Here is a 72,089-nt window from a genome sequence, read left to right on the forward strand (position 1 = left end):
GTGATTGGGTGAACGTTCTGTCTGTCACATCTCTACGGGCCAATCAGAGCAACAAAACACGTGACATAGTCGCTATCGAGCTACACGTGCACAGCTACTGACGAATAACGTGAAACATAGCCACTACAGACATGTACTCGACTTTTTTCATTTTTGAAAAGAAAACAACTCACTGCTGTTCTTTGCTCTTCTTTACTGGAGAAATGTTGTCATGTTTTGATAAAACTGGTGCTTTAGCAGCATCCATGCTAATCTCTTCCTCCATAGCTGCACCAGCTCTTGCTGCTGCTTGTTTACGTCATGACTCTGCTGCACCTGAAAGTGGTTGCTGATTGGTCCTGTCACTTTCTAACCGGGCCCAAATGGTTCAGATGGGAGCTTTGCAAGATGGATTCACCAGTGAAAAACAAGGAAACGGAAGTATCCATCTGCTTTGCAAGGTTAGGCATGGCTATGACGTCTGACGCTCCTGGCCAGAAGATTTGGTCCAATTGGGTCATCTTGTCTATTACTATGACACAAAAAAAAAAGGAGGGGGGGTAGATTCTAAAGCAGCTAAATGTGTATTTTTTCCTTACTATGAATGGTTATTATTTAGATAAGAAATAACATATGGTTGCCATAGCTTAACTTTCCATGGACTGTGTTTTTGCCCATCTCCACAGGTCCCCCATGTGGCTGGGCCCCAGAAAGCTCTCCTCTTATCCCCCTTATGGCCAGCCTAGTCTACAGCCTGATTGCATATTTGTGCTATTTTGCCACTGAAAGTCACAAAAGCTATATAGATAAAGTAAATAGAGGTGTGCTGGGAATGCATATTCTACCTGACAATGAAGCAGCAGTTTTATTGCATTGTTGTGCATCTTGATTCCGTTTTATCTCCTCGTTTTTAAATTCAATGCGGATGTTTTTTGTTTCACACAGTGATAAACTTTTAATGTGTTTAATTGCTGTGTAGTTAAATGTTGCATTCGCCTTAGTTTAAGTTATGTGTGTCACAATAACACAGTAAAACAGGAATAATGACTGTCATTGTACAGGACCAACCCTGTGCTTTCCCTTCATACAAAGGAATTCAATTCAAGCGTTTATTAATGTCACCATTAAATACAATTATAAAATACAGTAACCGCAATCGCTCACCATGGGTAACTATGGGTTAAAGGCCTCGTAAAACCACTTAGTTGGCAATAAATTGAGTGTTGAGCAACCAGAGCAGGGAACCTGTTTTCTATGCTGCTCTATTTAGATTGGCAGTAGTGCTTTCGGAGTGAAGCTCTTCAGTGCCGTTCGTCAGAGAGGGCGGCTCTTTGGCTGCTCTTTACGCATCATTATAAATGCTTAACTCCCTCCCTCTGCGCGCTGTCCAGCTCCGCCGCCGCGAGCCCTCACTGTCTGGATCTGTGCTATAGATAGATAGATGGGCTTCACGCCACATGCCGTCAGCCGACAGGTTGCAAAGGTTGAGAGTTTGATTCTACACTTTTTGCCGTTTATCCTCCTCTCCTTCTTCTCCTAGTTGTTTTTGGGTCTTTTTTCTCCTTTGCTTGGATACTGCTGACTTAGGCATTGGATATGTGCACACAGGATGGTGACAACCCCTTTCCTCCCCGTAGAAGTAAAATAAAATAGGCTTTCGCACAACACTGGATTTACTCCTGGCGTTCCATATGAAGAAGTCAAAAGTAAGTGACTGTTTCTGCTTGTTTTAACTTCTTATTATTTGGCGTGACGCAGGGCAGCGGGACACTTTTCCTGCTGCTTTCCCCACTGACAAACTTTACCAGAAAATCTGCACGATTTATATTTTTTAATAGGTCTGCACTACATTAAATGAGGAAATATTTGGTTGTTGAAGTAGCTAGATAAAGCAAGATAAAATCTTTTTTTTTTTTTTTTTTTTTGTGGGCTTTATTGCCGAGTTTCTTGAGGCTGCAAGGTGTCAAACCTGCTCGCCTCGCACTCTCCAGAAACACTCCACCTGTATGGAGTTCATCCAGATTTAGCCACGTCCACGTCTTCCGTGTTCCGTCGGCAGGGCAGCGATCTTGATGGCTCCGGATCAATACATTTATGGTAACGGCGCCTGTCTTGCACTCCACATTATCCACTTCTGAAAACGTTTGGCACCGTGCGTAATTGCCACTAATGTGCTGTTTTGATGTCTCGTGGTTACTCTGATGGTTTTATTTCGTAAATGATTGCCCTGTAATTAAGTAGGTAGTGCAACGAGAAAGTTATTTTACCGCTTAACATGCTGGGAATTTTGGGGGCAAAGATGCAAGTTTGTGTTCTGGAAGTGGAGCCGTTTTTCTGTACGCAACTCCCGTTTTATTCTCTTTTGAAGTCGAGCCAGAGTTCATTTTAACCACATTTAAAGCACACTTAGTTGATCAAACTAAGATTAACACGAGTCTTTTCAGGTTTAAAGGTAAAATTAATCAGGCATTATCAGAGGTCAGAGTGTCAGTCTCCTGTTCGGAGTCACTTTCTGGCTGCAGAGTTGTCTGAAACTCGCTGTCAAATCCTCATCTAGAGAATTTTAAAAAGCCCTTTCATCTCCACCGCCCGTCCACCAGTTAAGGCAGCCCTTCAGGTTATGCATCAGCCTGCTTTTTCAATGACAGAGGCTCCTGTCTGTTTTTCAGATGAAGAGGCTGCAGGGCTAGCTTAACCTCCATCCCTGAGAGCTGTCCTCTCACGTGGCTGACAGTAAACTGTAAAATAAAGAAATAAATGTGCTGAAGGCTCCAGTTGGAGCACAGTGAGATTATTTCAAGCAAAGAAAATCAAAGCACTTCTGCACAGCTGTCATTTTATTTGTGCAGACTTGAAAGGCTTCATTTTCCATCTATAGCAGCATGTGATCGCTTTATGGGGACTGAACTAAAACATCTTTCTTGTTCTTTAAGTTGTAACTCTTTTGCAAGTGATGAAAAGATCCTGTGCACCATTTGATTTGACTAAATCAATCATGTAATTTGCTTTTACATGAGTGTCTGCTGGTAAAAAGGCGTGTAAACTTAAATTAAGACAGGTTCAACCTGCATTACATCCCCAAGGCTGTTTGAACGCTGCGCACATCAGATTTTTTACTAATCTCTGCCGTGCTCTGCGTGGCAACTTAAGCTCCTTTAAATGGCAATATCTGACAAAAGTGTAGAATATGCTGTATAGATGTAACACAGGATGTGTCTGTGCACCTGGGAGTCTTTGAAGTCTCCAGGAGGAAAGGCTGGCATCTCTGCAGCCTTGATTCTGTTAATCATATTCACAGCACAGCTTCCTTTTATGCTTTTTTAATGAAGTTGTACAATAAGTTGGTCTCCATGCCAGACTGCATTAAAAGGCACCTTTCATCTTCTAATGTAGCGACCCTGCTGCAGCTTGGGGTGCTTTCCACTGTCACGTAACCACGTTTAAAAAAGGAAGGTATTTAGTAGTGTTAGGATGTTAACTGTGCAGACTTTGTCCAAAAAACGGGGGGGAAAAGCTCTCCTCAAGGATGCAGTGATCTATTTTTTCCCGACATAGTTCCACTGGGCTTTGAGTTTTAAATAGCACTGGACCTCTTCTAGCATTTCCTGAGTTTGGATGAAGCAGAAATTGAAAGGAAAAATCTTTCCAGAACTCAGAGAAGGAAACATGAGGTGTTTTTAAGTGTGCATGAGAGCATGAGCCTGTCTGCATCTTCACACCTTCACAGAACATTTGGCACCAGTAGGGAGCGCTAGTTTTCTGAAGCCTGCAAAGCAGCCACCCAGATCTTTGGGAGGTTTAGGAAGACACCTTGTGTCTGCGGCGCCCTCCTGTCGATCCTGAGTGCAGCCTTTTAAGCCTTATTTACTGCTCTGACTAGGGCAGCTATTTTCCCAGGTTACATCCATCATCTGTCCTGAGGAAAGGGATGAGACAGATGAAAAGGAGTTTAAGTAGCAGGATGATTTAGACACACACATATGGTTCAGCCAAAAGAAGAGACAAGCTCCGGCACGGGCTGTAAATTCACAGGAAGACTCCTCACATGATGAAGGCTCAGTTTGCTTCTCTTTTATGGACTCATCCTCTGACCTGCAGGGGAGTAAATTCTCAGTAAACCCGCTCCACTTTTTTTGATTTCTAAGAAACAATTCGCTCATATAATACAGCCATGAAAGATGTATTTTATCACGGAACAGAGGCTTGAATCAACAGACTCTCGCGCCGTCTGCATCATTAGATTCACTGTGTCACATGTTTTATGCAAGCATACAACAAGTAGGCGTTGTGGCAGAGAGGGTGTTAATGTGTCAGGATTTCAGTTTACAGAAATCACAGCTGAGTGAGGCAAATGTGATCATTAAAGGTGCTTTAATATGATGAATTCAATCCCTTAATTCCAGGTTAAGTGTTAGTTTGATTATGAGATCAAAGAGACAGCTGGATGGAAAACATAAAGTATGAGTTGTGGACTGTGAGCGTAGATGTAACCAAGCAAGAATGATCCTGCTAAAAAGGATTTACCAATTTGTAAGCCTCATTCAAGAAGTTTTAAATCAAATTCATGTAATAATTTTAGCAGAACTGAAAGCATTGACTCCCTGAAGTTATATATGGCACCTAATATGAGCAAAATATAGTCTGATAAAGCTGCCATAAGGTTGGTGTTGATTTTGGTGATCCCTTTTGGACAAAGTTGTACATCTTATCTCTTAGATTCTTTATCCTGTACTTTTAAGGAGTAGTTCAAAAAATCTCCCCATGCCTTAGTGCAAACTTTGCATGGAAACAAAGGTAATTCAACAGGACACTGAGGCTGCATTAAACTCTGCAACAGAAGGAAGGACTTCAATCTATTCACCCTGTCCTAAAAGCATGCAAGTGTCAGACACTGAACAGCATAACTGCATCCGTTAATGCTGAATCTCAGTCTTTCAAATGGATGTCCAGTGCTTGGTTTTGACAGCTTTGAGCTGAATAGTTTTGTCTGTTGAGGAAGGAAAGTGAAAGAAAATCAGGGAAATATTCCTTTTCGACTCTCCTTATTCCATCCACCCCTTTTCTTGTTCCTTGCCCATCTTAATGAGAGTTACAGATGGCAAATGCTGTGCCGTGTCAAAATGCACACTGTCAGGATACTCCCATGGGAAACAATGTAATCAAGCTGATTGTTATGCCGATGCTTGCTTGAGTCACATGTTAGGACACAGGGTTTGTGAGTGTAAGAGGAAAAATCCAATTTCAAAAAGTTCTGTGCAAGCTCATGGGACTCTAAGATGACGCCACATTGTCAAACGGGTCATGTGCATGCCAGAGTTCAGCAACTTTGAGATGTCAAATGATAGACTTCAAAATAGGGCCTTGACGATATGTGAAACCTATGGGGTTTTTTATGCATATTTTCAGATGATTTAAAAAAGTGGTTCCCAAGCTTTTTAGGCCACACCCCCCAAACTCCACACGAATAAAAAGGTGATTGATTCCAGTCCAAAATCAAGATCAGTGTTAATAAGACAAAACCCATAGAAAATAGGGCTGGGTATGTTTATCATACCAAAAGATGTGTATATTAACTATTTCAGTACCCAGATAGCAAAATGTGACTGGGCCGGATGTACTCCAATTTTTTATCCAGATTAGGGGAAAACACATCCAACCTTGTGTCTTTTAGCACAGTGGACTTGGTCAGGTGTGGGGTCACATGATGAATCTGTCCAGATTAACCATAACCAAGTTAATGTTTGGCCCAAATCTGCCAGATAGCGAATATATTCAAATCTGAGCCGGATCTGGGACGAATGTCTTTGCTATGTCACTGAGAGCAGAGGCGCTATGCAGGTGTGATTGCTAGGTGATTCTGGTGAGTTATAGGTCAATCCGGCCCTGTTAATATATGCCAATCTTATTTTGAAAACCTCAGAGCAGACAAAGCCTCTTAGAAACCCCCCTTGGGAAACAATACAGAACTTTAAAAACTAGATTTCTCAAAATGACCTTTCAGTTCATTCTCCCAGCAGACAGTGTGAGCAGGGCATACCCACTGCTGAGACTTCCTTCTTAGCACCATCTTTTCAGGTTGTCACATCTTTTTATTCTTCAATGCTCCAAAGTGCTTATATGATCAAATTTAGAACAGAAAGTAGAAAAAACATATTTCAACCTAAAGATGCTGTGAGCAGAGAGAGAGAGAGAGCAGCAATAGGCAATAAAGCGGAAGCGAGCGTTGGTGTCCTGTTTCTAAAACAAAGCACTGATACGGAGAGAGATGATATTTTCTGATTCTTTCACAGTGGTTACACTCTAAAGAAGAAGTCAGAAACTGATGATAATGCTGCACAGACATGGAGGAAGATTCTGGATTTTGTTTTTACTGATGCAGAGGTCGTGCTTCTTTCTGCACACTGAGCGCCTCTCTCTGCTCTGCCCACCTCTGTCTCTGTTTAGTTCACCAGTAGACAAATAGTTTTAATTCTCCGCAGTTTCTGAATGGCCAGCATCTGCTGACTGATAGACAATACTTTACCGATCTGCCAGTCAGTTCTGACTGAAAAAGTAAAACAAGACCCAACGTCTGCTCTCCTACAGCGTCATCACAGCTGAAAGCCCAAGACTTATGAATCCTTTGTCCTTTTTCTCTGGCATGTTTTGTTGTTGTTTGGTGTTTTATTCAGAGTAGGGCTGAAACGAATCCTCAAATTATCTTAGTGATTCGATTCAAACAAATCCTCGTAGCAAATTATCTGCCTCGAGGCTTCGCTTAAATCAGTCCTGTATCCATATACGGCCACGCTATAAGCTTGGACATCGCGCCGTGTGTTGCATGGCGTGCTGTGTTTTACAAGGACGGCTATTTATGTGGCACAATGCATTTGTTTCAGCTGTCACTATAACGTAACATGCATGATTTGAGGCGTTAAAATCACGAGGGAAGAGAAGTTGTCCTGCGTTTTTACGCATCCACTGGCCGCGGCTCTATGGCAAATATGGCACTATGCCTACACCTGTGAACCTACGCAAATCTCCGAGTTCAATGCGCTGCCTGCATGACTCACTGGTGTGAGACAGCGCTCAGTTTGTGTCTGCAGACTTCAGGGAATTTCATAAATTTCTCTGATTGACTTAACAGCTTTACAGAAATCTGTCAGGCGTCACGATTCAAGTCCTGTTTTGGTGCTTTTTCTCGCTCTCCTGCGTTTGCAAGTTATACATTTAATTATAAATTATTTAAATTCAGCGCACTGATGTCTTCATTGCAGTATATTTTTCAAAAAGTTTCAGCATCCCGAATAATTGGATGAGACTTACAATGGTAATGAATTGACACCACTTAAATAGAAACACGCTATTGCCACAGACAGTGACTGAGACTAAATAGGTTAAAGTTCATCATCATACAGTCAGGATTCAACAGGTCACAGAAGCAGCTTTATCCCTTTAAATGTTCTCTCCATGTCCAAGCTCCAAGTTCATCTTTCAGACATCATCAGACCACTGTGTGAATGATAGAACTTGCTACAATGTGAAATATTACATTCATGCATATACCAGAGGATGTTAAAATTATTAGGCGTCCCTTCATTTTAATGACAAACTGGGAAATGAAAATAAACTACAATAGAAGAAATAAAGTGTTAGCACCCAAAATTTCCTGGGAGAGGATCCCTAAACCCCAAATATGGCATAATCTAATGTTATTATTTAACTTCCTGTCCTTGTAACTTTAAGAAATGTAAATTGCCATCAGAACTTCATTGCACTTTGTAAAATACATTTTCTTTAGAGATCCTGTTGATACCAATTTTTAATATAGAAGTAGTTCATTTAAGCGGCCCAGTTTCTTTTCTCATTTGTCTAGTACCACTTCTCTCGAAAAAGGGATAGTGACTGATTAAAAAAATGCATTATTTCTTATTAGGGTACTCAATTAATCAACAGAAGAATCAATAGAGCACTCATTTGCAAAAAGAATCGATTACTGCAGCCCTAATTCAGAGTAAAGTATCTTTTTCACTTTTTAAACACTATTTATGTAGTGTTATGTTATGAAGATAACCATTTAGAAATATTAAGGGGGGCTTTGTCTTCCCTGAGGCTGCCAAAATTAGATTTGCAAATATTGACTAAAGCCATGAAAAAACAGTTATAAAGTAGTTTATACAATGCTTGTTTGATAAGAAAGGCATGCATGGGTCTTTTTTTAGGGTTTTATTAGTGAAACATTTAAAATCTATGTTGATTTCTAGGAGCAGTATGTCACTTTTTCTTTTCTGTTGGGTCCAGGGGGGGCTCCGCTTTTCTTAGGTACATGTAGGCGGGTGCTCCAAGGAAAATGGTTGGGAAACACTGATTCAGTATGAAGTTTTTATCAATGAAATCAACTAAAAGTGATGTTTACTTTTTTCAGGTTGGTCCTGGGGGTGCTTAGCTTGTCCTAACTAGATGCGAGTAGGGGGGCCTCACTGATTTAGAGTGTTGGTTCCCAACCTGGAGTCCTGTATAGTTTATACATGTATCGATTGCAAGGAGCATGTCTTATTAAGCCTTCTCTGTTGCAAAAGGTAGCAAAATCTAAGATTGATATCAGATTTTGACAGCAATGTATGAGTTACAGTGGGGTAGCTCAACTTTCGCTAGATAAAAGTGAAGGGGGCTCCAAGGACAAACGGGTGGGGAAATGCTGATATAGAGGAAGTAATAGTAATGGCAGTCTGTTTCATAACTAGCTTAAATCTCCTTTAATTCTTCTGCTTAATACTATTTCAGTGTTGACAGATAAATCAGCCATATTCAGCAGAGAGAGTAATGTTAGGTTGTAAATGATGCTTATCAAATAGACCCTATGTGACTTGTTTTGTAATCACAGCTCATGCCTGCCTGCACGTCCACAAGTTATTCAAACAGTGTGAAATGAGATTATCTTTGTCTGTTTGACTACTTTAACATGAATGATCCAAATGCTTAAATGGGTTTTTGCATAAGAGCTATTACGGTTTCTTTCCAGCAACAGCACAGTGTTATTCAGCCAGGTTGGAACAATGCGTCTTTGCTGGAAGGAGTAAGCTGCTCATCAGTCAGAGACAAAAGCAGAGCTGGGAAAATCACCTAAAGATATATCACTGTATTTATTTGCTCTTTATGGTAGTGCTATTATGTCATGGTGCTACAACCCCCCGTCTCGCCTGTGATACTCCACTCATGTCTGTGTATCTTCAAAAGATGCTTTTACAATGTTATTTAGTAGGCGCTTTTGTCCAGAGCGAAATACATCTGGGACACTGTTCATGGTGTTAAGGACCTTGCCCAAGGGCTCACACTGGATACTAATTGTGCTCTGACCAGGATTTGAACGCCCAATCTCCTGTATCAACGTCAGGACTTTTATTGTGAAGGACTTGTTGGAAATACAATAGTTATGTAATGTGTTCTAAGTTGCATTCTTCTGTAATAAATTACTAATACTTTGAGCATAAGTGAGCAATATGTACTCACACTGAGAAGAATGGGAAAGTGCACTGAACATCCAAGAATTTAACGTGGAATCATGGCCGCTTAGCACCCTCGATGAACGCCATAGTGATGACGTAGCAGATATGCTACTGTTAGCATGCAAGCTAACGCTGGCATTTGCTACATAGCTAAGGTATTACTAGTAAAGCAGCATAATGTAGTCAAGCAAAAGGCATTTAAGTAAAAAAAGGCACGTTTACTTGAAGGGAATAATGCTCAAATAAAATACCAGTTTCATGATAGCTAAATTTCAGTGATTGGTGCCTAACATCTGTTTGCAATTTTCTGTAATAAAAGAGTTAATGTTTTGCTCTGCATTTAAGTATACTGCAATAAAGTATACTAATAGAAGTATGTGATTGAAAACCACTGATCAGATGTACAATTATTTGCCCAGAAACATCCCCAGCCGATCCATTCTAGCACATAGCCTGTGTCAATGCCTCAAGTGAGCTCATAGGTCTGCCTGGCTGTGCTACTTCAGTGTCAAAGGGAATAATGCAGAAGATTTGGGCACAATCTGAGCTGTTGTCTGCCACAAATCACTCTGTTATGCTGCTTTCAGCTATCTGCCACTAGACCTCATTTGCATTGGTTTTACATGACATATGCACTATCACCACATACAAGCTCAAACAAGTCATGATGGTACTGCAAATATCTATTTTGCTGCAGAGGTAATACCGGTGATGGTGTCGATATCTGTTAACCGCTCACCACTGGAATAATCTAGGTTCATGTTACTGTTAAAAAATGGATTCCTTTTGTTTTCAGACATGTTTTTTCGAAATCTAAACACCTTATGATCCTAGATTCAACAGTGAATACACTGAAATAGTGAAGGAAATAATCACCAAACTTTAACTTTAACACTAAACTTTGCCTCAAATATAATAGATTCTCACTGTTCTCTTCTCAGTCAGCAGTGATGTTGGAGGTAAAAGCAGCTTAGTGCAGCTATGAAAAAACAAATTAAAAGACCTACTGTTTTGAGCGCACAAAGCTGATGTTTGATCTAAGATGCAGGACTCTTACATCCTCCTGAACACCCAGAGACTCAAAAAATCTTGAAGACAGTAATTTTTGACTCTAAAAAATTGCCAGAGCTGCCCTTAAAAAGTCAACAATTCTCAGTCCACATTCATTTTGTAAGTGTTTGATCCATTGTATACTGAGGGCTGCACAGTAGAGCAGTAGAACATTAACCTGGCTTGTGAGGTTGATGTATGACTCTAAATTGCCCGTAGGTGTGAGTGAGTGCTTGTGTAGCTCTGCATGTCAGCTCTGTGATTGGCTGGCGACCAGTCCCAAGTGTGGCCTCCCTCTCACCCAGTGACAGCCGGAATTGGGTCCAGCTCCCCCCGCGACCCTGACTGGGATAAGCAGTACAGATAATGAATGGATGGATTGTACACAGAGTGACAGAGTGGGATGCTCTCACAGTGACCACTTATTGCACATCATTCCTTAAGGTTTTATCATGAGTCGCGGTCTCCTGCTCTGGAAGGAATCAAACTGACCGAGTATGTAAAAAATAAAGACTTAAAGCAGTTTTATAGAAGAAATAAGTGTATCTCTGCAGCATTTCCCACACAGTGATGATGTGTTTGGAGGGTAGAGATTGCCATCCTGCCCTGCCTCTCAATTAACACAGCTTTTGAATATTTCACTTGAAGAAGCTTAGGAAAAATGCTAAACCGGGACATCATTTTTAACTTGAGACATCGCACCTCAATCAGTGCACTTACAGGAGAGATGCACTGGTGGATGCCATTTCCTGTGTGGAGGCTTTTTGCCTTTTTTTCTGATAGGACAGCTGAAGAGAAACAGGAAACATGAGGAGACATGCACCAAACAGCAGTGACAGGATCCATCAACCAGCATGCTGAGGAATTCAGCCTCTGTCTATGGGGGCCTGCTCTACCCAGCGAGCTAAACTGGCACCCATTGATAGCTGGCAAGTTTTTTCCATGTTTTTATTAATATCTTAGTCATTTCATGTTGTAGAAATGCAGTTCAGACACTTCTGTGAATGGGAGAATCTCATCTTTCACTTCTGCCCTCACTTGCCATCCCATGTGTTTCACATGGCGTTACAGAGCCAATAAGAGCACAATGGGCTCTCACTTTTTGTCATTGGATGATTCCTTTGTCCGTCAGCTTGCACATGCGTAATTGATTGAATTCTTCTTTTGCCAAGCAATTGACAAACTGGAATTCCTAAGGTCCTCCCTATCACATGGTTTTGTAGGAGAGGTACGGCGAGAGACAAGCATGAGAGGAGAGAATTACCCTGTTGATCTCCAATGATGGCGAAGCGTTGGAATGTTGCATTTTCATTATTACTATTTTATTCATATATTCCCCTCTTTTTGTGAAGCTAAGACTTTGGTAAACCTATTTCAAGCACTAAAAGTCATCCAGGTGTGTTTTCACAAGATATTCAAAAGAAATTCAAAAATCAGATTTCAAAATTCAGCATTTGGGCTAAAATAACTCTTTACACATTCCTCTAGGACAAAAATGGGCCCATAAAGCTGAGATTGTTGTGAACATTTTGATATAAAACACTTGAGTATTGTGTTATTTAAAAGTGCCTTAAAGAGGGGAATTTAAAAAATATTCAAAAATTGAGGACATACCCTTAGACCATGGAGGGTTATAAGCCAATAGTTACAGATGATACAAGCCAATATTTAAAGACAATATAAGCCAATAGTTACAGATGATAACAAGCCAATATTTACAGATGATATAAACCAATGCTTACAGACGATATAAGCCATTACTTACAGATGATATAAACCAATACTTAAAGACGATATAAGTAAATAGTTACAGATGATATAAGCCGATACTTACAGATGATAAAAGCTATATTTACAGATGATGCAGTTGTAAATATTGTCAGATACTGATAACTGACTTTATATGGTAATATCAGCCAACACAATCGTGCAAATAATTACTGTACATCTCTGCTATACACAGCTTTAAAAAAAAAAGACTGCAAAAATGGCCATCAAATATACTTAAGTGTCTTCAAATAAGCACATGTGGACCGCCAATGACTAGAAAACACTGCTCTGATGTTCTCTGGCCAAAAACGGAACTCGGGGGGCCAAGAGCTGCCAGTAGCATTTGTTCAGGTTCTCAGTTCAATTTTAACAGTAGTCAGAGCTCAATTTATTATCCCTGGAAGCCAGTTATTCACAGAAGTGTTGTCCAGTCCAAGCCTGCAAAGCTGGTTATGATTACTCTAAAAAGTGACTCAAAGACACAATACATTATGCTGTCAATACATGCAGTACATCGAGAGGTCTGTGACAAGCTGCCTGGCAGCAACGGACAAGATAAAAATCCCAAGATATAAAACAAAAGCAGCAGATAAAGCTCTAAATGTGCAAAAGAATGTTATAGTAAAAGTTATTTTCTCTCTGGTGCTTCTTGGGTAACTTGATCTATATTGAATAACCTGATCTGATTTGAGGAACATAATCCAGAGTCAGGCCGAGTCCTTCATGTTGTTATGAAAATGAAAGGAAAATTGTTATAACATTTATTTTCCAGTGACTTGGAGAGTGAAGGAGGACTTTTGGAGGCAAGAAGATTCAAATGGATGCAGGAAACATTTCAGTATTTGGTGCAGCATTGCTGTTTCTTAGAGCTCAGATGTAATTCATTGAAATTACAATGTCAATGACAATTAATCAAACTTTTTTTTTGTGAAGTCTTTGGTAATAAATGAAATAGTCTTTGTTCTTTGTCCTAAGCATTTGCATTTCTATTGTGCAGATAAAAAAGATTCTTAAAAATGTGTTTACAGAACAAAAGAAACATGTTTTTAGTTACAGTTTTTCTTCATTATGTATCTCATCAACCAGCATGAAGATCTGATTGTCTTGTTCCTGATGTAGATGAGCACCCGTCTGCATTATTGGTTGCACATCCTTTCAAGCATAAACCCTGCTTTTGCATGTCTTCAAGTGAGCGTAACTTGCAGGAAACGTACATTAAGCTTTACAAGATATGACTGCTGGAGATGTTGGTGTTTATCTGTTGCTGATCCCTGTAATGGTTGGACCACCAAGAGCCCATCTTGAAGTCATTGTCTGAAAAATCTCTAATGGGGCCATGTGCATGTTTGCTTTTGAATGAGTGAGTGGAGGAGGTTTTGGTATATTGCCATAAAGCCAGCCGGGGGTTGGAAAACACACTGAGAAAACTTTAGGAAGTGAAAAACAAAGTTTATAGATCTCTGAGTAGTTAACCATTATGACCTGACAGATCCTGGAAGCCGGTGGCCTCATGGTGTACCAACGCCACAGTCATATATTTGATGTTTTACATGCTGTGGCATGATTCATGAGAATCGTAAACATGTAATCTCTCAATATAGAGTACTCTTTCAATCATTTATAATTTCATGTTGTGAATGAGGGGATTTATGTGTCTAGTCTTTTCAAAGCATGACTGAGGTTGTACACGTACCACTAGAAAAAAATCCATCACCAGCTTGTTCCAGCATCTTGGATGTAATTTCCTGTTTTGCTCTGTTTTATGTCATTGTAAATTGAATATCTTTGGGGTTTTGGCCAGAAGGTCCATGTGGGCTCTTGTAAGTTAGAGGCATTCCCTGAGGGTTTTCCATCCCAGCTGCTCTGCAGAGCAGGTGGCATGCAGCTAAATACTTTGGAAACAACACTAAACACCAGCTTTCCTAGCTTCAATGTGTTCACTCTCTTGCTGTGTGTTATAATACAGGCTTGAAATGAAAATAGCTTTACTTAAAGGGCATTTGATTGACTTATTTGCTGCCCAGACTGCAGCCTCAGCTGGAGTATTCTCATGTAGCATGAAACCAAATACAAAGATGAATTTAGTATTGCTGTTTGCCAAGAGACATACTGATTATAATATGGACCAGATTTGAGCTCGCAGCTCCCTCTCCATCATGCATCTATATCTCTTGTGGTCATGATCCCAGTGCTGAGAAACTTCAGTTTAATCCACTGCATACAATTTTAAAGCTATCAAGCACCGTCCAACAAGTAGCTTTATGTTTGTCCTAGAGATGTTCTGGTTGTAAAAATAAGTGATGTCAAAATAACAATTTGGTTGATTGCTGTTTTTCTTTTTTTGGTGCAAGTTTTCCATCATATTCAACCACAGAAACAGATCAGAGCTCGTCCAACAGGTCACTACTTTTGCCGGATAAAAAACTCTTCTCTGATTCAGTGGTAGATGTGCCAGAGGGTAGCTCTTGAATAGATAAGGCACAACAGATACACATTTGCTATTGACACTTGTTCATGCCACTTTATTTAACAATGGGATGACGTGTGTCAAGATGACCAATATCAGCCATTACTCATGTTAAACCTGTGCAGTGGGGTATCTCTAGTTGGTCCCTGAGAAGTTGACATATTAGGAAATCGTGGCATCGGCAGAGCAGCTGTAAAGTCTTAAAGTTTGGATTTATCCAAAACACAGTTTCTGTTCAAAAATGTTGCATTAATTCCAATCCTACACCAACAGGAATAGAGATAATTAACTATATTGACATTTATACACTTAACTTTGTCGATACCACCATGAAAACCCTTTCATATTATAAAAGGGATGTTGATTGGCTGAATTATTTAAGTTTCTTGCTAGAAACTAAATGGCCTTCTTTTTTAAGGTATATTTGAGTGCATTATGATGACATTTCTTTTACCTTTGCCAAATTATCAACCCAGTTTCCACATGGATTTTAACATTGGATTACATTTTGTGAGTAACAGGATCACAAGGTTTAAGGGATCTTGCTGCAGCTGCTTGTGTTTTGGTTTAAGGTGATTACCACTGATGATATACGTAATACTCAATGATTGGCAATTCATTGATCTTAAAACCGTAGTAGCTCTAGCACCAGTGATTTGTTCATAAGACATGTGCCGACTTCAGTTTGAGGTTACATCAGAGGACCCAAAAGACTCAAAAGCAGTACCAAAAAGCTGAAATGTAATTGGTTTTCAGGTTTTTAAAGTTCAGAAGTGGGCCTTTTTGGAACCACTTTGCAATGTTCATCCAAAGAGTCGTATATGTTGCATAATGTAAAGTTTGAGCTGATACCTCTGTCCATGCCCACATACTAATTCAGTTACACTGGGGTTGATGAGCTAACATGCACAGTACTGTGGATAACTTTTAGGTATATGCAAGTCAAAAATTTAAGCTGTATTTAGGCATTGATGTCGCCTGAGTGCACCATCAAGCTGATAAGAGGACATCTCATTCAATATTTTTGCAATATTTCCTCAAAAAGTTTGATTAACCATTCACCATTAATAAAGTATTCTTCTTTGTTGTTTTTTGCTGCTCTGGCTTCAGGTGCTGCCTACCTTGCTCAATACTGCCCCCATGGTTGCAATGTTTCGTCAGTAATTTCATCAGTATCAATATGATCATAAATGACAAAAAAAAAAAAAAAAACTTCTGAATAAATGACAAAAATGCCCTCAATGGATTATCAGTTACCAAAAACACCTAATGTATCAAATGACATAAAAATATATATGTTAAATTTTATGGAAATTTAGATTATTTTTTTAGATTTCATTAGAAAGTGAAATAAACATTTCAGTTCCAAAAAATTAGAATTTTCTGGCTATAATTTGTGTTTTCAGGCTTCAAAGGGTTAAAGTAGAGCCTAAGATCCCAAAAAAGAGCTATTCATAACACCCAATTTACATCATTCATACCAATTAGACATATTTTAAAGCGTGCAAACTAGATTAGGCAGGTATTAATTAGTGCCTGAACCTAACCCAGCCATTACCATTTTCCATTATTAAAAGAGAGTACTATGTCTAGTTTTACACACTTGTATCGTCAATCAGGATGTTTTTTGAGGAAAAAAGGAGCGGTATGGGTCTGCCAACCTCTTTGCTATCAACTGTATTTACAATCAGGGTTTTCCTCCGATGCCTCAGGGCTATATGATGATATGTTGATATGCTTCCTTGCATCTGTATAGTTTATAGGAGCTCAAGGTATCTTCTGCATGCAGGACTTCTGATTATTTCTTGCACAGTGACTTATCCTAGTGAACATCTGACTCAGAGCGTCCACTGCTTGAAGGCATTTAGATGGCTGAGATTTGTCCCAGTATTCTTAGAAGTCGTAATGCCTAACAGCGCATCTGCTTGTTAGGAAACTGTGGTTTCCACATGATCAGGTATTTTGTTCAGGCTGGGTGAGGGGCCAATAAGGAGAATTAATAAGGCAGATAGGGGATGCATTAGTCATCTCCGCTGCTTGGGAAAAGTTCTAGAAGTAGACATGGGTTTCACCACATTGCCTGAGGCTCGGCCTGCTGTGAAGTCAACTGAAAGTGGTTCCTGTATTTTTAAGGGCTATGGCATCAAAAAGCTTAGCCATTTCAGCTCATGTGTAAGAAGAGATGAAAAGGGAAGTTTTTCCAATGCATCAATATCAAGAAATTCTTCAAAGCGTACAGTATGACTAAGCTTTGAAGGTTTTGCTAGACAAACTTCCTCTCCCTCTTTACTATAACACAAGTCGAATATCACCGAGCCATCCTTGGCTCCATTTTAGTCAAGATGGTGGTAAAGATACAAACAAAATAACAATCGTGTGTGTTGTTTTTTTTCCACTAGCTTCAGTGGCCAAAAACTATGAACAAAACATCCAAACATCTGCAAGAGGCTGTCAAGAAGAAGGGCATAAACTTGCATAAAAAGAAAAAAAAAAAGAATAAATCCAGGATCATGAAGTGCAGCCACTTATCCTCTGTGGGTAAATATGGACTTACTTTGTGGAACAATAAATTTAGTCATGAATCTTAGTCTTGAACACCATGAAATCAACCCCTCCCCAGTTCATTCAATTAAAAGAAAGGCAGGAAGCCTTTCTCTGTGAGCTTTTCTCTGACAGAAAACAAATCCTTGTGTTTTTAAAGCATAAAGCACAAGTTTTAGGAAGACAAGACTATCTAAATCATATTAAATGTAAGTCAAATGTGAGGTTGTCCATTTATTTTTTGATACTTTATGGATTTCTTGTGAAGTATAGAGGTTTGGAAAAGTCAAAGATCTTCATTTATGTTTTTACCAACAGCTGCAATGCAGGGGCATGTAACCAGAAGGCAATGCCTGCACTGCAAAACAGTGACAAAACCACAGGCTTTCTGGGTAAAAAAACAAACAAACAAAAAAGCTTTAAAAGTTTTCAGTAGTGTTTATGTTTAAGCCAACTCTGTTTTGTGGCCAAAAACTTGCTAAATTCTGCAGAGAAACTGTACCCATCTGTTACGCTGTATAGCTTAGTGTCTTGGCCAATACAACCAGTGAATCCTTCTTAAAGGAGCAGTGCTCACTTAAATCACTGGAGGCTAATGCCACTTCTACTGCTAACAACTCCATACGGCCCAACTTAAGAAAATACTGATCTGTCCCTTTAACTGCACAAATACATTGGCGACATTTTGGTTTGAATTTTACTAAAATTATGCAAAGCTGTGCAGTAAATACAGCATGCACGTGTTGGTGAACAACCAACACATGTAAGAAGAAAGAAGAAATGTTCCCGTATTAAGTGCCTATGCCTTCTGTGTTTGTTGCTGTACTATCAAAACAGGTTCATTTAATATCATTTGGTTCTGTCAGTTTGGTATAAAAGTACTTGGTGGTTTGCCCAAATGATGCCAAAACAGCCCCTCTCTGGGTGAAAAAATCCCATCAAAATGAATGGCAGTAAAATGGGAAAGATGGGGTCTTTAGCAATTTAAACACTTAAAATAGCAATCAGTTTAACTGTTATTATGAGCCCAAATCCAATGGCAAGCGCTGACTTTTCTGAACAACACAAATAAGCCCATCTTGTGACCACAAATGTCTTAGACTGATACCTCATGTGTGCATTTCAACAATGTCCAATGAGTTGGGTGTTAACTTTGAAGACATGCTAATACATCAGTGAGTACAGCCCCCGCTGTCTCAGAGGGATCACTGGTTTAAGTCAGTAGAAACACAACACTGGTTCCACATTTTCCTCCTCACCTGTTCCGGCGTGCACCTCTCACACCAGACGTGATCGTGCTGCGTAGTGGCTGCATCTGCTTGTCAGAGCTTTGCCTTTCCACATAATTTTTACCTCAATAAATCAGTGACTTGATTTGTTGTGTAGTGGAACAGGAAAAAATCCAGATAAAGTACAAACGAATGGATTTTTTTTAAAGAAGAGCTGAACCAGGTTTTTACTTTGAAGTATACTTCCACCGTTTTCATCTTGCCAATGACATATTGTGGATTTTAGAAAACCTTATTGAAAAGGTGCATTTCGGCTTGTGTTCACCATCTAGAAAATGATTGCACACGTATTTTACCAATGTGGATGTGCATATCTGTATATTTCCTGTCTATTTTTGCCAGGAAAATAGGCAAGCAGTCAGCGCATGACTAAGGAGTCAGCCCTCATCTTGCTTTCTATTTATTGTAGCAAAGCAGGACAAAACAGGCGAACCCTCTGTTCTCTAGATTCTTGGCACATGAGATTTGCATATCAGGCACAGGAAATGCTACGCTCATGCTGGCAGTTTGAAAGACAAAACAGAGGAGGATTCAATTGGCTAAGGAGTAAGCTCTCATCTTGCTTTTTGCTTGTTTCAGAGCAGCACATGGGGAAAAAAAGGCGAGCCCTGTGTTTTCTAGATTCCCATGCAGCTAGTCTGAAAGCCTTGATAAATAATTTGAAATACAAAATTCAATCATGTTTAGTCATATTGGTACCACTGTTTTCTAATCTACAAATCCTGACAATATTAGCTGTAGATTATTAGTAGGTGCCTACAGTAAATCTCTCTTTACACTGTCCATGTTGTCCAGAGAAAGGCGCAGTGTTTGGTGAGTTCATGTTGAATAGGTCCTCTGATCGTCTTCTACCCTTGCATTGCTTCGATAGACATATGGTTGCGCCTGAAGCAGAGGACTGAATCTGCTAAAGAGTCGGCCCTCATCCTGCTTTTTTACTTGTTTTTGCAACAAAGCAGTAATGATCAGACTCCTTCATGTTAATCAGCAATCATTAAATGTTTAATTTTCCAAACATAAATAAATGTCCAAGAATGTGAATCATAAGAGCCAGATGATTTTACAGTTATCAATTTGGACATAGAATATTGTGATTATTGTTATTATGTGGAAAATTAATTAGAAATGCAGCAGTAAACACAGGACAGAACACACGATCCCCCTTAGATAGCGATAACAGAAGAAGCAAAGTTCGCAAAGGTTTATTCTAGCCGACAGGCGGCTTTCACTGGAAGAGTTATCATTTCAATAAGTAAAAAAATGTTTGGCAAGATTGATAAATGAGTGGGCGGCTTGTTCTTTCAGCTTTTATTTGCCACTGACACTGCTTTGCTCCACAATAATGCTGTGGTTTACTGAGTAGATGAATTTCCCTCTACATTCATAAATCAGTGTCAGACAGAAAACATGAGGAAGCTGAGCATCAGAAAGAAGGTAAAGAGTCGTTATTAAGTGTGCGGCCCTCTACTTTCTTTCTTTCTTTCTTTACCCCCACCTCTATCATCAGTCGCATCCATAACCTGAATAAAAGCACGAGCCCACAACCAGGTCTTGTGGTGCTCAAACAAACAGCATAACAGATTGATCAGATTTCACTGACAACAACACATCCATTTCATTCCACGGTCATGCTTATCTTGGTTTGAATCACAAGATTGGAAACTTTATTTTTTATGCCTTTAGAAGTGTAGTTTTATAAATCAGGAGGAAAAAAAATCATTAAAAACTAGGCCAAACTGTTTGTTAGAAATTGTGAAGGCAAACACTTTGCACGGCCTACATCAGTGAATGTAAAAAAAAAAAGCACTGTTGCACAACCTGGGGTTTCTTCCTTGTTGTCTGAGCCAAACTCTCCTCCTTATGTTAGTGCATATTAACTAGATCTGTGCTCCCGGTTATTTGTTGACACAGTGATGAGGCTATACAAAGGGAGTGGAAAGGAGACATAAAATAGCGCTTTTCCTTTCCAAGGAAAACAGCAGAGAGTATATGGGCATTTTATCTTCGTCCTCCCTCTTTTATATATGCTCTCAGTAGCAAGATCAGATTTCCTGCTGGACAACAAAAGGTTCATTTCATGGTAACGACTGCGGAAATATACACTTAAAAAGAGATTTACAGTCACAAAATAATATCCAGAAGGATTTTTAATGATACATTTAGACATACAGTTGGAGAATTGCTTCATTCCAAACAAGGAAATGCAGAATATCATGCCACTGTGCTGAAGAAAAAGATGATACAGGGCTTTACTCAAACTGCACTCTCTTGTTAGCAGGTATTCAGTATAGTCAGAATTCATCATGTCCAGCATTGTTAGGGATAAACAGATGGATCAGATTAACATCGGAATTGACCAATCACAGCACTGATTGCAAACCTCAGCATTGCCAGACAGTGTTGCTTGAACAGATCCCAAAAGCCAATGTTTATTTTTTGTGTCCAGTCAAATTAATGTTTGGATTTAAGCCAACTTAGCTGTTGAACCAAAGAAGATATTTTTTTACTGAGCAGAAGTCCCCCGATCTGTTTTCATGGTACAATACAAGACAAAATGTTGGCTTTGTGGGAGTCTTGCACTAATAGACGTCATGGAAAAGACATAAGAATCAGCCATCATGCTATGGGCTTAATTGTTCTTTTTAACAAAACTATGGAGTGCCAGTTAGGCTTGCTTGGTAGAGCCATGCTCATGGGCTGAGGCTACAGTTCTTGACACAGTAGTTGTGGGATCAGTTCTATTTTTCCTGTCTCTCTTCAGCTGTCCTATGCAGTAAAGCTAAATCAAAATTATTTAAACTCTAATATTTGGATCTCTAACCATTGTAGATGCCAGAAATCACAGACATGATTTTGAATTTTTCAGTATGAAATAGTTCACACTGGCCATCATAAACTGCTCCACCATGCATCACAGCTCTTAGACTACCAATATCAGAGCTCGCCCATCATGCAGGGGGTATAGAAATTAAGTTGGTTGAATTCCATGAATGCACAGATGTTTGCACTAGCCTGGAACTAGCTTAGCCAAAGAAGTGCGAACCAGAATTACATTAACGATGCAGTTACATGAGGAGATGACAGGCTTTTAACCCTTAGAAATCCACGGGCTATTTTGCCATTTTGTTAATACTTAACTTTTGATGCTATAAACCAGTGTTTCCCAACCACTTGTCCTTGGAGCCCCCCCTACATGTACCTAAGAAAATCGTAGCTTCCACAGGACCCAAGAGAGAAGAAAAAGTGGTACACTGCTGCCAAAAATCAATATAGATTTTAACTGTTTCCCTGATAAAACCCTACTAAAAGGCATATGCATGCTATTCTTATCAAAAGACCTGTGTATAAACTACTTAACTACTTTGTCATGGTCTTAGTCAATAGTTGTAAATCTAATTTTGCAGCCTCAGAGCAGACAGCCTTGCACCTCCCTTAAGATCCTTAAGATCTTTGGCGCCCCACCTGGGGTCCCAAACCCCAGGTTGGGAAACAATGCTATTAACCAGTGGTTCCCAACCTTTTCCAACTCAGGGCCAACTTTTAAGTCTCAAAATTTTTCGCAGCACACCTCTGACCCCATAAATACGGAGGCCAAATAATGCGTTCTCAGAGTACTTTTTAAAATTGAAGATTGAACATAAAGGACTGAACTGAATACAGGAGAAACATGTTGGAAGCTCCACAGTCACTAACACAGCATCTGTAACATGTTGCAGCACCTTCAGTGTTACAGTTTTCAAGGAACTGTCCACACAGTAACCTCCCCCCCATGGCCCACAGGTTGGGAGGAACTGCTATAAACCACTTAGAAAATGTATTTTATTCTCATGATTGGTATCATTTTTTTCTGACAAACTAACTGTTTAGATATAGGACCTATATATATATATATATATATATATATATATATATATATATATTTTTTTTTTTTTTTTTTTTTTTTTTTTTTAAGAAATTAAAAAACTACTAAAATTATTCAAAATTTACCAGTGCTAGTCCTTTAAAGTCTGGCCCACTGTTCCCTGTGTGTAAAATTATTTTTTAATTCAAATTCAAATAATCATATTTCCTGTTTTACTCGGCCTGTTGACGTCATACAAAAAACGAAAGAGATCTTAAAAATGTCTGCACTAACCTTCAAGACTAAGTGATTGCAATAGCAAAAGTGGCACAAATAGCAGATAATGAAATAACAACAGAGGCAAATTTATTTGTAGTTCTAAACATATTTGTGTGTTTTTCTCACTTTTTCTCCCCCACAAAGTTATTCTTCTTTACAGCGTTCAATACAATTATGCAAATCAGATGATGACATCATTTAGCAACTTGTAGGACAGCCAATAGCTACTTTCCTTACAGAGGAGTTAGCACTGGCTCAGTTACACTTTATTAATTCCTGTAAGGGGACATTGAACTTTGAAACCCTGCCGTTGAAAATACTACACACACAAAGGCTGAAACACATGCACAACAGGATGCTATGAACACTCACTAATGGAAAGATGTCAGTGTGAGAAGCTGCTGCAACAAATGCACAAGTGACGGGGGGTTTGGGAACTTGGCGGCAATCAGGGAGAGAACTGGCAACTCTCCAGCTACCAGACAAATTTCCAGACTTGATCTGGCTGGGACTCAAGCCGGCGACCTTCCGCTTCCAAGTCCTTACACACTGAGCTACTGCAGCCCAAAGGATGTGCACTTCCTTTAAAGGAGTAAATCTCATGCATGCCTTCTGAAATTCTTGTTTCCGTTTGTTGTTTCATTGCTCTCTTAGCTGCATTTTTGGTGCATTTTCACCATTAACACCTCTCATAATCTACAGACCACTGAAGCTTACATTTCTTTGAGAAGCAAGCACATTTTATTAACGCTTTGTAAAAAATTCTTGTTAAATAAAGACTAAAGTGAGTTCCAACCCTATTTACAGTCAATAGTTTTGTTTGGTCTCTACAACATACGATTAATAAAAACAGAACACAGAAAGAAAACTGATGTCATATCGGATTAAATGAGCAAATTATTCGAATGTTGAATAAAGTTTTATTAGCTATAGCCATGTGCAGCAGCTTGCTTGTTAGCACCTCTGACACTCTGGGGATTTTGTGTTAGGGGTCCTGGGATGTCTTCCTCTACCTGTCCAGTCGGGCCTGTTTGCATAGTGTAACACAGACGCTCAAGACAATCCTAAAGACTTGCATATTCATTAATGTCAATCTTAAAGGTCACATATTATGCAAAATAAACTTTTTCAAGCTTTTCTGACAAAAATATGTGCCCCTGGCCTGTCCACAATCCCCCCAAGAATCAGAAACATCCATGCTGAAACAAGCCGTTCTCAGATTTCCCCCTCATGATGTCATGAAGGGCCCAGCCCCCAGGTTCAGTTGGCCCTCCTTGGAATAAGTTTCGCCTTCCCTTTCCTGATCCTCCTTTGAGCTGCCACCTGAGAGAAAGATCAGGAGAGTCCTATCCATTAAGCCACATCCATTTCCTGAGAGGGGCGGAGTCAGACAGCTCATCAACACTTAAAGCCACAGAAACAGCTCATTGTGAGCAGGGCTGAAAGAGAGGTTTTTAGACATTTTGGGATTTTTTTTAAGCAACAAACTACACAGGCATGTTTTAGAAACTTCTGAGATCAATATAAACATGGATTTGTTTCACATATCCATCTGGGAAAGCTTCAATACAATACAATAGAGTAGAATACAATACAAGAACTTTATTCATCCCCGAAGGGAAATTCAGTAGGAATTCCGTCTTTCCCTCATCAAGTTCATCAAATACACAATCCAACAACTCCAAAACGCTTTGTGGACAAGCTGTGACCTGCACATTCACCACACTAATATATAATAACATGTAATTAAATAACATTACAACACATGATGCAAATACTCTGAACTATTTCTTGAGTAAACCACTGGGCGGAGTGACACAGTGCAGCAGCCATGCCTGGAGTGTAGTTCCGGCTTTGCATTTAGCTTTAAAACATCTCCGTCTCATAATTTTCCATGATTATTTCATAGCGTGGTGAATGTGAAGGTCACAACTTGTCCACGAGAGTGTTTTGGACTTGTTGGATTGTGTATTTGATTAGTTTGATGAGGGAAAGATGGAATACCGTCTGCTAAAATTGAGTTGGCACAGCAGGTCCAAACTCGGCAACGGCCGATCTAAAAACAGCTTGCACCGACAACTGAAGGTAACGAACCTATTACGAAGACTATAGGAATTATGGCAATGGACAAATTTGCCAAAATGTTAAAGTATCCCTTTAAGGAAATATGAATATTTTTATGTGTTGACACTTTATGCCAGTCGAATGTTCAGCTCAAACGATGACAGACCGGCATCACTTCTGGTTGAAGAGCCTTCTTTTTTGATCTACTGCCCGGATGCAAACAAACACACTGAAGAGATAACATCGTACCCGCATGATTTAGCAGTATTTGATCTGCGTGACTGCTATAAAAATGTGTGAAGGCAGTGTTGTGTTTCAAAAACAGGCATATCGATTGGAGCACTGTGTACCCACATCCAGCTCAGAATGCGGATGAAGGTAGAGGACTGAAGGCTGGTTGTACCAACATCTGCCACATTTAGCAAATCACTTTGGCATGTTCCCCTGCTGACTGTTTTCATTAAAGGGTGCTGGTTTTTGACTGCTTTCTGAGGGTGTTTCTTACATTTGGACTATTTGGTTAGTCTGGTTGGAACTCTAATTTTCTCAGCTGAGATGCTGTTAGCCAAAACCAGTGCACCAGTGATTTATTCTGGGGCTCTTTATACCCTTTTTTATGGAGGGATAGTTGGAAAGAGGATAAAACAGTTGGGAAAAGCAGCCATGAGTCAAACTTAAACCAAGCTGCCCATATACATGAGGGATTACCTAAACCAGGTGTGGGCAACTGGTGGCCTGGGTGCCGCACGTAACCCTCCACTTCACTCAGTGCGGCCCCCCCAGTCATTTTTAAAAGACAATAAATTACAGGTTTTAAAAGGAAAAAAGGACAAAATCAATCATGAGAACAGAAACATTTCTCTATTAGTATTTCACTACTAATATAAAGTCAGTACATTTATTATTATTTATTTATTAATTTGATTTGAAACTTGTTTTAATTTCTTTTGATATATTAATTTTTTTCTGTACTTATTCTAATTTAACTTTCATACAAATTATTTTATTTTGTAAAAAATATAAACAAATTTATTAACTTCATTTATTTATTTTTGTCATTATTTATTTTTATTTGTTTATTTTAATTTTCTTTATTATTTCATTTTTGTTTTTTTTTTCTATTTCTTTGATTGATTTATTATTTTGTTATTTCCTCTCTCTTTTAGATTTTTTTGGCTGCAAATGTTTCTGCCAATGGTTTAATTTGCATCACTAAATGCACTTGTAAAAAATAAATAATATGCAACTAACATAAAAAGTAAATATCACATTCACTGCATTAACACAGCTAGAAGAATCATTTCTGTGTTTCTCAATAAATTAACAATTAACAATCAATAATATGCACTTGAGTTCAAGAACATAAATGCGGGCATAATAAATGATCATGAAAGCAACATTTTATTCCTTTTTTTAATTATTAGTAACGAAAAGGGTTTTAGTTACAAATATCTAACAATCTGTAACAATTCAGCCCTTTGACATTGGCAATAAAATTAAAGTGGCCCTCTTGGTAACAAAAATTGCCCATCCCTGACCTTAATGCTTGGCCATCTACACCCTTTGAGCATTTATTAGTTTGTTATTCAGTGGTTCATTTGCCAGTGTCCCCTGGGCTAAACTACTTTAAACTGTGGATGGGATGACCTTGAAAGAGGCTCAGGTGTTAGCCAGATAACCATTAAAGTGTCATCCTTCCTTATCACCCCTTTTTTTGTTCATCCTGCATTAAAAGCGTTTTAAAAAAGGAGCAGTTCTATCCAATCAGAGCCCAATTTTTAGGTATCTGCACTCTTGAATGCATTTCCGCGTGTTCATGGCTGCCAAGTTGAATTGTGGGAAACGGTGTATCAAATCCATCGGGGCACTGGTGGGTTTTTTTCAAGTAATGCATTGTTGTTTTCATAGACATATGCTTCCTTTGTCAGTGTATGAAGCTTTTCTATTCAATTTAAAATTTCAAAACCTTAGCAACCCTCCAAGAGTGTCTGCTCATCCAGTTTGATTGCCTCGTCTAATGCATCCTAATAGCCTGGCTGCTCTCCATTACCTTGAAGTGTATTTTGTTAGTGCCAGCACTACACCTCAGCAGACGGCAGCCTGAATGTTCTCCTATGCTAATTTGATTTACACTTGAAAGTTGGCGGGGATGGAGTTTCTGTAAGTCTAGTTTATGTTCTTTTAGTCGCTTTGTGTTTTCCATGTCGTTCTCAAAACACAACATATTTTATTGATGGTATTGGTGATAATGTTTTACTAAAGCTCAATTAAAACCTCCAAAATAGATTCATAAGGCATACTTGAACAGTGTCTGTATGGCTTGCCTGTGCTGTTTAGTGGGTCCCTGCTGCTTATTAGATGAGATGTTAAATACTGACATATGAATGTGACTGATTGTTAATAGAATGTTGTGAGAAAGCAAGATGATTTCTTTTGAGTTCACAGCATGAAACAGTACAGAATGTCGGCACAACATGACAGCCCTCTTTTAAAACGGTATTGCATTGCAGTTACTCATTAGGGAGATTTAAGGCAGGAAATTTGGGAAATTTTAAAACATTTATATGATTTTTATACAGTTTTTTGTTTCTTAAACCTCCACACAAAAATCTTACAAAGGGGGTTAAAAGAATCCCTCGTTCAATCCCGGCTTGGAACAAAGAAACAAAGAACATCTGGACACCAACAGCAGTCTGGTATTGTCTTTGTACAGCTTTTATGAGTCATCTGCCTTTTAATCCTCATTATGAAACATGAAAACTAATATCACATGGTAAAAATCTAAACAATGATCTCGACAAAAGATTAGGAGAAAATACTCATCTTGGACAAAACAAGCAGCATGTTGCTATGGCAGGCTAATGTCATGCAAGGCCCTGTGTTCAGCTTTTATGAGATTATGCGGTTAAGAGGGCCACAAGGCCGGCGGTCTGGAGAGCCTGTTCAACTAATGATGCCTCGGGTTCAAAGTGGCGCTGGAAAATGAGACGGGGAGGGGGGGGGTTAATCATCCGAAGCATCTATATGGTGAAGGAGAGCAGGCTCACAGGCCTCGAGAGACATAATGCACCTGACAATGACAGACAAGAGGGTTTTAAGTCTGGAGAGTGGACGAGCTCATTCGGCTGTTTGGAGAATAAAAGTGGTTGAATTGCCTTTGTTAAGGACCCAAAAACAGTGTTGTTTTCAGTGCTACACATGGAAATGGGGAACATTTTAAGTATATGAAATAATTTCATCATTCATGGTGATAAGGCCACTTAGAGCGTCTTTGGCAAACATTACAATGAATGAGCAGAAGTTATCTGGCTATTCTCAACACGGTCTTGTTCCTAATTGATATGCTTGGCCTGAGCTGTGTTGTTAGAAGTCAGTGTGCTTTTTGGAACATGTACCAACAAGATATATTTGTTTTTGCTTTGGAATTGTTTAGCTGAGATGTTTTCTCATCGATTAGCTGGTTGAAATAACACAGTGCATGATAAAACAAGAATTATGCTTCCATTTTGCTTTTTTGCTTAAAGTTATGCTTCTGTGGATGGCATTAAAGGGCAACGTCCACTCACTCACTTTATTAGGTACACCTCGGAAACTCATCATAACGCAAATATCTAATCAGCCAATGGCGTTGCATCTGCTGAAGGTCAAACCTTTTGAGCGTGCCATGGTTGGTGGTGGTCTGGCATGCTCTTGTGTTGTTTATGCCAAATGTTGGCTCTTCCTTTTGAATGTTGCTGCAGAAATCAACAAGGAATTTTGGCTCAAGGAACTGCAACTCACTGGATATTTTCTCCTTTTCTTTATAAATCCTAAAGCTTGTTGTGTGTGGAAAATCCCAGTAGATCAGCAGTTTGTGAAATACTCAGACCAGCCTGTCTGGTGCCAACATCAATGGCACATTCAAAGTCACTTAAATCCCCTTTCTGATACTTACTGAGGACTTCAGCACATGTTTACATGTTTTAATGCATGAGTACCCAAGGAATTAATGAGTGCATGATGATAAACCTTGAGGAAAACTTTTGAGTCAAGTCAATCCATCCATTTTCTGGAGTTGAGGGGGGCTGGAGTCTATCCCAACTGTCACTGCCCGAGAGGTACACCCTGGACAGGCCATATAGAGACAAACAACCAGGCACACTCACATCTACAGGTAATTTAGGGTCACCAATCAACCCTAACAAGCCTTTCTCTGGTAGTGGGAGGAAGTTGGAGTACCTGTGGAATACCTGGAGAGAACCCGGGCATTGCATGCATGGGGAGAACATGCAAACTCTGCATGGAAAGGCCCTCACTGGGAAGCACACCGGGACTAGGAATCTTCTTGCTGTGAGGCAACAAAGCTAACCTCTGTGCTGCCATGCAGCCCTTAGGTCAAGTCAGGGGCTTGTCAAAATCTTAAGGCATACCTCAAGATTGCCTCTGAGTGTCCTTCCTGTAAAAGTGTCCTGCTGTGAGTTCTATAGCTGAACAGGCTTATGACATGAAAAGCAAAGAGGACCAAGACAGAGAAGATTGACTACTGTAATGAAAGTCGACTTTATCCAGCCTATGATAAGCCATTTCCTGCAGCTCTGCATGCTGCTACCCCCCACTAGCTCTTCTTTTGGCTTTTTATGTTGATATCCTCATGTTATTTAAATATAATCCAATGACAGCATTTAAAACTGTGACTAAGCCTGCACTTAGCCTGTAGCTACAGCTGCCATATAGTAAAAGCCTCCAAAGAGGCTTTCAATGTTGGCCCAGACTGGATTTAGAAGGTATTCTGACCCTTCTTACTCAGTCAAAGTTGACTTTTTTTCCTGCTTTATCCAAGCTGCAGGCAGCGAGTCAATCGTAGATGAGCTACCAATGTTTGTCCAGAACATTTAAGTGTTTGTTAGCTCATGCCACTTGAGATAAGTTAACATTGACTTGGTCTCTCCATCGGAATTTGTTGCACGTTCAGTAAGATCACCTTTAACCCTAGGTGGAGTTGGCAGTGGTGTGAAGGGTGACTTCAGAGCGGCCAGCCACAATCAGCACTGCTGCTAATGTTAAACTGTGTGTTTTACGTGGCAGGAGAAAGTTTGACAAAGTCCAGGAGGCACAGTGTAGACGAATCAATGCTGTGATGGACAGATTCGTAAGGAGGTGCTAAGTCAGCAGAGGTTTTTGTGTAAAATCCATTATGGGAGGTCTACTAGAAGCCAATGAGACAGACAAAAAGACTACACATGAAAATTTGAGGCAAAAATGATAGTAATAACAAATTTTATCACCAGTCGTTGCATTATGTGGGGTGTATTAACAGCATTAAAAAAGAACATCAACCATACATTTGGCTGTAAAAGCAACAAGTAGAACATTTTCCTTCATTAATTTGGCCTTTCATGATGTCAAATGAATGAAAACTGGAAGGCTAGAGGGAGTTATGATCTTAATAAAGATATGTCCAACTCTAACTGCGCTTTCAAAATGTGATTCTTTATGATTTTCCCCAAGGTCAGCCTGCCTTTCAAATGTAATCAAAAGGCAAAGATAATTGTTTAAGAAAAGCAACTTGTCAACACCAAGAGCACCAGGGGGATTTAGTGTCACTTGCAGTGAAAACATGCAGCTCCTCAAATATCGGCCGCATTCTTCTGGTTTGTTTTTAATGGGCTGTGAATTCGTCTCATAAAGACCGCATAAATGACTGCCGACATCACTGTCACCACTCAACACATCACATCCTGCTGTGTATACTGCGGTGTTTACATGGCCTCTTCGTGTTCCCACAGAAAACCCCACGGGGGATGACCGTAAGGTTTAAGAGAAGAATGACAGCAAGCCATGGTGTTTGACGTGAAGGCATTAGCAGCCACCACCTAGTGATTCATCGTTTAAACAAACTTTGCAGAGATAAAACAGGGTAGTGTCGGAGAAAGTGCTGAGTGAAATTTCCATTCATTGGAAGCAGATTCAGTGAAAGTGTCTTTGAAGCTATTAAATCAACGTAAACAGTCAGGCCTGCTGCTTTGTCGCAGCTTGAAGGCAAATTTAAACAGCTCTGCTGCTGAATTAAGACAAACTCTGGGCTGATAGTATATCTGATAGTATCACACCACATGTTGGGACCACATGGACTCATTTTTCCTCAAGGCTTCCGTGCATTAGTCAGGCTTTCCAATGCAATTTACTTTAATATAGCACAGTTATCTGCTGCAGCAGAAAAGAGGCAGCCGGGATCAGAGGAAATTAAAGCAGATCGATGTGCTTGATCTCATTCAGTTAGTTGAGAGGGGAAAGAACATAGTATGGTTAGTGTGGAAAGTACAGACGATGTTTAAATTTGGGCATTCATTACCATGAGATTAGGGTCCAAAATTAACACAAACCTATTTCTTTTTTTTTTTTTTTTTAAGATAAATTTTTGGACTTTTATACCTTCATTTAGAGAGGAGGACAGCAGATCAAGTCAGAAATAGGTATGAGTAAGAGGGGCAAAGACATGTGGGAAAGAAGACCCAGGCCGGACTTGAACCGGGCCGCCAACTGACATGGAGCAAGGCCTAACAATTAAGCCATCAGCCCCACATACAACTTTTAATAATTGTATGCTGTTTCGTTGTTCTAGTTAAGCTACCATAAAAGGGCAGCACCTGGCCTCTATTGCATCTTCTTGCTCTCACAGGGAAAGTAAAGTCTCCTCTGGGTCTTTTAAATGTCTCATTATCTTTAAGAATGCTCAGTGGACCAGTCAAAAGTAACATGCACCTTCGATATGAAACATTTCACTTTTAAAAGCCTTTTTCCTGTCAGTAGCAAGTTATTTTTTTCCCATTGTTAAGCTAGTGTTGTCATTTTAAATCTACCAGGATTTCCTTATTTTCTGTTGAAATCAAAGCAGGCTTTAGTCTGAACAGGAAGTACTGTGCCATTAGCTTCAGACTGTACTAATTACAAAGTAAAAGAACAATGAAGAACAGATTCATGACCAAAGCTCTTTACTTAGTTGTCAAACTTAACTGGGTTTACTGGTGATCACTGGACTTGGATGAGTCATTTTGTACCTGCACTTCTGCAAACTTCATAATGTTGTCATCTTGTTGCCAAACAAACATTGCTTCATATTCTCAATACAGAGACAAAAAGCGACAATTTGCGCTCAGCCATCAAAATTCAGTAATTGAAAAAGCATTCCAAAGCCCTAGTTAAATGTATCTTTGGATTGTTTATGAGTTAAAATGTTATTTGGGATTATTTGTAGCTTTTCACTTTTGCCTGCAACTCAAATGTTTGGATGCCCTCAGTTGTCATACGTTTCATTTTACTCAGCTTTACTCCAGTGATGAATTCATTTCGGCTGATTCCTCAAGAACCTGGAACACTCATGCTTAAACTTTTTCTAGCACAAGGCTTGTTTTCTTGTGATAACAAGTACATTTACTAAGATCTAAAGCAAGGGTTGAAAATCAACGCAGTGACGTGGGGAAACAGAAGATGCTATCTTGGTTGGCACCAGATTAGCTCAGTTGGTGGCACGCACCTGTACACAGAGGCTATTGTCCTCGATGCTGGTGCGTGTTTTGATGCATGTCTTTCCACCACTCCCTCTCCCATATTTCAAGTCTATCTTCAGCTATCTTATCTTAATAAAGGCAAAAATGCACCAAAATAATATAAAAATAATAATAATAATAATAAAGAAAACAGGATGGTACGTTCCGAAAAACATTTGGAATGTTTTCATTACAAACAGAGTTAAACAGAGAGCTAACAGAGTTTGGGTGATTCATGTTGGTTTGGTCTGTTTGAATGCTTAAAATGGAGATTTTTGTTGTCACTGGTTTGGTTATTTTGTGTCTTCATTTTTATGCTTTGCTCTTGCTTTGAAAAAGGGCTTTACATATAAATTTATCATCATGAAACAAAAGAAATGATGCAGTCTACCTACTACTTCTATACCCTACATGTTGAGCTTTTTTTTCTTGGTGGTCTTATATTTGCTTCAGGTACATCATTTCTACTTCTTTAGCTCTAGATACAGAGAAAATACTTTCCAGTGAGATGGATCATTTGGCTCAAATCAGCAACATGAGCTGGCCTCCACCACTCTTACATAATTAAAAATCTTTAAGTCCCATACTTTTAAGAATACCTTCAACTAGTGTTGCACGGTACACCCAAATTTTCGGTAGTTTTTATTTTAAATGGTACGGTACCACTTGGTCACACATGGTTCTGGTTCATGTTACTGGTGGATATTAAACAGACTGGGAGAATTAAAGTTTTACATGAATCTTCCACCAGGTGGCAGTGTGAGCAAGATAGGCAGACAATGTCAACAGCGAACTAGACAGCTATCAGCTGCCTCCCTTCATCGATTCAGTTGCACCAGCTTCAGCCATGAGAGGAAGCCCCTTAGTAATACCTTCATGTGCACAGGTGAACAAAATGGGCTAACTCTACACGCTAAAAGTGCTAGCAAACAGAGTTGTCTACAACAAGTGAGCATAGAAGCTAGCTGGCTAACCCACTAGTAGGAAGATGATGGGTGTAGCGTTAGCAAATCTGTAGCACGTTGCTAACACCGCCACCTTGCAGCAGACCTGACAGGCTGACAGTAAACGTGAGATCTAAAATGACAAATTTACTACGCTAAAGTGATTAGGTGTCTCTAGGTGCTTTTAAAATGACTGAATAGCTAAATAGCTTACAGTAGAGCTACTAACTGAAATCAGGTATAAAAAATATCTTTAAAAATTAACTTTTTAAACTCTGAGTCTCCTAGTTTTGCTAAAGCACACAGTAGAAGAATAAATAAACAGAGTACCTAATAACTGATTATGGATAAAGAAGAGATATAGTAAATATGAATTAAATAACCAAAACTTTATTTAAATGTATGTTTTACACTTTAGGTTTTCCATAAACAATCTTTTCCACAATGTGAACATCCCCTATAAACATCCTGCTTCTGAGAGTTTCAAACTTGTATCGTTTCAGATTTCAGGTATTGTGATACTAAACTAGGCATTGGTATCAAAGTTAAAAATTTGGTAACGTGGCAACAAGAATTAAATGAATACATCAAACATTACAGGAAACCAACAGGTCAGGTGCCCAAACCATGAAACATTAAAATATCTGACACCAGAACTTCAAAAATTGGCTTTATTTAGAAAAAGTTTTTAAGTTGTCTGATAAAAATACACAGTTGAATAACTAAAATGATGGATGGTTTGCACACCTCTCTCCAAACACATCCTTTGATTTATGTACTATTTAATTTGATTCCCAGCTCACTTTTGGAGTATTATTTCATTCACTTAAATCTGTGAAGGTTCGTTGATTCTTCTAAGGACAAGCATACAGTTTTGCACTGCTGAACAACTTGTACAACAGTTTGAAAAATGTCTGCCCTACAGTGCGTGACCTGATGTACTGTAAGGTCTCTGATTTCATTTTTCTTGCACAAATGTGGTTCAGGACACGCAGAGGTTGCCGTGTTAATGATAAATTATGTCCACGTTTGGCCTCTTCTAATCTCTCTCCTCAGACTTTGCTTTCCTACCCTCCCTCACTGCTATGTAAAGATAAGTTATGAGTATCTGTAGAAGTAATTTAATAACATCCGATCTGCCCTTTACATGGAAGCTTTCCTTCGGCCTTTCCTGCCGCTGATGGATCATTGTTCCATTCTCTTCCTGTTGTGGTTCTTGTTTGACAAATATATAGCAACAGCAGGAACGTGGGTGTGGGCCTCAGAGATTTGCAAATGACAGACCTAAATCTCTATGAAAATGTTTCTTGGAGATGTAGGCGGCAGGAGTATGAATGCATAACTGTTGCTGCGAAACAGTGGGCATGGGACATCAAACCATTGCTTAAATAAACTATAGAACTCAATCCTGTTGTACTGGTTCAAGTGCTTTGAGATTAGACTTGGCTCAGCTGGCTATGATCTTTTTATCCCTCCCACTGAGTGCTTTTTGTGAAACACTCAAAGCTTTATTCACAAAAGTGAAGGTTCACTTTCAAGTTTAGGAATTGTTTTGGGTTGGGCTCTGATCCAACTAATCCCTGTTAATAGGAGAATTGTTAGTCCATTAAATAATACGGTCAGATTAACAAAGAGAATAGGTGAGGTTGGTCAGATGAATGGAAACTGTTAGGACAGTGCAGCCCCAGCTTGTCGAATGTCTACACCAAGTAGTTCCTCATATCCCAAATGACTCTCCAACATACCTTAAAGAGTTTCCTCATAAACACACAAAAGTATGCTTTGAATGTTCATTACCAAAAGGGATTATGTGTCATCGTTGCAAAGTTGTTGCAGAAAGATGACAAGGTGGTATGCATATGCATTTTTAATACTATTTCTTAATATGTTCATTGTTCACAGCCTTGTTTGTTTGCAGAGCAGTCGTCTTCCTTGCCCCTTGTTGGTGCAATGCTTTCCTTGTTGGCGCTTTGCCTTGACCAACTGTCAGTCAGCAAAAGGGCCTGAAACCAAAGGCAGGAAGTCGTCCACGTGTTCGCACTATTTTGTCCTCATGCACGTGGGTTTCTGCTCTGTTGTAGTGGTCCAGAGTTCCACGGGGCAAACAGCCACATTGTCTGAGGAACTACTCCAGTTAAGGGTCAACCTAAGATGTGTCACCGACAAACTCTGTCTTTGATAACAAAGCAATGCTTTACACAGGCTTGGTATCTAATGGTTAACCCAAAAAACATCAGAAAACATGACTCCACAACATCCAGGTCACGATTCTGTTATTAAAATGAAATCCAACCGTCAGAACAGTTGTTCCTCATCTTGTGTAAACACGTGATGATATTTGATAGTTGTAGAACAATGCCTGCAAGTCACAACAACATCGGCTGCTCCAACACGACATTCGCTAAACTGGAGTTTACATTTCTCACGGCAGTAAGAGTCGGCAGAGCTCCAGCTGCACGTCAGCAGCCGAAGGCAGCTCACTGGTGGTCTGAAATGTGCAGGTCTGACCAGTTAAAGCTGCCGGTGTGTCCATTTCAAGTTGCTCCTGTGATCTTTATGAAAGGATCTGTATATTTGCATTGGCTTTGATTTCTATTTGAAGTCATTTACACACTAATCTATTAAGTCTTTCTTTTTCCAAAGGTCTTAAGCTGCATGGCTGATTGATTACAACTGACTGAAAAAATTCCACAGACTAATATACTTAATAAGGACTTCTGACTCCATTCAGTCAATTCAGTCTCTTGCATTCCCACTTTTTCTGCCTCACTTTTCTCAGCTCATTATATTTTGACAATGGGAAAGTTGTGGTGTAACTTTTAAAATGAGCAGCAATTGAATACCATTAGGATGATTAAGTTTAAGAGTAATTATAATGTGCATTCCAGCTACGTGGCCACAAATGTAACAGTGAGTCAATAACCCCACAAAATATTCCTTATGACTTAATTAGTGCTGCTTTTGCTGCATGCTCAAAAAAGCATGAAACTAATTTAGCTTTCAATTGTTTGATTGCTGTGGGAAAGGAACATTTAGAAAATGAGTTTGCTTTACAACCACGGCCCTGATGGCAGCATAGAAAGTGTCAGCTAGAAGCCAAAATACTCTCTGCTTTATGGAGAGTTTGTTGACAGCAGTTGTAACACATTTGGGATTAACTTGATATCCCGAGGTAATGTGTTCCAGTGACGACGGCCCTTTATAGAGAAAGCTGCTAACCAAATGTGCTTTTGCATTTAGTTTATGTGCCCGCATGTGTTTCTCATGTGATCAGTCTTTTTACCACAACACCACACTCTCTGAGACAGAAGTGACCCTGATTTGGGGGTCCATCTTCAACCAACAACAACAACCAACAATACTGATTAACACTCTATTAACACTCTCGCCATAGTGAAGTGATAGGTGATAGTCAGGTGTGATATCTTTTACAACGTGCCCTTGTCAGATACTGCTCTATGTCTTCTTCAGTAACAATTAGCTGGGTCACAGGAAAGTGCTCATGATTTTATTGTTGGCTGCTCCTTGAAGGTGCTGTAAAATGACTGTAAAGTCTCACTGATATGCACAACTCAAAGAGCTGCTCTAAACTCGTGGTTTTAATGTGATAACTGGTTGGCAAAGTTGGTGTAACTCAGCCAAGTCTTTGGGGGTCAAAGAATTGAACGGACACGTCGCTGAATTACAATGTCATGTAAAAAATCATATGACTGTTACGGATTATTTATTAGCATTGATATAAACTGAAAACAACACTGAATGTATCAATAGGGGTGTAATCAGAGATGTGAAGTTGAAAAGCCCAAAGATGGCCATCCCTACACTGGAAATGCTATCTGCTCCATAAGCTTTAAGCCTTTTGGTAAACAGCTACAATGCACTACCTGCCAGTTAACATAACCATGCTCCTCCTAGTGCATAACTCTTGGCCTGAATAAGATGCATGCAAAGTCATAAACTAGAAGCACTGCCTGACAGTTAAATACCTCTGAGAGGTATGGAGTAGGCAGAACATGCAGGTGCAATAGTAGGTCAAGATTAAGGGCTAGGATGGTTTTAGATCTTTGCGTGTTCAGTTTCTTGGTATCACAATAAAAAGCAAGGGTGCATGCATGAGGTCAAATCACTTTCACTTTGGACCAAAAATCTAATCAGTTAGAGTAGGCATTAGTGAATACTTTGAAGAAAAAAATCCCTCCAATTGTTCTAGAGATATTGCAATCAAAAGCAAGAAATTCCAATGAGGCCAGGTGACCTTTGACCCTAGCACAATATCTTCCAAGTTCTATTCAGTTCATTCTTGAGTCAGAGTGGACATTAATGCACATTTTGAAGAAAATCCTTCCAGTTGTTCCAGCGATATTGCAATCAATAGCAAGGGTTGACCATAAAGCTCATTGACCTATGACCTTAGCACAATAGCTTTCAAATCCTTATCAGTTCATCCTTCAGTCAAAGTGGGCATAGGTGCACATTTTGAAGAAAATCCCTCCAGTTGTCCAGAGATATTGGCTTAAAAAGCAAGGAATTCAAATGAGGCCCAGTGATCTATGACCCTAGCACAATATCTTCCAAATTATAAACAGTTTAGTCAGAGTGGACATTAGTGCAAAGTTTGAAGAAAATCTCTTTAACTGTTCAGGAGATACTGTAATCAAAAGCAAGGGTTGACTATAAGGCCCAGTGACCTAATCATATGACCAAAATTGAGTCAGCTCGGCTTCAGTGCACTTTCAACGAACTCCCTCAAATTGTTCTAGAAAAATTGCATTCAATAGCAAGGGTTGCACATGAGGCCCAGTGACCTATGACCCTAGCACAATAGCTCCCGGAATCGAATCAGTACACCATTCAGTCAGAGTGGACATCAGTGCAAAGTCTTAAGAAAATTCCTCAAATTATTCTTAAGATATTTAATTCACAGCAAGGGATAGACATGAGGCCAATTAACTTTGACCTATGACCTTAAAAGGCTAGTCAACTTATCTTTGAGTCAGAGTGGACATCAAATAGTTCCTGAGATATTGGGTTCAGTAGCAAGGGATGCACATGAGGCCCAGTGACCTATGACCCTAGCACAATAGTCTCCAAAATCGAATCTTTGCAGATAACCTTTCAGTGTTATTAGCATGAATATTCGACCTTTGTGCAGTTTAACCCAATAAAGGCCTCATTATGCAGTATCATTTCCCATAATGCAAATTTTAGGGGCTTTTGAGCCAGATTCAAGTGGGCACCCAAGCCTTGTGTGCTACTATATCGCCGGATTGTATCACTGGAATTTGTCACTTGTTCAATAATCATTTTTTTGTGAATGATCATCTATGTATCAGATGAATTTGTGTCATGACTAACTGCTGTGTTTTTCTCTTCTGACCTACAGATTTGGATACGCATTTGTGTCCATTTACTGCTGTTCATCACGCTTGGGGTACATTCAAGTAAATTTGACGTCAACCCAGTGACAGATGACATCTCTAAACTCTCGATTTTGGTAAGGATAACTTAAAATCAGTGCAAAGATCTTAAGCCATAACATCATGTTTATGATGGATTACTTCCCAGTGTAAATCTATCATACATTAGTTACAGTTCTTTTTATGGGCTGTGAAGATTGAGTTTTCAAAGGATACTGTCTTTACTCTGCCCGTTGAATGAGGCTCTGTCATTATATTCATTTTCATGGATTTGCAGAAAAAGCAGTCATGTTTATAAGCACCATCAAGTTCAGAATTTGTAATGGCAATGCATTTTTTCCCATTTCTGACTCAATGTGGATATGTGGGTATAACTGTGTATACATTTGCAAACTGCTATATTAACACAGTTGGTAAACGCTGAGGTTAGAGCTTAAAATAATTCTGGTATTTTAAACACTGACCCTGCTTTTGTTGAAAATATATACTGGTCTTGTTAAGTACAAAACATTTAAATTTGGCTGTAATGGGTACGGTGTAATTCTTGGGACAAGAAGGTTTGCCCACTGACAGCCTGTAATCTTAAGAGAAGTATCAAACTAGAATATAGAAAGGACAACTACAGAGACAGATTTAGCTCAAGAGGCTGTTGAAACCATAAAAATGAGATACATCACTTCTCAACATAGCCACTCAGCTCCTTTGAATAAAACTGTTACATAACCTCCCAGATAATGGGAGTTGTTTGTCTCCTACTGCCTCACTGGGTTATTTTGTGTTAATGTATTTGCTTTGAAAACGTTTTAAAATGTCACGCTCAAACAAAACCACAAAGAAACAAAGCTGTTTAAGACAGTAGTATTTAGTTGAATTTGCTTAACAGACAAACATGCAATAAACATTGTTCGTATGTCAAATAAAAAGTAGATGCAATGCGCTCAGGCTTCTCATCATGGCTTATTTGATAGACGAGTATCTCCCGTGTCCTACGAGGCAAACTACTGCTTTTGTCAATAGAGTTCAACAACAATCAAGAGCACAATGATATGGTCATATCTTGCAAGTCCTTGTGGAGTGTGATAGATGCAGTCATCCCGTAGAGGAAAATAATCAATTCTTTATCTTGCTATGTAGCAAAACACAGACTTTAAACTCTGATGGCAATGCTAACAGGTGTCATTTCTTACATCAAAGCTAAACTAGTAAACTGATAAAGACCGGTAACAGTAATAGATTTAAGAGAATAAGATCCAGCTGTTGTTCATATCAGGGGTTCTCACATGTTTTGACGTGGAAATTTGCACAACCATGCAACTATACAGCAGACTTGTAATGCTGCACATTTAAGAGCTGCTTTTGCATCAATATGAATGTGGCTTGCCTTGAGATTCTGGCTTGATCTTTGTTGTGCCTTGGCCACAAAAAAAATCTTAAAACTACTGGACTATATGTTATAAAAGACTGATCAAATAACCCCCTTTTGCTTACATAATATCAATTAATCCAACATTCATGGTAGCCCTGAAACAACCAAACACAATTTGCATGAGGTGAACATATTATTCAAGTGAAGTGCCTTTCCTTTAGAATTCTGCCCCAAAAACTGTTGATAAGGCCAACAACAGGGGACAAGATTTGCTTCTGGTAGCCACAGTTCCTAAAAGATTTGTATTTCAGAACACCAAACAGTAGCTCATCTCTTTTCTGGGTATTTCCATTGATGCCAACTGTATCTGTATTCACATTTTAGAACATTATGAGACTCTTGGTGGTAAAAAGTATTTTGATCCTTTGATGGAATGCATTTGCCTGCAGTGATTACAGCCATCCAAAGGAATTCATGCAAGTTTTCATGACTGTAACGCCAAAATATTCACCCCAAAATGTACTGCTTAAAGTAGGTCCCAAAGTATTGCTAGTATATTTGTGAGGACTGAATGTGAATTGGCTGCAATTACATGTGTTTTTCTCTTTTTTTACAGAGACAAAATATTCCTAAAGATTACAAAATTCCTGTACATTACGTTTCAAAAGAAGAGGTAAGATATTTTAAGGAAAATTGAAAACTTTCTTTTAACTTGTGACTTTTTGTTCTCAAATCCAGAGCAGATTAGTGTGAAATTAAGGGAATTTACACAGTCTGTGTTTTTCAGTAGAACTGATCAGATCTTTATACTGTTGCTCACACTAGCTCATATCTTGCATGTGTTTATCAGGAAAAAGTCATTAAAATGACTCGGCTACACCTTCTCGTCGAACTTTGGCTGACCCTAGCTCTATTGTGCAGTTTAAATGTAATCTTGCAGTCCTAAGTGTGAGAGTAATATCTTAAAAATGTGTCTTGTTAACTCTTTTCTGTCTTATAAGCATGCTGTTTACATCATCCTACATAATGACCTAGTGTTCATTTATGTTATATCTCTGCTCTTTCTCTCCTTCTAGGGTGGGATGTGTTGGGTAAAATTAAATGTCTTCTACTTGGAGGAGAGTTTACAAGATTTAGCACATAAGTTTGGAAACATTTCATCCAACAGAAAAGATATTAGTATATTCATCCAAATGCTCCAAGAACTGCGGCTCAACTTGGGGTCCTTGGTAAGTTTTCAGCTCAGCTAACCCACTGAATGTCTACAATTACAGAAAGCATAATGCTTGTTTTTGTTGAAGACCACCTCTTCAAAGGGACTCGGGCATTGTGCCCAGGTTCTATACACCTTTTAGACTAAATCTAGACTTTGAGATCAAGTGTTTTTGTATCCAGTCCTGGCCCCTGATGTGAAACCAACCTAATGCCCTATTCACATGGGACTAGTATTACCTAGGGACCTCTGATCATTTGTAATAACCACACAGGACATCTGTGTTTTTAATCCTGTATGAGCTGACCATGTCAGTTATTTGCTGAGTTTAATTTCCAGGGCAAATTACCAACCATATTTCAGTACATATCCTGTACAAATCGGCATTTTTGTTTTTTCTTTTACTATCCATGTGGCTTTCCTCTGATCGAAAAAATAATAAAGGCAACATAGGAGATTGTTAACTAAGTTTTGACACATATAAGCTATGTTATTAATAGTGCTTCTCTCTCTTAGGTGTAGAAATGGCTTTACTTATTATTTTAACTCATTTATTTTAACTCTTCTGCCCAAAATCTGCTATCTTCATATGCACAGCTGCTCTGCTTCCCACAGTTTTTCTTTACAAATCCCTGATCTTAAATCAGTGTCATTCAACCGTACGTTGCATCGAATGAGTCACTTAACATTCAATGGTTGGGCTGCTTACGCGGAGATTGTTCACTAGTTTATTAGTCATAGACAGCTTGCTACAGATCTAGAAAATGTCGAAAATATATATAGAGAGAGGGGAAAAAACACTTCTTTGTTGTCTATTGTAAAACTCTGGTCGACAGCATGTATAGAACACATGAGGAATGTACCATTATGTGCACAGGAAACGTCACCTGCAGAAGGTGATGTGCACAACATTGCATTTTTTTGTATGAATTATAGAAATGAAACTCAACTGTGCATTTTCATTGCTGCAGCCAAGCAGCATCCCTGTTTTCCTTCAGAAATGTATGCCAACTTCAGGACATTACAGTTTTCACTTATCCCATCTGAATGCGCCACAGCAAACACAGATGTAAGGGGGTAATTCACAAATGATCAGAGAGCAACAGGTAATTCTTGCTCTCTGCAAATAGTACTTAATGCCCTATTCGTACGGGACTTCTGGTGATCTGAGAATGAACCCCTGATGTCTGTGTTTGGTTTGGTGCAGGAGGCTGCATGACTGCAGCGTTATTAATGCATAGTGAATTTTTATTTCCAAAACTAATACAAAAAAGTAAAAGACAACATTATGCACATCATGTTTTGCAGGTGACGTTTCCTTCATGCCTTCTATGCATCCTGTTAACCTCATTGATAGATATGAACCTCTCATGTTACTTTTAACAGTCTTTGTGCAGTTGATGCTGTGAATATTATTCTGCTCTCTATTCCTTTCGGAGCGTTATGCATCCACAACCCTCCTCTCAGATCAGCTGTTGCAGCCTCATCACTGAACGTTGAGCTACAAAGAGCAGAGCTGTGCATACAAAGAGAGCAGCAGTGTCCGTACGCACATTTTGACACGAGTTAAAATAAAAACAGTTCAGTAAAATATGGCCATTTTTACACGCGCTGAAATTAACTGAAAGGGAAGCACTTTTTAAAACCCATATGTATCAAAACCTTGCTAACAATGTACTGTGAAGCCTCTAGTATTTTTTTGACTGAAAAAGGTGCAGGAACAGCTTCATGGCTGTATGGAAAACATAATTACCACCCGTAATTACAGCGATGCCAATTCATACGGGATTAGGATTAACCGTTGGCCTGTGTGTGCTAAAGGTAGGTAATTTGTCCTGGAATTTTTACACTGCGAATTACAGACATGGTCGATTCACACGGGATTAAAAACAACCGTGAGATTATTACAATTTACAGGAGGTCCCGAGGTAATACTAATGCCACACTATTTCAAACTACAAAAAGCTGAATTTCAAAACCTTTCCTCCTCAGCACACGGCCAGCATGTGCTGAGGAGGGTTTCATCTTACCAACATCTTGCTGTAACTGTGTCACTGTTTCCTGTAGTGACTTACAGCTCTAACAGAAAGTTAATCATTAAACCCATCTTCTTACAGAAAACAATAACTTCCTTGAACCGTTTGTGTTTTTCACAGGAGCCCATCATGTATGACTTTGAGTGCCACTACAGGGAAGAGAGGTGGCAGACAGCACGGTACTTTGACTTTGTCAAAGATTTCCTTCTAGCTGCACAGAATAGAGAAGACTCAGATGACTGTGAGCCTCCTACCTGTCCCACCACACCGCACACAGAAACTACAGAAGCATATTTAACAGGTGAATACTTAATTGTACTGTAAAAATGTGGCTTGCTTTTCAAAGAAGGTTGTACTTTGGTAACTTGGCCTGCTGGTGGAACTACTGGCAATAAATCCATAGTAGTCACTTCTAGTGCTGTTCTGTTTGTTTGGCCAGAAGACTGTTCAGCATGAATCTGGTTCTGCTTGAGGCCTCTTGAAAGGAAGTTTTTCTTTGCCACTGATACTTTGCAAGCTTTATGTGTATGTTGGATTATTGTGGGACTAAAAAATATATAATAGAATAAAATCACCAAGAGTTAATCTCAGTACAGTCTATCTTTTAGCAGATGTCACAACAGCCAGTTACATGCTGTTGTTTTGTTCATTGTGAGATAAATTTGCCAAATCTATTGGCCACAGTGGCCTGTGGATCGTTTTAAGCAGTGGTTCTCAACTGGTCCGGTCCAGGACCGTCCAGCCTGTCTTACGCCAGATCGCAACCCAAGCTGCCAAAAAAATTCAAAAATGTGTTTAGTTAGTTGAATATGTTGCAGTTTGGAGCATGCATTTACCAAAACACCTGATATAAAAAAGAAAAGGGACAAAAAAGACAAATTTTATACCCTCTTTCCCCATCATCATGTGCCAATTTCTGCCAATTTTCCAGAGAACTTGTGATATTACTGCGTTATCATGGGAAATGTGCCATTTATTGCAAGAAGAGGAGATAAGTTAGAACAGACTTCATCTCTTCTCTGGCACAGAGCCAGGCAGCTCTGATCATAAGGTCAACATAAGGTCAGGGCAGGCTAATTGCCGGAATGCTTGTCTATATTTTACTCGAACCAGATGCAGCAGGAACAAACATCTTCCCTGCTGTAGGTGTGTTTTAAATCATATTTAAGTTGTCTTCAGTCCTGGATGATTAAAAGAAGCAGACTGTGGCTGTCTCTCTACAAGCAGAAACAGTTTAATCCAGGGGTTCCCAACCTTTTTAGCCCATGACCCCCAAAATAAAGATGCCACACACCGGGGACCCCCGATGTACCTGAAGGTGGTTGAACACAGCCACGCACATTAAAGAATAGTCATGTGCAGACAAGGCGGCCCATAAGGGGGGATAAATGAGCGAACTGTGATATCTATACTTTATATTTACCTGAAAAATAACCCCTCTTATCAAAGAAACAAATATCGTTTTTAATCATATGTATAGTAAACAGCCGTCTTAAAAATGTAAATCCCTTTTGTTGAAAAAAATAATTCAAATGGGTTAAAAATTGCAAAATTCCGTTAATAATGGTAAAAAAAAATGGTGGAAAAGGAGTTGACATTGGATTTTAAAAGTAATAGAAATGGTTTAGAAGTGGCAAAAATGAGATTAATTTTTTTTTAAAAAAGCAAAAATGGGCAGTAAAAGGGAGTTAAAAAGTGACTGAAAAGGCTTCAAATGGGCAAAAATGGGTAGAAATGTGGTGAAATTGGATAAAAAATTGAAATAAAATGGCAAAAAAGTGTTAACTGAGAAAAGAAAAGGGCAGATATTAGCAGAAATTGGTCAAACTGGCAAAAATGGGCATATGAGATAGTGATATGTGGTTAAAATGGAAAAACTGTGCATAAAAAGTAGCAAAATGGTGTTAGAAATGCTAATAATGGGTCAACAGAGGCAACATTAGGCTTATGTGGCAAGAAATGGTTTAGAAGTGGCAAAAACAGGAATAAAAAAGTGGTGAAAAAGATTTTAAATGGGCAGAAATTGGTGTTAACTGGCAAAAATGTGTTAAAATTGGTGGGGAAAAATGATAAAAATTGGTTAAAATTTGAATAAATTTGTGTAAAGTGGCAAAAGCGTAATTAAAAAAAAAATCTTAGTTTTTTGTAGGGAATCTGGAAGCCCCTCTCAGTGTCTCGCAACCCCGAAGGGGGTCCCAACCCCAAGGTTGAGAACCACTGGTTTAATCCCTCATGTCTGTTAGCAAAGCAATGCTAAAGTTTATTTAAGTATCCGATGATAGACACGGTCTTTTCCTGCTTTAATCTGCCAAGATTAAAACTGCCAATACAAAGCTTCATTGAGGACTTTTATTTTGAAGAGCAACTGAAGGAGTTTGGGTGTTTTCAGCAGCAGCTTAACAACAAAGAAACTTCACATAACTCCAAAAATGAGACTTTTAAGCTCTAAACTGTCTCTGTCATGACACAGACAGCTGGCAGGTCCAGCTAGAGATGTTTGATTCCTCCATTCAGATTATAGCTTTTTTTTTTTTTTTTTTTTTTTTTTTTAATTTGAAAAGATTGTATGTCTCATGAGTGGGCGTGGCTTCAGCTCATTCAACTGGCATGCCCACACCATCCTGGAGCAGATTTTACTGCCTCATTTTTCATGATTTCAAAGCTTAATTTTACAAACTTGTATGATTTGACTGAAATTTGACCTGGGGGTTCATAACACAGTGGCTTGCTTTCAACAAACCTAAAATACAGATTTATTATCTCTTTACAGGGACTTTCTTCCCTTTGAGAGAGCCTCAAAGAGCAGACTGTGTTTCAGATATCGATGAGAGCAATAATCCAGATTTTTATGCTGCTATATTCACAGTCACAGTAGACTGAGGCAGATAAGAATGTAGTTAAATGGTAACATTTTTCCCCCTTTTAAATTGTGAGGATTTGCTGTTAGGAATCACCTTTTCTTAATTTTTTTCACCCCTGCTGTGGGCTTCTGCTATGTTACAGCTTCATTTATGCTTGTTTGCATGGAGCTGTCATGTGGGTGCAGCAGGCCAGGTCATATTTATCGTCATCATCACTGTTTAAAGTGTTAGAGAAAGAATCCACTGCAGATCATTTCCTCAGTGCTGATTTTTCTATGGATGTGCTGCAGGCTTTACTCAGCATGTAGCAAAACTACTGTCACTTTTTCCACCATAAGCTTTTTTTTTTTTTTTTTTTACATTTTTTGTCAGATCAGCAGCTGAATAAGTAGATGTTTTTAACAGATACAGGAAGCAGGGCCTTCCTGATTTGTGTGCTCAAAGACAAAAACAGACTTTCAGTGAAGTTAGAACAAAATCCACACACAGCTGTGATTTTTACAACAAGTGGAGGACAACTGAAATGCTTGAAGTTTAATGTGCATGCTTAGAACTCTTCCCATATGGGGGACTGAAACTAAAATAAACACCTCATTTAGAGAGGAAAGTGCAGCCTGACTTAGAAAAGATAGGAAAAATACTTTACATTTAACAACTCTTCCTTGTGAAAATTAAAGGTTGAGTTTTAAACTCTTATTTTGGTAATGATTTGTGTAAAAAGGTGAGGTGATGTTTTGCTTGAGTGGCTGCCAGCACTCGTGTCATTTGCAAGTCCAGGCTTTCTTTTTAAATTTTGCTAACGCTCTGAGAATGTTGATAGTTTTTCCCCACTAGTACCGTTCAAATGTGAAGACTTATTGCGGAACAGAGGAGTAAAAAACACATTTTCTAAGTCACTTCAAGTCTGACGGTTTCTGATACATGTACCAACAGATTGTTTTCAAATTTCAAATTGTTTTCTAAAGCCTCCGTGGAGAGAAAAGAAGTTCCAGGGAGAATAATCCACATTAAGATCTGTTGATTTACTGGGAAATTCTTCCTAGTGAGAAATATCACTGTTGAGGTTGTTGCTGCCAGTTTTAGGTGAGATTTCCATCATTTGGGTCAAGCAATCTTTTAGTTTTAAATGCAGAAAGCTCAACCAGAAACTGGTGATGTAGGTCATACTTGAAACACAAATTAAAGCAGCTGCATTCCAGTAACAAGCTTGCTTTTTCTTACAAAAAAAAAATCACACCACCCTCTTTGGACTATTGTGAACGGGTTCTATTTAGGACAGATCTCTTGTGGCTGTTTCGAGAAGCTTTTAATCCAGGAACCATTATTCCTTCACAAGAACTTCGGAGATAAAAACTGAAAACTGTCTCAGTGCGTAGATGGCCCATTGAGACGCAGCTGAGTCACAGGACTGAGGGAAGATGTCCCCAGGCAGCGCCTGTGAAAGGGAAGAAAAGGGCCGAAACCTGATTGTGTACGTGTTGATTACAGAGCAATCTTCCAATCTTCCCAAGCGCCTAGCTTTTCTTTGCCAGAGTGGTCGGATCAGATCTTTTATGTATGTGAGAGGGGGGGTAAAAAAAAAGGTAGCGTTGAGTTGACTTTTTAGCACCTGACAAAGAAATGTTTTCATCATGCGGCACTAACTTTCCACCCCCCTGCCCCCCTTCCTGCACGTCCCCTCTTTTAACCCCAAACTCAACCCCACATGTCTTCTTTTACTCCGTCTCTCCCTCTCACAGATTCACCCACGACAAGCAGCACAGAGCCGGAGTGTGCAACCGGCTGCAATCCACGTAAGTTTGCAATTCCAACTATTTCTGAGAAAATAAGTGTCAGGTTTCAAAACTAGCCCAGCTGGTGTGTCAAAGCGGCAGCTTTTGCCGGCAACAATTTTTTTGCCACATTGTACAACAAGTCAGCCCAATTCCCTGGAGCTGCTGTCACTTGATTATTGATGCTCTGCAGAGCAAATTCCTCATCACGACATAGGTCTTGTCTTGTTTGCTGCAAAATGGTTTTCCCCTGTCACAAAAACTGATCCCAACACAACACTCCTCTTCGTTTGTACCTGTCTGGTTTGTCATGGGTGGATGAGAAGAACATGCTACTATCTTTCCACTGAAAAATGAGCTTTGCATAGTTTTCTTAGGTGTTTGACGTTATCTATTCACATCTACTTTCCTCTTCTGAAAGGGGGCGAGGGAGATGTGTAGTCAGCAGCATTTTTCTTTGACGTAACTTCTCGATGAAAAGCATTTTGCCACAATATCTATTTAAGACAGCTTTGCTAGTCATCAGTTGATCAGTCGTTATAAAAAGCAAGACTTTGAAAGCTAAAATAACTCTCAGATGTTTGAAATAAAGCAAAGCATGAAAGAGCATGAAAGAAGCATGAAATAACACTCTGGCTCAGCCCCTTTCCTAATTTCTACTCCTCGTTTTAGAGTGTCTCCACAGATGAAATCTGCTGCTTCATATCTGCTGATACAGATAATTTACTTTTTTAAGCTAATATCCATGTACACTGATTTCATGCTGATAATACTGTTCATCCCTATCATTGATGCTACATTACATGAAAACATTATTTAAGCATTTTTTTAATGCTTATGCAAAAAAGGCACCATGATGCATTTACTCAGCATTACTTAACATTTATGACAGTGTTTGCACTGATTTTCATATCTTATTAATGAACAATCTACCTACCCTTGTACAATTCTTCGAGCAGCCATTTTCACCAATGATTCGCAGGGCATTCTATGGTATTTCCCATAACACTTTGGCTTGGAGCATGCCTCTGGAGACTCCATTTAAAGGCCCACGTACCCCATGAATTTGAGCAAAGCATAGGGAAGGGTTAAAGGGTAAATTTCACTCCATTTATGCACAAAAGATGGATAAATGCTACAACTGTCTCTGCCCACATATTTGCACGCATCTGGCTTGAAACGTTACAAAATGTAACCTCCACCTAGCTTTTCTGTTGTAGTTGTCCGTCTCTTTGCCCAGGTGAGCTAACACCATATTTATACTTGTAGCTTCCAAAATATCAAACAATATTTGGCAACATTTCCTTAGGAAGTTTGTATAAAATTCTGCCATTTTTCAAATTATTATTCTTTTGTATTTTTGCTGTTCTTGTTTGAACTGTTAGCAATATTGCTCACTACCTCCATTGTTACTGATGGTATTGCAATATTTGTATTCATAAGTTTTGAGAAAGCGGGGCAACGCACCATCTGTATTGGTATGGGTTTCGAATAAAGAGCATAAATCTGCGTTATTCCAGTATTGTTGAAGTTGAGTCATGAGATACCTAGCAGTAGAAGTGGAATTAGCCTCCAGTGATTTCAGTGAGTATTGCTCCTTAAAGAAGGACTCACCGGTTGTTCCAGCCAGGCGGCTAGGCTATACAGTGTAACAGATGGGTACAGTTTCTCTGCAGAATTTAGCGAGGTTTTGTTAAAAATATGGGCCACAAAACAATGTTGGCTTCAACGTATGCACTATTGAAAACTTTTGAAGAATTTTATTTCTTTACCCAGAGAGCCTCTGTGTTTTTGTCACTATTATGCAATGCAGGCTTGGGCTTCTGGTTAAGTGCTCTTGCATTGTAAAATAGTGACAAAAACAGAGGCTTTCTGGGCGTAAATAAGAAGGAGGAAAAGAAAAATAAATTTATAAAATTATATGTATCAATATATATGAATGATATTGAAATATAGTAATTACAAATGTATATAAAATAATAATAACAATAACAATACAAAAATAAAATAAAACAAAAATTTAAAAAATGCAATAAAAGGGACACAGTTGAAACAGCAATACAGACTACTGGAGGCCTATAGCAAAGATTTTCAGAAGAGTAGCTGTTGTGAAATTTAAATCATAATGGTAATAACAATATAGTAGTAATAATAATAAAGATAATAGTAATGAAATTAAAAAATAGAAAAATAAAAGATAGGATTAAAGATTTTTTAAAAATTGGACGAAATTAAACACAGAAATACACAAAGTGCAAATACCTTACATGAATATATAAATAAACAAAACCAACAAAATAACTATAAAAACATCACTAACATTAATAATCTCAATAATAATGGTGATAACAATAACAATAATATTAGCTGCCATTATAATAGGGAGAAGAGGAAGAAATTAAAGAAGAAAAAAAAAGAAAATATACTGTTACTATATGAGGTAATGAAAACAAAACAAAAAATAAAAGCACACAAACACATAAAATATTCTTGGCCCGTTTTTAACAAAAACTTGCTAATTTTGGGAGAGAAACTGTACCCATCTGTTTCAATGTATAGCCTACCTTCTTGGCTGGTACAACCGGTGGTCTTGTTAAAGGAGCAATGCACTGAAATCAGTGGAGGCTAATGCCCCTTCTACTGCTACATACCTCATACAAGTCAATTTTAAAAATGCTGAAATATCCCTTTAAGTGGTAGGGTTGAGGGGTTCAGGACTGAGCCGTGATCATAGTGACAGACAGATTATGATCACAAGTTTGATGAAAAATATAAAAGTTATACTGGGAACACAGTAAAGACATTAAAAACTATTGTACTGGATGTTTTGGAGTTTAATCATGACAGCTCAAGTTCAAACTGATCGAATCACTTTTGAAGGCTTTTGAATCTTTTTTAGTTTTAAAAGTAACCAAATCAGAGGAGAAGTAATGATTTATTCTGTTTCGTTTCTTCCAGATCATAAAGCAAGTTCACTGAGTACCACTGAGGTGGTGGAGCGAAGCCTTCTCTCCTTACTGTTCATTCCACTCCTAGCCCTGGTATTCCTGCTTGTGTGGAAGGTGAGCTGATCTTTGACCCCAGACACTTAGCCGTTTAAGTACCTGAGCGGCTCCGGAGATAGGACTGTTTATAATTGACATTTTATATTGTCGGGAGATACCGCTTTGTTCCATGGAATTTATGATAGCTGGCGAACCTTTCAACTTTCTGCAGATGCTTTGCAGACCGTGTTGTGATTTCAGCTGGAACTTAGGAGTGCAGCATTAAAAGTGATTCCTTACCTTTGAAGCAGGTCCGATCACGGAGGAACGGAGAGGACCTTGAACGGAATCCTGAAGAAGGAGGACATTTCACAAGAACAGAAGGGACTGCGCCTCAACTAGATGCTGAAATATCAGAAAAGTGAGATTTTTAACCCTTTTAAAATGCATTTTAAGCCAACAACAACCTAATTATTAGTGATTAACAACATACAATTTCAGCAAAATGTTATAAATGGATATGTTGTGACAAAATAGACTATAATATTTAAAACAAATCTTTTTTGGTTGCTTACATTCAAAACAGTTAAATTACTTTTCTTCAGGAAAATCCAGCCTGTTCTTTTCAATAGAGGTTATAATTACTCAGAACAGCCAAAGAAGCATTGTTAAACTTATAAATTCCACCACTGTTACAAGTTTTTCTTTGCTCACTGTCAACATCTTTAATTCCTTCAAACAGAATACAAATTAACCTTTTAATACCTCAGGGATACCTTTAAAAGAAGGCTGTTCCTAGGCCAGTAATGTCAAATTTGGTTGAATGCAGATTGTTTTGTATTCAGTCGACTAGTTGAGAAGTTGGGAAAGCAGTCAAGATTTATCACAATATGTGCAACATGGGGTCATATTTTGTAATGTGTCAAAACCAAATCCAATTCAGTATTTCCCACAGAATGATGCTGGCAAGCAGGAATGGCCATCCTGCCCAGCCTGATTCTGTACATTTAATTTTATGTGCATGTTCTTTTGATGACATTCACAGGCAGTGCTAGCATGCTCTGCTAGCACTCTGCTAGTTTAACACTCAAGGCACCAGCAGTCAGATTGTAAAGCCACTGCCTTTTACACTTTTGGATGTGAGGGTTAGACAGACAGATACCGAAACTCTGATAAGGCACATTTAAGCCTATGTAGAATAGAGACTAATGAGGAGATTGTTCTTTCTCTCTAGATAGCATTGTATCCCCACTGTTGTTACTCCACCCCTACACATGCTTTACTATGTAAATCACTTAATCATCACATCAGTCTTCACTGATCACTCAGCTTTAGGAGGAGAAGCTGAGCGCTGAATTTTTTTCTTTCTGTCTTTAACAGGAACAAGTTGAACGTCATTGAAGCTGTCTAATGCTTCACCTCTTTCGATGTTCTTCAGCATAATTGGTAAGACTTCATTTAAATTTACAGTGATTTCATATGGAAGCCCATTTCTGCCACTTTAAAAGAAAAATGTGAAAGGCAATCTAAAACAAACTAGAAAAAAAGGAAACTTAAGTAAAAGTCATAATCATGAGATAAACAAGTCACAATTCTGAGAAAAAAGTTAAAATTATGAGCTAAAAAGCCATAATTATGAGATAAAAAGCCAATGTTATGAGATAAAAAGTCAAAATTATCAGATAAAATGTTGATATCATGAGATAAGTCAGGGTTTCTCAAACTTTTCGGGGCTAGGGACCCCTTGCAGGGCAGAACATTTTCCAAGGATCCTACATAACCCTCTGATTAATCTTATGTTTTTGCCATTTGTACTCCTAGATGCTGTATTTTCAAACCGAACTCAGGATAGATGCGTCATATTTTCTCCATTTAGCTGGTTTGGGCCCAGCATCACTTGATGAAGTGGACACACTTAAATATTTATCCATTGTTACTAGCTGGAGCTGCACACTAAATGCAACCTGAGCAAAGTGACTGATGAGTGATGAGTGATAGATTTGCGTGATCGCTCATAGTCATATCTGAGTTTTTATTGGCCCAGAGCTGACTTATGTGGGGGTCATTGGTTTAGTATGGTTGTTTATGGCGCGGTGTGTAAATGGAATGGCATTACTCTAGTAATTTATTTTGAATTATTTTGTGGACCCCCAAGCTGTGGCTCGCAGACCCCCCCAGGGGTCCCCAGACCCCAGTTTGAGAACCACTGAGATAAGTAGTCTTAATTATGAGATAAAAAGTCAAAATTATGAAATAAAAAGTTATAATGGATTATAATGCATTTTTATCTCATAATTACGACTTTAATCCCATATTTGGACTTTTTAACTCACAATTTGACTTTTTATGTTATAGTTATGACTTTTTAAATCATAATGATGATTTTTTTATCTCATAATTATGACTATTATCCCTTATTTTGACTTTTTATCACATAATTTTGACTTTTTATCTCATAATTCTGACTTTTTAATCTCATAATTTTTACTTTGATATTTTTTAAATTGCCCCACCTTTGCATTTTTCTTTTTTAAGTGGCAGAAATGGGTTTCTATATTTTCTCAACCTGACAATGAGCTCTAAAACCAACACATCCCCCCCCCCCTTAGGGATCTACTCTTTCGTCCTGTTGCTCTCCAAAGGTGATGAATAAGCAGAATCCAGATCCACGGTGGCAGATCCACAACATGCCATGATTCATCTGGTTAAACCACACCTGCTACCATATGGATAAGCCTGCCTTTCTCGTAAGACTTCATTTGCCCCACGCTTTCAACAAGACTGTGAGATTTAAGTAGAGAGACACCCCTATGCCACACACCGGATGGATCCTCTGGCTTCCAAGAAAACAACCTGTTGCTTCATAAACTCTTCTGAGCTCCCTGCTCAGCAAGTTACTACAGTCTGCCTGCGTGTTTCGGGGGCCCACCAGTTCATCTACATTGACAAAGCAGAATAACTGACACTCGTTATCTGTGGAATGAACTAAGGCATGAGTTACTACCTCTGGTGACCCTCAAGTTAACCACATCCTGAACAACTCTACAGTCTCCTGTCAGTCCGGGGTTTCCCAAAGAATATAATGTTGAACAGTGTAGTTCCACAATATAGTCATGTTGTCTGGTTTAGGCATGTACCTGTAGGGGTGTGTGATGTATTTATTTATTGGTGGTGGCACTGAGCTGCTGCTGTCTATACAACTGAAATGTTTTAATCAACATTTACAAGCACCTTTATGAGTGGGTTACGTTTAAAGACCAATCTCTATACTAATGCATCATAAACCCCCAACCCAAAAAAGATGTTCCTGCCCAAGTTACAGTTCCTCGTATGATGTTGATGTTGGCTTGTATGACTTGGGGGATTTATATTTAATGCATTACATAGAAGAACAATCACTTAAATACAATATGCTGCTTTGTCTTTCTAACAACAGTTAAAACCTTCATTCTGCTAACAAGTATCAGGAACTTTCTCTGTGGATCCAGGATGTTTCTTAAGAAAAGTTGATTTCAGAACATAGGTGTCATGCTTGTGTACAACTCCTTTAGTAAATGTTTGCTCAACAATGCCTTTTTTTTTTTTTTTTTTTTTTTTTTACTTATGTCAAATTTATGCTTGCAAAGCAAATGCTGTTACAGAAGAGATTTATGAATGCCATTTCCCTACTAAAGGAGATCACCCAAATTCAAAAAGAAAGAAGATACTTGTTCAAAAAGAAGACATTCAATTTTAAAATAAATGTAATACTTGTAAAGAATTTTTTAACTGAATGATAAATTCTTGACTGTTCACTCAACGACCAAATGTACTAACAACACAGCCCCGCTAGCTTTTGCCTAGTCCACACGTAGGCAGGTGTTTTTGAAATCTCCCATCTCCTCCGTTTTCAAAACCACATTTGCAACATTTTGTCTTTCACTGTGCAGAAGAAGCAGCTCATTAAAAACTCTTCACTCCGTCAAGTGAAAATACATATGTATTGAGGCGTGTAGTATGACAGGCCTAAGGTTTTAAAATGTAGGTTCAAAATCATGAAAATCGAGGCAGTAAAATCTGCTCCAGGATGGTGCAGTCAGTTGAATGAGCTGAAGCCACGCCCACTCCCAAAATATACAGTCCTTCAAATAAAAAAAAAAAACTCTAAAACCTGACTAGAGGAAAGCACTCACGCTATTAGCCTGCCCCCTGACCTTACATTGACCTTATGATCAGAGTGCAGCTGGCTGGTTCTGTGCCAGAGCAGAGACAAAGTCTGTTTTCTAGCTCAAATCCCCCTGTTAGGATTTTTTAATGATCTGTAACCACTGTGGCTGATCGATTTGGCAAATTTACCTCACAATGAACAAGAAAACTGCATTTAACTGACTGTTCAAGGTTTTTTTTTTTTGACAGCAACCTATTCCAGCATATCTAGTGTCCACAAAGTTTGGATTTTACTTTACAGGGTCTTTAAGAGACAGCAAAGATGTCCTCGGTATGCGAACGTTTTCTCAAAGTCGTCCCCGCGACTCCAATACGGTTTGTCCTGCATATAAAATTATGAGGTTGCCACCCTCAGGCAATTTCATGCCACCTCCAGCCCTAAAAAGCTCTGACGTAATGAAAAAGGTTATTTTTGACAAGCATTGCACAAGGAGGATTAGGGAATAGTATCAAAATGCGGTTCCACAATGATACCGGTACTAACACATCTGATACCTACTGGACCGAATTACAACACAAGTATTGATACTTCATTTTGATACCATGCCACCCCAGTGCCACCCCATATAAAAGAAGAAAATACATCATAGAATGCGTGTGATTTGTCTGTTGAGCTACACTATTTTCCTTTTTTTATCTCATGTTCGACGGGTATCAAATAAAAATACCTCTGCCAAATATTTACAATACCTAGACAGCTTTTTTTCTCCCGCTGACATTCAACACACTTAAAAGTATCGATTCAGGCACCATTTAGGCACTGTCACAGTATAAAAAGTAGCGATTTAGCACCGACATCAGAAAAAAATAATCAAAAAATACCCAACCCTAAAGAGGATTTTGCGGTATCACACCAATGTGGAAGCACTGTATCAGCAACAGTGCACTGAGAGTCCCTGCCAAAAAAGTCAAAGAGAAAGAAAAGAACTGCAAGTTTTCTAAATTTCCTAGATTTTCTTCCCTACAGCTGCACTGAAATAATCACTGTTTGTAGGTATTTGTTAGACAGTTCATATTTCTCCAGTGAAAAGCTGGAGCTGCAGGAAACTTCTCAATTTCTATGATTTTATTTATAATAAACTGTTATATTAAAGAGGGATAAACAGAGTGCAGAAATCACAAATCATTCAAAAGATAATTTAATAGGATAGAAAATTAATAGATAATTTGATGAAATAAAGAAACAAATCTGGCATGTAAGGGAAGGTCCTGTAGGTCACATGACCAATTTTTTTTCTTCGGTGAAAAGTAGACATGGTGTTTTATTATGGACCTAAAATTGAACATCCATCAAAGAAAGGGTTAAATAAAGCTTTCTGATTTTAATAACAGTATTTTAAGGACAAAAACAGGTATCATCCAAAATCTTTATTAGAAGGTCAGATTAGGAAACAGTTCAAAATTAGAAGTGGTCCACTGAGTTGGAAATAAGTGTGTTTCTGGTTTAAGTACTATAAGAGCACAAACTGTAAAAAGTTTTTAAAAAACACACACATTTTTAAAATACATTCAGGCTCTTAGTTTTGCTCTCAATGTGCGAAAAATTGATGTATTTAACTTTAAAATGTACACTTTATTCTCATGGCTAGAGAGATCAGAGTGTGCATGATCAGAAAAAACCCAGGAAAAACCCTGTCCAGCTGGGTCCTGTAGAAGTCTGCCCACATTGGCAGGAGGATTTCAGAGTGCTGTATGACCTCCATAGTCTGTTCAGGACAGGAATCTCTGTTCGTCAACATGATAGATGAGCAACTGTGTAAGAATGTCAAAAGCCAAGTCAAAAAAAACCCTGTTTTCAAAAATACCTCCAGACAAGTGGACTGACCAAGACTACTCACTCTGTCTTTACTGGTGTTGCACTTGCAGAACATGAGACAATTAGATCAATGCATAAATAAAGACTAAATCAACAAGGCCTATAACTTCATAAGATTAGTAGGTGCATTTTGTTCTAGTGTTTGGAATTTCTGCTCTTTTTAGAGATCCATATCATCGGGTTGAGCTCAGTAACAAAAAACAGACTTTCAGCTCCTAAATGGTCCCTTATTTAGTACCATTGTGGCTTTTAATGCGTTATAAACCTAAATAAAACATGGAAGAAAGGAAACCAGTTCTTAAATGTTAGTGTGCTCTGATCGTTCACATAAACGAGCTGACTCTTAAAACCAGCTGGATGCAAACACCATATCCCTCCCAATGAAAACGCCATCCTGAGGATCATCTGATGGCATTTTAAGTTGTGCCCTAATAGTCCTTATCAATACCATTGTTGATACTTCTTTATTATTTGGTGAAAATACGAAATAGAAGTGGTAAAAGCTGAGTGGAGCTTGAGTTAAAATGTGATAAAGGTCATAAATCCATCTGCTATTTCGATTTCATATTCTTCTCAAAAAAAAATCTTTGTTTTGATGCTGCTATTCTGATGTTAAATACATCTGCTTTAAAGCCATTTTACAGAGCTGACCTTGAACACATCACAAAATAAATTCCGTCACCTGGTTAAGCAAAGTAATTAACTTTCACTCTTCTGATTTAACATGAATTTCAACACTGGATTACCAATTTTAACAAGACTTACTAATAAGTTTGGGAGTGGTTTAAATGGCCAATCTGAGCAGGTGAGGAGGATGACGGTCCTGCAGCAGCTAAACCAAGTGTTGATGGTACATGCCACTCCATACTACAACCTTTTTGATCTTTTAGTAGAAGCCTTTTGATTTAATGTGCTTTCCCCCTTGGAAGACCTGATGTAGGTTTTGGCCCCAGAAAAAAAACTGACTCCATAGTGGTATCAATAAGCTAAACTGTTATGGTTTTCAGGTCCTTGTAGGACTGGGTTTCAATCTCCACCCCTAGCAGTGAATCTCAAAGTGGTAACTGTTAAAAGCATGGTATTTAACCAAAGGTAGAAGTGTTCATACTCATTCAAATATAAAACCTGTCCTGGTCACTAATGTTAGCACCTGGAGGTTTTCCTTTTCCTCAGAGATGACATATCCTATCCTAAACTGTCAGGAGAAAGGGACTACAGACATCCAAAGACAGGCTGACTCCAACAACGCCTTGCCAATTCAAAATAATCAGATTAAAGTTGTTGGACGATTATAGAGATTATTTACTGATCTCTAAAGAGAGAGGGCACGCTGGCTGTGACCTTCCCCCATCAAGCCGCCCTGCTGTGATTATCTGATCATGACAAAGTGGCAGGACATGAAATCTGTTTCTGTATCTAGTTTGAGTATTTTTACCATGTCTGTGGTCTTACATTGTACCATGTCAGTGCTTGGTTTTGTGCCTTGTTTGATTAGTGTGTGTGTAAATGTCAAAAGCCTGCAGATTAAAATGTCTCGCCACATAAAAAAAAAAACATCAAATAAGACACCTACTTCACTCTCTGTGCTTTTTCGAGGAGCTCCGATCCATGGCAGTGTAGTTAGCTTGACTTGTGCCCGGCTGCATTTGAGAAAGTCTTCTGACAAAGCAGTGCTTGAACCCTATAGGCAGAATAAGCTGCAGTGGTTGTGACATTTCTGTCCACGCATTACATGTTAGCCTTTGTAACCTTTAGGAAACTGCTTGTTTCATGTGTATTTTGGACTAAATGTGGGATTTTTTTTTTTCTACTAGAATACAAGAATATTTTGTGCAGAATTGATTCCGTGTTTAAGAGAAAAAAGTATACCACATTGGTGTTCATATAGTTAAGAGCAAGCGTACCTTTCAGCATCAAAAGCTGGAATTCATTGGTTTGGTTTAGTGTTGTTGTGTTGAACCGCGAGATAATTTAATCAGTCAATAATGCATTTTTGAAGAACGCTGTACTCTCAGCTAAGCAATCTCTGAACTCTATAGCAGTCTAGAGCTGACTCTGTTATAAAAACTATACCACATTGGTGTTTATATACTTAGAAAGTGAATATCTAATATAACAAGCGTGGTAAATTAATTGTGTTTTTAAGCTTGAGCCAATGGTTTCTTTTCAAAAATGCATTTTTGAACATTGAGTATACTATCAATGGCAATTTAGACATGAGACTTTTTCTTCAGTCATCTTAAGGTTTCACTTCTCTACATAAAGACTATTATATACATGTCTAGTATTCTAACAAGAGACAAAGTATAGTCTTGCCACAGACAAACTCGATAAGCGGAATGTCTAAAGTTATGGATATCATGAGCTGCAACAGGTCGAAGCTGTGAAAAACAAAAGAGAACCATGGTCTCCCGTTTTCCTGTCTATGCGAGAGCTAAATGTCAAAAGCATGGATGGCAGAAAGTGAGCGATTTCATGAGAATGACCGTCCTTGAACACTGTTCCTTCGTGGGTTGTTGTGTGGTCTGAGAGTGAGCAGAGCGTCATCTTGAACAGTGCTTTAGGGCTCCAGTGATCGAATGCATCACACTTTAGTGGGTGAATCAAATGGCTCTAGGCAGGAAATAAGTCTGGGTGCCAAAAAGCAAATGTAATTATTGCCCAGTTGATATTCTGGGTGAAAACTCTACTGTATTCTGTATTTTTGTATAAATGTAAAAACAACAAAAAAAAAAAACATATATGAGATATGAATAAAGTACATGTATCCAACTATTTATCTGCTTTTATGTTGTGTGGGAATTTTCTTCAGGCTTCTGTAGCTCAGAGTGGGGCTATCAGCAGGCAATCAAAGTTGGGGCGCACACACTTCACAAACATTTGCTTTTGGCTAAATAGTTTCGCTGCCGACATGTGGGATGACTGTAATTACCTAAATGCTTCTGGGAGAGAAATCTACAAGTTTCAAACTGTTTGTAGCAATTTGAAAGCAAACCAGTTCAACGAGTGGCCTCAAGCATTTGGTGATTTCTGGCTTTCAAAATAACCTTTTTTAAAGACGTGTGTCGCTTTTTAAAAGCTTGAGTTTGCTCGAATCACAGAAGAATTTTGCTGTCATAAGAATGTGCTTTTCAGATTATCTGACAGGTCAAACTCACCCAGACAGACACCAGTGGAGGAGGCTGCAGTGTAAAATGGCCATCAGTAGCAAATTACAATCATGCACTTACATAATAACCTGACATGCTAGATAGACTGTTTCATATACACTATATTGCCATAAGTATTCACTCACATATCCAAATAATTGAAATCAGGTGTTCTAATCACTTCCATGGTGTATAAAATCAATCACCTAGGCATGCAGACTGTTTCTATGAACATTTGTGAAAGAATGGGTCGCTCTCAGGAGCTCAGTGAATTCCAGCGTGGTACGGCAGAGTGTTTATGGGAATTTATGACCATTCTTCCAGAAGCTCATTTGTGAGTTCACACACTGATGTTGAACGAGAAGGCCTCCCACTCTAATTCTAGGATTCCACCTGTGCAACAAGTCTAGTCATGAAATTTCCTCGCTCCTAAACATTCCACAGTCAACTGTCAGTATAGTAACAAAGTGGAAGCGATTGGGAACGACAGCAACTCAGCCACAAAGTGGTAGGCCGCATAAAATGACGGAGTGGGGTCAGCGGATGCTGAGGTGCATAGTACGCAAAGGTTCGCCAACTTTCTGCAGAGTTGATCGCTACAGACCTCCAAACTTCATGTGGCCTTCAGATTAGCTCAAGAACAGTGCGTAGAGAGCTTCATGGAATGGGTTTCCATGGCCGAGCAGCTGCATCCAAGCCAAACATCACCAAGTGCAATGCAAAGCGTCGGATGCAGTGGTGTAAAGCACACCGCCACTGGACTGTAGAGCAGTGGAGACGCGCTCTCTGGAGTGACCAATCACCTCCATCTGGCAATCTGATTGACAAGTCTGGGTTTGGTGGCTGTGTAAAGTTTGGTGGAGGGGGGATTATGGTGTGGGCTTGTTTTTCAGGAGCTGGGCTTGACCCCTTAGTTCCAGTGAAAGGAAATCTGAATGCTTCAGCATACCAAGAGATTTTGGACTATTCCATGCTCTTGACTGGCCTGCACAGAGTCCTGACCTCAACCCGATAGAACACCTTCGGGATGAATTAGAGCAGAGACTGAGAGCCAGGCCTTCTCATCCAACATCAGTGTGACATCACAAATGCGCTTCTGGAAGAATGGTCAAAAATTAGCTGTTATAGCTGCAAAGGGTGGACGGACGTCATATTAAACCCTGTGGATTAAGAATGGGATGTCACTGAAGTTCATATGCGAGTCAGGGCAGGTGACTGAATACTTTTGGCAATATAGTGTATGTGCTCAATGGATGAATTTCACATTCAGCGGAGAAAGCTCCATAGACAGCATTTGGGAAGGGTGAGACTTCAAAAAGATCTCAGAAAGTGATTGGACAAACCTTTTGTCTGTCACATTCATGACTGGCCAATCAGAGCAACAACACAAAATGAAGTTGTTCGCACACTGATAAAAAATATACAGCCAAAGCTACAGCAATAAAACAGAGCACATTGTGGCCCCCAAAGCGCTGCTGTGTTGGAGATCTCATGCTCAATGTGGACAGGACTGAAACCTGGTCTGAAACCTGGGTGTCATCCTAGACTCCACCCTCTCCTTCCAGTCTCACATAAAATCCGTAACCAAATCCGCTTTCCATCATCTCAGGAACTTCTCCAGACGCCGACCATCACTTCCAGACCGTGTGGCGGAAACTTCCCTTCAGGCCTTCATAACCTCCTGCTAGAACTACTGCCCAGCAAAACCCTGGACAGGCCCCAGTATATCCAAAACTCTGCTGCTAGAGTCCTCACCTGCACCAGACCCTGGCAGCACATCACTCCGACCCTCATCCACCTTCACTGGCTTCCTATCAGGTCCCGCATCAACTACAAAATCCTCCTCCTCACATACAAATCTCTCAATGCCCTGGCTCCTCAATACCTTTCTGATCTCCTCCATCCATACACACCATCTCAGAAATTTCAGTCAATTTCACTGGCCTGCTTTCCAAACCCAGAACCTATGGAGACAGAGCCTTCAGCACTGCTACCTCCACCCTCTGGAACACCCTGCCTGCAGACATCCATAGCACTCCATCTTTGGACGTTTTCAAAAAAACATCTTAAGCAACACCTGTTCACCACAGCCTACAGTCCTCACTAGAATCTGAACATGAGTGTAACACAGGAAGTCAGTGTTAATGTGAAGAAGTGCTCCCTTCACTCATGGTGCAAGAGTCTTAATCATCAAAACAACAAAAATCTAACAGAAACATGAGCAAAGGAATCCCAGCAGTGATATCTGTACAACACTCGACATCTAAACCTGAGCACATTTAAACACATCTCATCACATATAAACCCTCTGCCCAAGGGCATCATGGGGAAATTCTGCCTACATATCCCCAGATTTGAACTTCACCAGTCTTATCTACCACCACTTCCACATCCTCAGTCAACAGTTCATCTATTCCTGATAGTTAGAAAAGATATTTATCACACAATCCACCACAGGTGTGTTGATTCATGGATAATCTAGTATTTTTTTGTAGTTTTGAAATCAGAATAGATCTGAGAAAAGATAACATAAGGTTCAATTATGTGGATATACCTAAACCGCTCCCCAAATTATTATGTAAATTGGATTTTAGTGTCATAAACATTTATTTTCTTTTGTTTTTCAATTAAACTCATGGATGGTATTGTGTCTCAGGGCTCTTTGGATCACTTAAATCAATCTCAGACACCTGTGATAATTATTTTGCCAGGTCAATAAAAGGAAAACCACTACGTGCTGTTGCTAAAAGCGTCAAATGTTGCAATGCCTTGGACAAGATTCAGATTCATATTCAGACAACTTTATTAATCCCTGAAGGGCAATTCAGTTTACAGTTTACCCTGCCTTATACAAGGTAAGAAAACAACAGTGATCATTGTTCTGTGAAGAAATTTGTGGCTGATTCAGAGCATTGACGGGTTCTTGCAGACAAAGGCATGATGAGGAAGGTTTCTGCCAGAAACATCCATGGGATTTAGAGAGCAGCTGACAAAATGCCATTACAAAGCAGCAAACAGGTATTCGAACCTGCTGGTGCCTCTGGACTCCCACGATCCTCAAGGTGCAGGATCCTCCAGAGGCTTGCAGTCGTGTATAAACCTGCAGTACTATTTGGCCTCCCCAATGCTCCAACCAATGCTCACAAGCAGAAACAGTTGAAGTGGGCCCAGAAATACATGAAGACTCATTTTCAAACAATCTTGTTGACTGATGAGTGCCGTGCAACCCTGGATGGTCCAGATGGATGTAGTAGTGGATGGTTGGTGGATGACCACCATGTCCCAACAAGGCTGCGACGTCAGCAAGGAGGTGGCGGAGCTATGTTTTTCTCAGTGCATAGCCCTGCAACAAACTGCCAGGTGAACACTTCCATGGCAAATGAACAGCGGATTATGGTGCTGATAAACCATCTTACAATACAACTCACCCCACCTGTAACCATAACAAATTCATGCCGAGGCAGGTCGAGATAAGTCCAAAAATATATTTTCTGTCATGAGAAACTTCCAGTGTGGCTATGTGCTCCTCTTTCAATAAAGAAATAGCCCAGCAGATAAAACTGCCTCTATCGCTAAATCTCAGCTAATCACTCCTCCATTGTATATACTGACTCATAGTACAATAAGCCCCCCTCCCTGTTAGCCTCACAAACTCATGCCAAAGCTGGTCGGCAGGAAAGTGAAAACATCTTTTCCTTCATGAAAGCTTTCAGTGCTGTTCTTTTCTCTTTTTTTCTTAAAGAAATGTGGTCTAATTCTGATAAAAACTGACACTACATAATAGCTACATCTGAGCTTGGTAGCACCCCGCCCTTAGCTAGCATCTCGTTCTCCTCAAATGATGCTGATTGGTCTGAACAGAGATGGCTGGTGAATAGCATCTTGTTCAAACATGATAAAGCGGTGTATTGTTATTCAATAAAGTTGGGGAGACCGGGGCTCACTGTCACACATTTCACACTCTAATGTATTTCTTGGAATCAATTCATCAGATTAAAAAAAAAAATGTGTACCTGATGAAAGACCAAAGTCTCAAGTATATTTTGCATTCATGTCATTTTTATATCTTGTGTCGATGCAGAGTTATAGGCAATCAAACAGAGACTGTGAACATGTGACATTATCGGGTAAGTTGTCTCACTATATGGGATAAGATGTCACACTGGATTTTGTAACTAATAAAACAAGGGCAAAATGATTGTTATTGTTCTTTTTTTACTTAAAAGTGAACATTGAAGTCGGCACAGAAAATGTTTATCATTGAGCTTGAAAAAGTAATTGAATATGGCCACTGAACAAACTTTCACTCAAAATATTATGCAAAATGATCTGCAAATGCATCGCTGAAACAATGCAGTTTTTGTTTGGCCTGACTACTAAGCGGGCCCTGTCTAACTTTCTTTCTGCAGGCCCTAAATCCCTAGCTAGGCCCTGTATACACTGATAAATATATAAATCTTTGCAAATAAAGTGCACCATTGACTCAGTGATCTGCTGAGCATGAGGTGATGAAGATTGATGAAAATTATCCAGTGTTTGCGTCACTTTAACAGATTTCAGCGGCTGCCTCTGTGCCAGTACCTTGACGGGGTGTCTTGCAAGATGAGACTGCAAGTTAGTCGCTTGCAAACAAAGTTTTCTGTGTCTAACTGGCTAATTGTACTCCCTCTTTTAACAAAGAAGCCAAAGTGTCTCTGGATGGCAGCTCTGGATTATATAGGCATTATTTTGTAAGCCATGTTTGCCTCTGTTTACCTCTAACTGCCTACAGGAAATGCCACAGTGCCACACAGCAAAGTGGCTCTTCTGCCACGGTAGAGGTGTGAAAGTCTAGTTTATTTACAATACAACAAAAACATGAATTATTATTATTAGAAAAAGGAGTTGAAAAATCTATTTTATATCAAGAGTCAAAGTATCATGATATATTGCTAAATTTGTATTTTTTCACACTCCTAGTCACAGCTAACCTTGCAAAGCAGATGGATACACCTGTTTCCTTGTTTTTCACTGGCGAATCCATCTTGCAAAGCTCCAATCTGAACCGTTTGGGCCCAGTTAGAAAGTGACAGGACCAATCAGCAATGAGGGGCAGTACTTTCAGGAGCAGCAAGTCATGACGTAAACAAGCAGCAGCAGGAGCTGGTGCAGTTATGGCAGTTATGGAGGAAGAGCTTAGTGTGGATGCTGCTAAAGCGCCAGTTTTATCAGAACTTGACGACATTTCTTTGTTAAAAGAAGAACAAAGAAAAGCAATGAGTTGTTTTCTTTTCAAAAACAACAAAAGTCAAGTACTTACATGTCTATAGTCGCCATTTTTCGCATTATTTCTCAGTAGCTGTGCACGAGCAGCTCGATAGCGGCTACGTCATGTGTTTTGTTGCTCTGATTGGCCCGTAGAGATGTGACAGACAGAACATTCACCCAATCATATGCCAAGTTTTTTTTCAAAGCCTCTGCCTTTTCTCAAGCATCTATTGAAGCTTTCCCAGATGGATGTGTGAAACAAATCCATCTGGCGTGTCAGGTTAAGTCATAGTACTTATTTTGGAGATTGAATCTTATTTTGCCGCTGCAGTTTCCTAAAGCAGTTTCTCCCAGGATTTTTTTTCTCTGGGTTGCATTGATGTTGTGAACTTATTTCATCCAACTTCAAAACTTTTAGCACATATGTGCTTTATTTGTAAAAAGCTGTGAAAATTAAGACTCCTTGCAGCTGCTTAAGGAATGTGAAATGCCTAGTTTAATCTCCACTCATTAATCCATTACAGAAACTGTTGAGCTGTTTGATGCAGATGCAAATAGAAGACATTCTTGCAAATACAAGTGGGCTTACAGTAGAGTAAAACCATAACATTAAAAGACAACAGAGAGGGGTGAATATTATCATTATTATAATGTATGCATTTATTGATAGTTTAGGGATAATAAAGGATACATTTTAATTAACTTCTTGGATCTCTGAGGATCTGAAGTGTAGGATCCTTATAATGATGTCTTTGCAGTTGTTCTCTACATGAAAGATCATCTGCTGTAGTGAATTCTGTGTTGGACATGTTCAGTATCTAAAATCAATGTGTATCATGGCAATTGGAATTACCCAGTCCTAATAAAAATATGCCTTTTTTAAAATAGAACCTTAAATTGCATAACAAATTCTTCTTCCATTCATCTCAAAAGGTAGCATATAATTTTTCCTATTACTGTCATATAACTAAATTAACTGGAATCTTTGCAAGGCTCCAATAAACATTTGGTCCACTTTTTGTGCTTACACAACCATTTTTAGATCTGAAAATAACATATTACGCTTAGGAAAAATCTTTGGTAACCCCTTTAAAATAATAGTTTATGCTTGTTATTTGCCCTAAGATGAGTCCCAAGGCTCTGTTTGTAGTGAAATGTTGCTGACCTTTTCCAGGAATCACTTGTGTGAATCAGCACTTCCTGCTTTGATGGTAGAGATGAGTTCAAAGAATGTTCACGTTACTCCATGTTAAACTATTTAGACAGTCTCCCAAAACCAAATTATTAATGCATCGAACTCAATCATCAATTTTTGGATGGGGAGATGGTTATGAAACCTTTGACAATGGTACGATAGAAAACACAGCGACCTTAAGTCTCCCGGCATGGTTCTGAAGCTGAGAAACAGTCGTTTTTATAACTGCTTTTTACTGAAGTGCACCGTTGAGGATATTATTTTACGGTTTGGTGGTAAGAGAGGTTTTTTTTAAGATTCTTTCTAAAGGTTATTTGAATGGAAAAAAATGAATGTGTCTTCTACCAAACTGGTTACATGTGTAGAACCACAGAGTTCTATCTTTAAGCCTCCACAAGGTCCACAATCTCAGACAGTGAAAGTACAATAGTGGGCCAAGAAGAAGGGATGTAGTGATTTTAAATGATGTAATTGATGGAAAAAAGGATATTTTTGCATGATATGAAGGTACAGGTGGATGTTTTGTAATAAACTTTGGGCTACAGATAACAAACTCCTGAGAATGTCAAGGATGCTCACAGCAAAACAAAACCTACTCCCAAAATAGAAGTCTCTGCTCCCGAGGCTTCAGCCTAACTATTTATATATTAAATGTGAGAAATTTCTAAGAATGGATGCTAATGGGGAGAAACCATGCATCTGTCATGATATGTCACAGTCAACAGTTGCTTATTAAGTTTGTGGTCTCAACTGCTAATCTGGACTCTTTCTTTAGGTACCCAATGATGCTCAATTTTTAGACTGTGATATCATCTAAATTCAAGTAGAAGACAAAGCATGTTATCATTTATATGCATACTGGGCAGCCTTGCTATCTTGCACAGGTGCAACTAAAAAAAAACTAGAAAACCATGAAAAACTTCCTTTTTCTATTATTTGATTCAAAAAGTGCAACTTCCATATAAGCAAAGGGGTTTTCTGTTTTAATCTTCATGAAAATAGCCTACAGCTCACGAGAAATCCAAAAATTCCCTATCTTAAAATATTCAAATATTACAGAAAACTAGTTAAAAAAAAAAAAAAAGGAATTATAGTGCAGAAAAGTCACTCTCCTGGAAAACTGTTCATTTATGCATTCAGTGCTTGGTCAGTGCTTCTTTTGCACCAATTCCTGCATCAATTTGACGTTGCATGGAGCAAGTCTGTGACACTGCTGGGGTGTTATGAAGCCCGGGTTGCTTTGACAGCAGTGTTCAGTTCCTCTGTATTGTTGAGTCTGATGCCTCATCTGTAATTGGCAATACCCCAGTGATTCTCTATTGTGTTCAGGTCAGGCCAGTTGGCTGGCCAATCAACCACAGTAATACCATGGTCAGCAAAGTGGTTCCTAGCAGTTCTGGGAAGTTCCCAGACTCTGGAACCTTGATTTCAAAGTGAAATGAAAAATTTACTTTTATCTTAAAACAAGACTTTATCACTTCCAGCTTAATATGTAAAAGAACTGTTTTGCTTGGCCTGTTGCTTGGAATTTCCACAAGTTTATCAGCTGTTTTGTTGATAGAAAGGACATCCATCACACTGACTTATGATATGATTTCATCTTAGCTACAACAGGAAGTCAATCAAATCTGCATTGTTCATAGATATGGCACAGTGAATGTGCAATTGATGGACTGTGAATAGGCTTGGTTAAGTTGTGTGACATGTGAGATAAACCAGTCAAATGGCTTCAGTCGTAAACACATGTATAAGTACAACTGTGGCTCAGAAGTTTCTCAGGGTCACATTACTCTCCTTTATCATTCCGTGCAGGTTAAAGAAATCCCCTGGAGCAAATCATTGATTGAAGTTGCACTTCTTTGACTATGGTTGATTCAATAGACCCTTAAATAGTTTTTCCTGGCAGCAATCACAGTTCCGTGACTTGAAGCCCTTGAACCAGATTCCTAGGTTTTCCCCCTGTGCTGTAAGAGGAAGCGTAACAGGTTCTGATTGAGTTCACCACTGCAAAGACAAATAAGGGAATGGAAGCCTTTTTTTTATTAGAATCAGAATAGGATTAACTGGCCGAGTGCATTTTCACATACAAGGAATTCACATACAGACCTGCTTTTATTGTTATGTTGAAGATTTTAACATGAACTTGATCGTGGAAAAAAGGAACTTGTTATGGATTGAAAATGAAATAAGAGAATATCAAAAAGGTTTAAATGACTCTGACTTGCGCTGAGCCATCTGAAAGTTTTGTAATAGTGAAAAGGGGCATTTAGGAGCAGTGGTGGACTTATTTGACATCACTGTGGCTGCAGGTAGGTGTTGACATGCCTCAACCATAGTGTATGGAGAGGGACAATAAAGCACATGAATAGACTTTGGTGCAGGAGGTCGGGGGTTCGAATCCCGGTCAAGGTGACATAGGTGAACCCCTGGGCAGGGTCCTTAATGCTGTACACTGTACCTCAGGATGAGCAAGTCAACTAATGAAAGAGCCATATCGACTCTGAGGTCACCCGGGGCAACATTGCAGATGTTCAGGACAACTACAAATACCTGGGGATCCCACAGGGAAATGAACCAGTATAAATATAAAGCAGAAAAAAGCCATCAGCCTTGTAGTCACATATAACTCACAGGAGTTTATGTCAACAGAATACGTAATAGAAAATATTTTTAAAGCAAGTCATGAGGTGGTACCCAAAGCATGAGTCAGAGCATTTGTGAGAGGGAAACCATGAGGAGATGGCACGGAGGTCAGCCACAGCCAAATACCTACAGAGGGTGAGGCAGGACCTGAAGAGTCGGCTATGCCTATGCTGTACCAGTCATCTGGCATAGTATCCTGGCCATTGGAAGAGATGAAAGCCACTGATATAAAGATGAGGAAACTCCCTACAATGCATGGAGGGCTTCACCCTAAGTCCAGCTTCCTGAGGCTGTACACTAAGAGAAAGGAGGGAGGCAGAGGACTAGTAAGGGTCAGAGCCAGGAGGTCTCCAGGAGTACATCAAAAAGATGGCCCTCAGTGATGACCTGCTTAGTGAATGCCTCAGGCAACAGAAGCCCAGTAAGGAGGAGGAGCCAGAGGGGCTATCATGGGAAGACAAGCCCCTGCATGGGGCAGGGGTGTTGGCGGCAGCATCCCTTTTAAAGTCTACAACCATCTTAGAGCATTGAGCTTCAGGTTGTTTTGATTGCACCAGGTCACCATATGCTCTTCCTCCCTACTGTAGGCAGACTTGTCTCCACCAGAGATGAGTCTGATGAGGGCTGTGTCAAAATAAAGCAGAAAAAAGCCATCAGCCTTGTAGTCACATATAACTCACAGGAGTTTATGTCAATAGAATATGTAATAGAAAATATTTTTAAAGCAAGTCATGAGGTGGTACCCAAAGCATGAGTCAGAGCAGTTGTGAGAGGGAAAATACCTCATGCTTACTCGGTAAGATGTTACCTCGATATAAAGAAAAACTTCACACGAATTAGGAAATCTCTCAGTCAAGCACACTCAAGGGGGTCTGGAGATTGTTCAGGGTATTTCATACCAGTGCTGACTGAGGAAATGGCCTATTACCCCCCAGACACCCTTGCTGGAAGTACTTCTCCTGATTTCGTAAGCATGGACTGTACAACACTCTCCTGACACCAACTTTCATAACCTCACTGGCTTCTACCTCACAGTCAGGAGCTTCAGCTTTCCCATCTAGACCCTCATTCAGCCCCTAGATGCACTAACCAAAGATCGACACTCATTTAGCAACAACTGTTTTCGTGAACCAAAACCAGATGAACCTGGGTCACGCTGTGCTGGCTCATCATGCGAGTGCGCTTGATGGATCAGTCCCCCATGTACCAATGAATGCTATTAAGATGTGTGCTTTTAAAAGGGGGGTTGTTTTTAATTGTTGAAAAATCTGTTTTCTTTGGCGTTTTTCTCTGCCGGAGATAAATGTGTCTTTCGCCACAAGTTTAGGTTCAGATTACAGTTCAGAAAACAGCACGTGGAGATCTGACAAACTGCAGGTCAACCAGACTAATTCTGGAGGAAGCTCTCATTGTGGATCCAGGAATAATAATGCCTTTACTGCAGAGTTTTAGCGACACAAGGCAACAGGTAGTCTGCACAGTGACTGCTCAGAAAATGACTGATCTAATTGGTCCTAAAATATTGGTTTATAATACAAAGGATTGGGTTAAATTGTATTGAGCCAGGTGTTTACATGTCAAGGTTCAAGCTGCTTTATTAGTATCCTAAAAGGTCAAATTTGCTGTGCAGACAGGAGTTCAGCACCCCAAAGACAAAAGTAACAAACAACAACACTGATTCACAATTCAAGACACAATCAGACATTAAACACTTACATTAACATGCTAAAGTGCTTTGAAGACTTCCTAAAGAATACGTACTCCATTCATGTTAAAGTGCATCATCTTGGAGCGTTCAGTTCTCCCTTTAGGAGCAACAAAGCAAAGACCAGAGTGAAGAAGTTAAAATCCTGAATTTAAAGCAAACTTTAGGCCAAAGGGCCAAATGTGGCCCGTGAAACAGTTATACTATGCCCACAAGATCATACTATATTTTTAATGTCTGCAGAGGTCTGCAGATTTCCTCCAGTACAAAAATGTAAACTCATCCTTGAGGATTTCAAATACCTGTGTCATAAAAGAATAAAAAAGTAAAGAGAAAAATAATTAGATAAAAAGTCAGGAATATGGAAAGAGAAATTAATTTGTGTTTTCATTTCATATTTTAACTTTTGTATCCCATAATTATGACTTACTTGTGCTTTTGACTTTTTATTTCATATTTAGACCTTTGAAACTCAAAATTTAGAATTTTATCTCATAAGTTGACTTAAACTCAAAATTTTGAATTTTATCTCATATTTTGACATTTCAAGCTCAAGATATGGAGTTTTATCTCACATTTTGATCTTTGAAATGCAAGATTTTAAATTTCATTTTATATTTGACCTTTTCACCTTTTGATTTTTTATTTTTATTTTATATTTTAAAACTTAAACTTATGATTGTTAATTTTATCTTATATTTTGATGTTTGCAACTCCCAACTTTGACTTTTAATCCTATGTTTTAATCTTTGAGACTCACAGTTTAAATTTCACATTCATATTTTGGCCCACACTGTCTATGGAGGTGGTTAAAGCAAACAATGCAAAACACAACCATGCACCGTCACTATTAGACCTTTCCCAACATTGGCATAACAACTACTCAAAGCAACACAACATCCTAAACAAATTATTATTAACAACTGTATACTGAGTAAACAGTTATGAGAATTCCTAATGTTGTCATAGTGTTTAGTTGAGCCAGTTTGCATGCAACTCATGCACCTACACACAGTAAGACAGGGAACGCCAACACCTCATTCTGAGCAGGGTAAAAACCCTTGGTTCCCAGTAGTTCACCCAGGTGCTTATGGGGACTTACTGTTAGAGCCCAGATCTTTGCTAACTATGATATTGTTTCCCCTAAGATTGTTAATTGCAGGTTCTTGAAACTTGCTGACACCGTACCAGGGTGGTGCTCATATCCATCACTGAGCTAAGGAGCCGTTTGATATGACATGAGT

General features: G+C 39.1%; 1 protein-coding gene across 3 annotated transcripts; it reads left to right on the plus strand.

Moving 5' to 3' along the window:
- The first annotated feature begins 1,378 nt into the window (after window positions 1-1,378).
- kitlga (kit ligand a) lies at window positions 1,379-55,028 on the plus strand. Of its 3 annotated transcripts, none has more exons than XM_041795835.1 (10): window positions 1,379-1,685; window positions 38,619-38,729; window positions 40,635-40,691; window positions 41,095-41,247; window positions 43,388-43,568; window positions 47,868-47,921; window positions 50,859-50,962; window positions 51,193-51,305; window positions 52,265-52,330; window positions 53,494-55,028. In XM_041795835.1, the coding sequence occupies exons 1-9, from the start codon at window positions 1,671-1,673 to the stop codon at window positions 52,293-52,295; spliced, it is 819 nt and encodes a 272-aa protein (XP_041651769.1). In that variant the 5' UTR covers window positions 1,379-1,670; the 3' UTR covers window positions 52,296-52,330; window positions 53,494-55,028. The 3 variants fall into 3 exon arrangements, with proteins under 3 accessions (XP_041651769.1, XP_041651770.1, XP_041651771.1); XM_041795836.1 differs by having other exon boundaries at window positions 53,527-55,028; XM_041795837.1 differs by having other exon boundaries at window positions 51,196-51,305.
- The last annotated feature ends 17,061 nt before the right edge of the window (window positions 55,029-72,089 follow it).

This window comes from Cheilinus undulatus, linkage group 9 (assembly GCF_018320785.1).
Source record: "Cheilinus undulatus linkage group 9, ASM1832078v1, whole genome shotgun sequence".
Classification (NCBI taxonomy): domain Eukaryota; kingdom Metazoa; phylum Chordata; class Actinopteri; order Labriformes; family Labridae; genus Cheilinus; species Cheilinus undulatus.

Coding starts and splice junctions, on each gene's coding strand:
- kitlga (XM_041795835.1), top strand. Junction 50,963..51,192: donor TATTCCTGCTTGTGTGGAAG/GTGAGCTGATCT, acceptor TTACCTTTGAAG/CAGGTCCGATCACGGAGGAA. Junction 51,306..52,264: donor GATGCTGAAATATCAGAAAA/GTGAGATTTTTA, acceptor TGTCTTTAACAG/GAACAAGTTGAACGTCATTG.